This window comes from Carcharodon carcharias, chromosome 33 (genome assembly GCF_017639515.1).
Source record: "Carcharodon carcharias isolate sCarCar2 chromosome 33, sCarCar2.pri, whole genome shotgun sequence".
Taxonomy (NCBI): Eukaryota; Metazoa; Chordata; class Chondrichthyes; order Lamniformes; family Lamnidae; genus Carcharodon; species Carcharodon carcharias.
In genome coordinates, this window is record NC_054499.1 from 8,189,328 (window position 1) to 8,256,306 (window position 66,979).

The following is a 66,979-nucleotide window of genomic DNA, read 5'->3' on the forward strand; positions in this document are numbered from 1 at the left end:
AGGATTCAATTGAGTGGTTGGGGTTGGTGCCAGGGTTAGGATTGGGTTGAGCAGTTTTGGTTTGGGTTAGGTTTGGGCTGAGGGGTTGGGATTGGAGTTGGGGTTGGGGTTAGGATTGGGTTAAGTGGTTGCGGTTGGAATTAGTATTGGGTTGGGTGGTTGGGGTTAGGTTTAGGATTGGGCTGAGTGGTTGGTGTTGGGGCTAGGATTGGGTTGGGTGGTTGGGGTTGGAGTTAGGATTGGGTTGAGTGTTTTTGGGGTGGAGTTAGGATTGGATTGAGTAGTTGGGTTTGGGGTTGGGGGTAGGGTTTGGATTGGGTGGAGTGTTTGAGTTTGGAGTGAGGATTGGGTTGGTGTTAGGGTTACAGTTAGGATTCAATTGAGTGGATGGGGTTGGTGCCAGGGTTAGCATTGAGTTGAGCGTTTTTGGTAGGGGTTAGGTTTGGGCTAAGTGGTTGGGATTGAAGTTAGGATTGTGTTGAGGTTGTGGTTGGGGTGAGGGTTAGGATTCGATTGTTTGTTTGAGGTTGGAGTTAGGATTCGATTGAACGGTTGGGGTTGTGGCTAGGGTTAGGATTGGGTTGAGTGATTGGGGTTGAGGTAGGATTGGATTGAGTGGTTGGGATTAGAATTAGGTTTGGGTTGAGTGGTTGGGGTTAGGGTTAGGATTTTGTTGAGTGGTAGGGGTTAGTGTTAGGATTGGGTTAGGTGGTGGGATTGGGGTTAGGATTGAGTTGAGCGGTTGCTGCTAGGGTTTTGCTTGGGTGGTTGGTGTTATGGTTAGGATTGGGTCGAGTGATTGGAATTGGGATTGGGGGTTAGGGTTTGGTTTGCGGCTTGGATTTGAATTGGATTACATGATTGGGTTTGAGGTTTGGATTGAGTTGAATGATTGGGATTCGGGTTCAGGTTAGGATTGGGTTGAATTGTCGGGGTTGGGGCTAGGTTTAGGATTGGGTTGAGTGATTGTGTTTGTGGTTAGGATTGGATTGGGTGGTTGGGATTTGGGATAGGGCTAGGATTGGGTTGAGTGGTTGGAGTTGAAATTAGTATTTGGTGGGATGGCTGATGTTAGGTTTAGTATTGGATTGAGTGGTTAGGGGGTGGACTTAGGATTTGGTAGGGTTGGGGCTAGGGTTAGGATTGTGTTGAGTGGTTGGGTTTGAGATCTGGATTGAGTTGAGTGATTGGGATTGGGGTTAGGTTTAGGATTGGTTTGAATTGTAGGGGTTGGGGCTAGGTTTAGGATTGGGTTGAGTGGTTGGGATTTGGGATCGGGCTAGGATTGTGTTGAGTAGCTGGAGTTGGGGTTAGGATTGGGTTGGTTAGTTGGTGTTGGGGTTAGGATTGGCTTGAGTGGTTGGGGTTGGAATTAGAATTTGGTGTGGTGGCTGGGTCTAGGGTTAGGCTATGGGTTGTGTGGTTGGGATTATAGTTAGGATTGGATTGAGTGGTTGGGGTTCGAATTGGGGATAGGGTTAGGATTAAGTTGAGTGATTGGGTTTGGGGTTAGGATTGGGTTGAGTGGTTGGGGTTGGAGTTAGGATTGGGTTGAGTGGTTTTGTTTGGGGTTAGGTTTGGGCTGAGTGCTTGGGATTAGAGTTAGGATTGGCTTGAAGTTGGGATTGGGATTGGGGCTAGGGTTTGGATTGGGTAGCGTGTTTGGGTTTGGAGTAAGGATTGGGTTGGGGTTAGGGTTAGGCTTCAGTTGAGTGGTTGGGGTTGGTGCCAGGGTTAGGATTGGGTTGTGTGGTTTTGGTTGGGGTTAGGTTTGGGCTGAATGGTTGGGATTGGAGTTAGGATTGGGTTGAAGTTGGGGTTGGGGTTAGGATTGGTTTAAGTGGTTGGGGTTGGAATTAGTACTGGGTTGGGTGCTTGGGGTTAGGTTTAGGATTCGGCAGAGTGGTTGGGGTTGGAGGTAGGATTAGGTTGGATTTGCGGTTGGGGTTAGGGTTAGGATTGGGTTGAGTGTTTGGGGTTAGGATTAGGATTGGGTTAAGTGGTTGAGATTGGGGCCAGGGTTAGGATTGGGTTGAGTAGTTGGTGTTGGGGCTAGGATTGGTTTGAGCGGTTGGTGTTGGAGTTAGGATTGGGTTGCAGGTGGGCTTAGGGTTAGTGTTAGGACTGGATTGAGTGTTTAGGGTGGAGTTAGGATTGGATTGAGTGGTTGGGTTTGGGGTTGGGGCTAGGGTTTGGATTGGGTTGAGTGTTCGGGTTTGGAGTAAGGATTGGGTTGGGGTTGGGGTTAGGATTCAATTGAGTGGTTGGGGTTGGTGCCAGGGTTAGGATTGGGTTGAGCAGTTTTGGTTGGGGTTAGGTTTGGGCTGAGTGGTTGGGATTGGAGTTAGGATTGTGTTGAGGTTGGGGTTAGGATGCGGGTTAGGATTCGGTTGATTGTTTGAGGTTGGAGTTAGGATTCGATTGAGTGGTTGAGGTTGTGGCTAGGGTTAGGATTGGATTGAGTGATTCAGTTTGGAGTTAGCATTGGTTGAGTGATTGGGGTTGAGGTAGGATTGGATTGATTGGTTGGGGTTAGAATTAGGATTGTTTTGAGTGGTTGTGGTTAGGGTTAGGATTGAGTTAGGTGGTGGGATTGGGGTTAGGATTGGGTTGAGCTGTTGCTGCTAGGGTTACGCTTGTGTGGTTGGTGTTATGGTTAGGATTGGGTCGAGTGATTGAAATTGGGATTGGGGTTAGGGTTTGGTTTGTGGCTTGGATTAGAATTGGATTACGTGATTGGGTTTGAGGTTTGGATTGAGTTGAGTGATTGGGATTCGGGTTCAGGTTAGGATTGGATTGAATTGTCGGGGTTGGGGCTAGGTTTAGGATTGGGTTGAGTGATTGTGTTTGCGGTTAGGATTGGGTTAGGTGGTTGGGATTTGGGATAGGGCTAGGATTGGGTTGAGTGGTTGGAGTTGAAATTAGGATTTGGTGGGGTGGCTAGTGTTAGGTTTAGTATTGGGTTGAGTGGTTGAGGTGGAGTTAGGATTCGGTTGGGTTGGGGCTAGGGTTAGGATTGTGTTGAGTGGTTGGGTTTCAGGTTTGGATTGAGTTGAGTGATTAGGATTGGGGTTAGGGTTAGGATTGGCTTGAATTGTAGGGGTTGGGGCTAGGTTTAGGATTGGGTTGAGTGGTTGGGATTTGGGATAGGGCTAGGATTGTGTTGAGTGGCTGGAGTTGGGGTTAGGATTGGGTTGGTTAGTTGGGGTTGCGGTTAGGATTGGGTTGGGTGGTTGGGGTTAGGATTGGCTTGAATGGCTGGGGTTGGAATTAGGATTTGGTGGGGTGGCTGGGTCTTTGGTTAGGCTATGGGTTGAGTGGTTGGGGTTCAAATTGGGGATAGGGTTAGGATTGGGTTGAGTCATTGGGTTTGTGGTTAGTATTGGGTTGGGTTGGGGTTAGGGTTAGGATTTGGTTGAGTGGCTGGGGCTGGGGTTGGGGTTAGAACTAGTGTTAGCATTGCGTTGAGATGTTGGTATTGGGGTTAGGATTCGGTTGGGTGGTAGGGGTTAGGGTTAAGATTGGGTTTTGTGTTTGGTGCTGGCGTTTCGATTGAATTGAGTGGTTGGTGTTAGGGTTAGGATTGGGTTGATCATGGGATTGGGGTTAGGATTGGGTTGAGTGGTTGCTGTTAGGTTAGGATTGGGTTGTTGGGGCTATGGTTAGGATTCAGTTGAGCAGTTGGGGTTAGTGTTAGGATTGAGTTGAATGGTTTAGGTTAATGTATGGATTTGGTTGAGTGGTTGGAGCTAGGGTTAGGATTGGGTTGAGTGGTTGGGGTTGGAGTTAGGATTGGGTTGAGTGGTTGAGATTGGGGCTAGGTTTAGGATTGGGTTGAGTGGTTGGTGTTGGGGCTAGGATTGGGTTGGGTGGTTGGGTTTGGAGTTAGGATTGGGTTGCAGGTGGGCTTAGGGTTCGTGTTCAGACTAGGTTGAGTGTTTTGGGTGGAGTTAGGATTGGATTGAGTGGTTGGGTTTGGGGCTAGGGTTTGGATTGGGTTGAGCGGTTTTGGTTGGGGTTAGGTTTGGGCTGAGTGGTTGGGATTGGAGTTAGGATTGGGTTGAGGTTGAGGTTAGGGTTAGGATTCAATTGAGTGGTTGGGGTTGGTGCCAGGGTTAGGATTGGGTTGAGCGGTTTTGGTTGGGTTAGGTTTGGGCTGAGTGGTTGGGATTGGAGTTAGGATTGGGTTGAGGTTGGGATTGGGGTGAGGGTTAGGATTGGTTTGAGTGTTTAAGGTTGGAGTTAGAATTGGATTGGATTTTTAGGTTTAAGGTTAAAATTGGATTGAGTGGTTGGGGTTGGTGGCTTGGGTTAGGATTGAGTTTAGTGTTTGGAGTGGAGTTAGGATTGGATTTGGTGGTTGGGGTTAGTGTTAGGATTGGATTGAATGGTTGGGGTTGGGATTGGTGCCAGGGTTAGGATTGGATTGAGCAGTTTTGGTTGTGGCTAGGATTGGGTTAGGTGGCTGGGGTTGGAGTTAGGATTGGGTTGAGCAGTTGCGGCTGGGATTAGGGTTGGGTTCAGTGGTTGGGGTTAAGGGATTGAGTTGTGGTTGGGGTTAGGGTTAGGATGAGGCTATGTGGTAGGGATTGGGGCTAGGATTGGGTTGCGTGGTTAAGGGTGAGGGTTGGGGTTGGGTTGGGTGGTTGGGGTTGGATGTCAGCTTTAAGGGTTCGGATTTAGGTTAAGATTTGCGTTACTGACCATGGCTAGTGATCAGGATTAGGGTTTGGGCTGGTAATTAGGCTGTTGGCAGTTAAATTTAGCAGCACATTGTCATTAGCTGCACCCCGTACCTTCCATGAGATTTTCTTAGCTCAGCGATGAATCACAAAACAATTTCATAAAGTGTTCAGTCAAGGATCCTTCCTTTCAAGCCAATTTTGTTCCATTTTTCCAATTCTGCATTTCTCACAGAAAAACGCATCCTGGATATTGGACTTTGGAGCTTTAGACACAAGACCAGGCAGGTCCAGGTTGCGGATGGTTTCAATCCAAATCATCAGGTCTTTCCTGAAAAAAAACAACCTTCCAGCGGGTTCCATCACTCACTTCTTCGTCCAAAATCCACCTTTCACCTTTATTGGAGCTTTTTTTAAAAAGATATTTCTTCGTTCACGGGGATGTGGGCGTCGCTGGCTGGGCCCAGCATTTATTGCCCATCCCGAGTTGCCCGCTTGAGAAGGTGGTGGGTGAGCTGCTGCCTTCTTGAGCCGCTGCAGTCCCATGTGGTGTAGGTACACCCGCCGCGCTGTTAGGGAGGGGGTTCCAGGATTTTGACCCAGCAACAGTGAAGGAACGGCAGATATATTTCCAAGTCAGTGGCTTGGTGAGTGGCTTAGAGGGGAACTTCCAGGTGGTGGTGTTCCCCATGTGCCCGCTGCCCTTGTCCTTCTAGACGGTAGGGCTTCGCCACCATGAAGGTTACCTAAGACACTCCGCTTCTCATTTTGTACTCGCAGTCTAAGGCCAGGATTTGGCGTCTCAGTGTAAGTTGTTTCTTGATTTGGCCTCCGAAAGGAAACCTGCCACAGTCCACATCACTGGGACATCTATTTTCCACAGCTCCTTTTTTGCAGCATTCTGTGTTTTGCTTATTTATGCACGATTGGCGGGGGAGGGGGGGGTGGTGAGGTGAGGGGTGAAGCGGGATGTCCCCGCCGCCCACCCTCCCCTCAACGCGCTTCAGCTTGTCCATGTGCCACCCCACCCCTCTCCTCATTCCTCTCATCCAAGCTGTGTGGACGGTGTTTAAGGGCAGCGCCGAGGAGGGAGTGAAGCCGGGTGAGAAGCCAACGCGAGCTCTGCCTCAAAAGACAAACCGTCAACGGCTGAACACACGAGCGGCGGGATCGAGCGGGAAAGAAAAGAGGCGCTCTGATTGGTGGAACGGCGAGCATGGGGAGGGGGGGGGGGCGGTGGTGGAGGAGGCGTTCTCCACGGAGCTCGCGCGCTTTTGCTGTTGGGGTTTGAAAGCCCAACGTCCCCGCCCCCCAAACCGCTGATCCTCTCATTAGTTTCCCGTGTAGCCCGCGCGCTCTCTTGCTTCTCGCGCTTTTACCGTTGGGCGCGGGGAGAAGTGGGGTGGTGGGGGGGGGGGGGTGCGCCTTTGAAAGCCCCCTCGCCCGTGGTGACTTATCCTCCAATCAGCGCTTCGCTTTTTTATCCCGCGCGCTCTGCTCCGCATCGCGCTTCTGACCTCGGCCATGTTGCCTGTCGGTGCGCTCGGAATTGGAAGTTTCCCATCCCTTCTGAAAAAAAAAAGTTTGCTTGTAAAAAGAGAATCGAAGTCCAATTTTTCAACCCCGCATCTGCTTTAAGATAAACTTTATTTCTGGCTGTGGTACATGGAACGCACAGGCTCAACGTCCCTGGGCCTGTCCAAAATTGACCAAGGTCCCTTCCCAGATCACTGGGGTTATTGGAGTCTCCAATAATTAAAGATTAATTTCTGGGGCACTCCTGCCAGCAATCCCAGGAGAGAGAAAAAAAAAACACTGGGTGACATTAGGAAAAGTATCTATCAAGACTTTGGCTATGAGCTGTCACCATGTGTGGTAGTTTGACTGACAGTCAAAAATTATACAGTCAGATTAAAAGAGACAATGGCTTTGGGAACAGGAAGGCGGGACACCATGAGGAAGGACATGTTGATGCCCAATGGCAGGGCTGTAGGGCCAGGTTGAATGGAGATGGAATATAATGGGATAAGTGGAAGGTTGGGTAGGAGGAACAGAGGTGACCATAAGACATAGGAGCAGAAATTAGGCCATTCGGCCCATCAGGTCTGCTCCGCCATTCAATCATGGCTGATAAGTTTCTCAACCCCATTCTCCCATTTCTCCCCATAACCTTTGATCCCCTTACCAATCAAGAACCTATCTATCTCCGTCTTAAATACACTCAATGACCTGGCCTCCACAGCTTTCTGTGGCAATGAATTCCATAGGTTCACCACTCTCTGGCTAAGGAAGTTTCTCCACATCTCTGTTCTAAAAGGTCTTCCCTTTACTCTGAGGCTGAGCTAGTCTCTCCTACTAATGGAAACATCTTCCCCATATCCACCCTATCCAGGCCTTTCAGTATTCTGTAAGTTTCATCTGTATGATTCCCCCCTCATCCTTCTAAACTCCATTGAGTATAGACCCAGAGTCCTCAAATGTTAAGCCTTTCATTCCTGGGATCGTTCTTGTGAACCTCCTCTGGACCCTCTCCAGGGCCAGCACATCCTTCCTGAATTACTGGGCCCAAAATTTCTCACAATATTCCAAATGTGGTCTGACCAGTTGATTTATCCACCTACAGACCTTTCAGTTTTCCTAGCACCTTCTCCTAGGTTATGGCCACCATACTCACCTCTGCTCCCCAGCTCGCTTGAACTTTGGGGATGTTACTCATGTCTTCCACCGTGAAGACTGACGCTAAGTACCTATTCAGTTCCTCTGCCATTTCTTTGTTCCCCACTACTACTTCTCCAGCGTCATTTTCCAGCGACCCAATGTCCACTTTTGCCTGTCTCTTGCCCTTTATATATCTAAAAAAAAACTCTGGCAATCTTTTTTTATATTACTGGCTAGTTTACCCTCATACTTAATCTTCTCCCTCCTTATTTCTTTTTCAGTTGTCCTCTGTTGGTCTTTATAGGCTTACCAATCCCCTGGTTTCCCACTGCTCTTCGCCGCATCGAATGCTTTCTCTTTAGCTTTTATGCTGTCCCTGACTTCCCTTGTCAGCCATGGTTGCCTCGTCCTCCCTTTAGAACGCTTCTTCTTCCTAGGGATGAATTTTTGCTGTGTCTCCCAAATTACTCCCAGAAACTCCTGCCATTACTGTTCCACTGTCTTTCCTGCTAGGCTCATCTCCTAGTCAATTCTGGCCAGCTCCTCCCTCATGCCTCTGTGGTTGCCTTTATTCAATTGTAATGCCGTTACATCTGATTCCAGCTTTTTCCTCTCAAATTGCAGGGTAAATTCTAGCATATTATGGTCACTTCCTCCTAAGGGTTCCTTCACCTTAAGCTCCCTTATCAAATCTGCCTCATTACACATCACTAAATCTAGAATTGCCTGTTCCCTAGTGGGCTCCACCACAAGCTGCTCCAAAAAGCCATCTTGTAGACATTCCACAAATTCATTTTCTTGGAATCCACTACCAACCTGATTTTCCCAGACTACCTGCATATTGAAATCCCCTGTGATCACTGTAACCTTGCCTTTCTTACACGCCTTTTCTATCTCCTGGTGTATATTGTGCCCCACATCCTGACTACTACTTGGAGACCTGTACGTAACTCCCATTATGGTTTTTTTACCTTTGAGGTTCCTCAACTCTACCCACACAGATTCTACATCATCTGACCCGACGTCACTTCTTGCTATTGATTTAATTTCATTTCTTACTAACAAAGCAACCCCACCCCCTCTGCCAACCTGCCTATCTTTTCGATAGGATGTATATCCTTGGATATTTAGCTCCCAGTCCTGATTCCCTGCCAGCCATGTCTCCGTGATGCCCACCACATCATACCTGTCAATTTCAATCCGCACCACAAGCTCATTTACCTTATTTCATATACTGCATGTATTCAGATACAACACCTTCAGTCAGGTGCAGAGTATTTCTTAAATGGTGAAAGCTTGGGAAGTGTTGATGTCCAAAGGGACCTGGGTGCCCTTGTTCATAAAAGAATAATCGCGGAAAACTAACATGCAGGAATCAAATGGTTTGTAAGCCTTTATTGCTAGGCAACTTGAGTACAGGAATAAAGATGTCTTGCTTCAATCATATACAACCTTGGTTAGACCACACCTGGAGTATTGCGTACAGTTTAGGTCCCCCTACCTAAGGAAGGATATACATACCATAGAGAGGATGCAATAAAGGTTCACCAGACTAATTCCTAGGATGGCAGCGCTGTCCTACAAGGAGAGATTGGGGAGACTGGATGTGTATTTGCCAGTGTTTAGAAACACAAGAGGAGATCTCATTGAAACTTACAAAATTCTTAAGGGGCTACAACAGATAGATGCAGAAGGGGTGTTCCCCCACTGCCTGGGGGCGGTGGGGGGGTGGGGGGGTGGTGCTCTATAGAATCTGGGGACAGTATCAAAATAAGAGGCAAGCCATTTAGGATCAATATGAGGAAGAATTTCTTCACTCAGCTTAATGAATCTTTGGAATTCTCTACCCCAGAGGGCGGTGAAAGCTCAGTCATTGAATAAGTTCAAGACAGAAAATCAATAGATTTCTAATTACTAATGACATTAAGGGATATGGGAATAGCGCAGGATAATGGCATCGAGATAGATGATCAACCATGATCGAGATGAATGGTGAAGCAGGCTTGAGGGGCGACTGGCCTACTGTTGCTCTTATGTTGCTAAAGGATCATGTACTTGACACGTCTAATTAGAGTGACCACGGGAGCAAAATGGTGCATATGTGGACATCCAATGAGGAAAGGATTGGGAATTGTTAAACGGACAATTGTCATAGAATCATACACACAGAAGGAAGCCATTAAGTCCATTGTACCTATGCCAACTATTTGAATGATGTATCCAATTAGTCCCACGCCCTTGCTATTTTTTCTTCAAGCATTTATGCAAGTACCTTGTGAAAGTTACTGTTCTACTTCTCCCACCTCAATATTTAAATTCCGTCAACACTCGCTCTCTAAGCTCACACACAAATATGGCTGCTTAGCAAAATATTCGAAGGTAGTTGAGAAAAGGCTGAGCCAAGGAGAGCACCAGGGACTGGGAAGCCTGTACAAGCCATGGAAACAAGTGTCAGGAGTAGGCTGCGAACTTTAAAAAAAAAACTTACTAGGAAGAGGGATTACTAAAGAAAATAAAATGGTCTGCAGCCAAGATTTGCAATGTTAAAATTTGTATTTTTTTTAAAAAAACTTCATCCATTAGGTGGTGTTATTAAACTTGGCAAAGCTACAAAGCATTGGTTGCGATGAGGTGACCTCTGAATTCACCATTTGACATGGAAACAAATGCAACAGAAGTGTGAGGTCATCCACTTTGGATTCAAGAATTACAAATCAGAATTTTTTGTTTTAAAAATGGCAGAAGACTAGAAACTATAGAGAAGCAACAGGGTTTGCTCATTGAGATGCACAGATCATAAAAAGCTAGTCAAAGCAACTAAAATCAAACACAAAGAAAGTTGACCTTTACCTCAGGTTGGTTGGAATATAGAAAGGGGGAAGAAGTGATATTTTAGTTGTACAGAGCCTTTATTAGACCCATCTGGAATAAGCCCATTCAGTTATGGACACTGCACCTCAAAAGGTCATGCTTGCTTTAGCAGGAGTTGCAGTGCAGATTCACCAAAATGATACTGGTGTTGGAAATGTATTTTTATAATAACATAGACATAAGACTGTTTTGTGTGCCAAGAATGGGTTCTCGACAGAGTCAAGATTTGCAAGTTTATTTCACGCTTGATAGCAAAGAATGCAACCATAACATTGCAAAGTATTTTGCAGTCAGTTCCTTGAGCGGGAGCCAAAATGGGTGAAAGTGAAAATCACTTGGAATGAGCATTCACAGATTAAACAGGAAATCTGGATACCTGGTTGGGATTCTTGGTTTTTCACATGGGACTTCCTCAGCTGGTATTGGTTTACATTCACCATCAACAATGCAATGGGCCTCATTACAGGAGGCTCCTTCATAGATTCTGACCATGCTCTCAGCTTTTGTCACCTGAGACTTTCCTTCTGATACCCTATGCTCCCAAGACTGGAAGGTATTTGGGTTTTAGTAAAGCATAGAACGTCATATATTTGACTTTGCTAAGATGCATAAACAGTTTGAATTAGGCCAAAGTGCAAACATTGCATGATTTAGAAAGCAGCCTGCATCTGACCTCCCTGCACAACTTTTCAGCATCTGTGCCATCAGGTAAAAGCAGTTGACACTAGCTTTAAGCATTTAATATTTACAGCTTATCAAACAAATTTCTTTACTAGCACTGCATCATAACCTCAACATCCTGTTTAATGGAATTCCACAAGTGTTCATGCAAAGCGCCACAGAAGTGTTAACAAGATGTCAATATGCATTTAGAAAAGTGATGTGCAATTCAATAGCCACGAGCCACATATAGCTAACCAGGAATTCCAGTGTGGCTAACTGCATTTTTGATTATTAAGCAACAATATATTAACATAAACAAACACTGTTCAGTTCCTGCTTCTGTTCTTATCTAAAACAACTTGTCTAACTTCATGCTTTTAAACCTTCTCTCAAATTCTAAAGAGCTTCTGACTTCTTTCAAAATCCTAGTTCAGGTCAACAAAGCAGAACTTTAATACCTTAAAAGTTGAGGAAACCACTTCAGCTGACCCAACAAATTCAGTTACGTGGATCGCATTAAAGATGCATTGAACCAAACCAAACACCAGATAGCGAGAAAACAACACAATAACAATATCAGAGAAATATGAAAATTGACTATCCCCAACCAAGCTCCTTCAATCACATTGCAACTATGTTGTCTTGTATTTGCTCCTCCATTTTTCCACCAGTGCTATTCTCTTTTTAGACTGTTTCAACAGATTATTCATGCTGATCTGGGTCAGTCGGAACCATCCTGGAAACATCCTTTCGATGAAGAAATCCTGGACAAACAGTTTTTTAAAAAAAGTTCAGGATGAATTGGCATCTGGTCCCAACACAACCAACACCTCTACTCCCTCCATTCACACACAAACAACACTTCCTTCTTGAGGAAACTGCAGATCACCTCATGTTAAAAAGTTCTGGAGAGTAGAACTCTCTGGAGTGCTCAGAGTGTAATCAGATATTGGGGTGCTGAGACTCACTGGGGCACAGCTCTTAAGAAACTGGTCCCTCTTTTTTCTCCCCAACAACGCATTCTCACTATGTGAACCTAAAGAGAGTGTTGGCTCCCAGGCTATTTAACCATACAGGGGTGGGGGGGAAAGAGAGATGTTGACACAGCCAGGCCTGAAGCACACATTTTTACTGTCAACAGAAGTGACTAAATAGCAGAATTTTGGCTAGTATGACTCAACCACCCCTTCAGCAACAAGGCTAATTTCAGTTCCCCAATTACTTCCCAGGTCAAGGTTAGGAAGTGCATGGCCTCTAATTTCCACTTTTGCAGTGTCAGGAAGACACGAGAGATGGGATGTGGCACCTCGCTATCAGTTCAACCCTTTGATATTAGGGCTTCAAGGTGCTGTGCTATCATACGACATTCTCATTCCACCCAGCCATTCCTCATTTTCTCACTACCTCGTTGCTTAGGGGCAGTTTCACAGGTATCAGCTGTGTCAGTTTTTTTAATTCATTAATGGGATGTGGGCTTCGCTGGATAGGCCAGCATTTATTGCCCATCTATAAGGTGGTGGTGAGCTGCCTTCTTAACTGCTGAAGTCCATGTGGTGTAGGTACACCAACAGTGCTGTTAACCTGCTCCTGGGCCTGGCCAAGTTGGCCATTAACAAGTCCAGGCAGCGGGCGATCGAGGGGGGAGTCCCGTCCGATTGTTTGTCCCTCTTCTGCAGCTACGTTCGTGGCTAGGTGTCCCTGGAGAGGGAGCACGCGGTGTCTGCTGGCATTCTCGAGGCCTTCCGTGCTCGGTGGGCACCGTGGGGACTGGGGTGTTTTATTGACCCCTTTGATCACATTTTGGTTTAATGTTTGTAAGTTTCCTTTAAACTTTGTCCTTAGTTTTACAGCTGACCTGACAGGGGCTGTGCTTGATTTACCCCTTATTTTGTTAATTTAATTTAATTGTTTTAACTCCAAAAGAGTTACAGTGCTGTTAGAGAGGGAGTTCCAAGAATCTGACCCAGCAACAGCTGATATATTTCCAAGTCAGGATGATTAGTGACTTGTGGGGGAACTTATAGGTGGTGGTGTTCCCATGTATCTGCTGCCCTTGTCCTTCGAGATGGTAGTGGTCATAGTTTTGTAAAGTGCTGTCTAAGGAGCCTTGGTGAATTCCTGCAGTGCATCTTGTAGATGGTACACATTGTCTGTCAGTGGTGGAGGGAGGTGAGTTACTCATCACAGGATTCCTAGTCTCTGACTTGCTCTTGTAGCCACAGTATTTATATGGCTAGTCCAGTTCAGTTTCTGGTCAATGGTAAACCCCAGGATGTTGAAAGTGGAGGATCCAGTGATGGTAATGCCATTGAATGTCAAGGGGTGATGGTTAGATTCTCTCTTGTTGGATATGGTCATTACCTGGTACTTGTGTGGTGTGAATGTTACTTGCTACTTGTCAGCCCAAGCCTGGAAGTTGTCCAGATCTTGCTGCATTTGCTTCAGTATCTGAGGAGTCGTGAATGGTGCTGAACATTGTGCAATCATCAGTGAACATCCCCACTTCTGACCTTATGATGGAAGGAAAGTCATTGATGAATCAGCTGAAGATGGCTGGGCCTAGGACATTACCCTGAAAAACTGCTGCAGTGGTGTCCTGGAGCTGAGATGACTGACCTCCAATAACCACAACCATCTTCCTTTGTGCTAGGTATCACTCCAGCCAGCGGAGAGCTTTCTCCCCGCCCCCCACCCCTCCGACTCCAATTTTGCTAGGGCTCTTTGATGCCACACTCTGTCTAATGCAGCCTTGCTGTCAAGGGCAGTCACTCTCACCTCATCTCGAGAGTTCAGCTCTTTTGTCCATGTTTGAACCAAGGCTGTAATAAGGTCAGGAATGGAGTGGCTCTGGCAGAACCCAAACTGAGCATCAGTGAGCAAGTGCTTCTTGATGGCATTGTTGATGATCCCTTCCATTACTACACTGATGATGGAGAGTAGACTGAAGGGACAGTAATTGGCTGGGCTGGATTTGTCCTACTTTTTGTGTATAGGACATACAGGCAATTTTCCACATAGCTGGGTACATGCCAGTGTTGTAGCTGTACTGGAACAGTTTGGCTAGGGGTGTGGCAAGTTCTGGAGCACAAGTCTTCAGTGCTATTGGCAGAATAATGTCAGGGCCCATAGCTTTTGCAGTATCCAGTGCCTTCAGCCATTTCTTGATATCACGGGGAGTGAATCGAATTGGCTGAAGACTGGCATCTGGATTGCTAGGGACCTCCAGAGGAGGCCGAGATGGATCATCCACTCAGCATTTATGGCTGAAGATTGTAACAAATGCTTTTGCACTGATGCGCTGGGCTCCTCCATCATTGAGGATGGGGATATTTGTGGAGCCTCCTCCTCCAGAGAGTCCTTTAAAATGCAGAAATACTATTGTTTAGAATGCACAAAATGGCCCTTCATACCAAGGTAAAGCACAGCAGAAACTTTAGCACTTGCCTGCATGGCATGGGACCAGCAGCCATTTGTCCGCTCTCTTATCCCAACAGTGTTCAGGGCTTCCCGGACATAGTCATCAGCTTTCTTCACAAAAAAAGTGGTTTCCATTTCATATGTCATGCCAGTGGAGACCAGGAGAGGCAATACACACTGAAAGAAGAAGAAAAATTTATCTCAGCCACGTCATTTACTTTTCTTAATTTTGGAATATTTATTATTTAGTGTGGATGGAAAGAAAGTTGCAAAATATCCAACTATTCCAATCATATCTTGGCCTTGCTTACATCTTACGCTCTCCAAGTTTCAACTCATCATTACAAACGGGAATGCGAGAAGCGTGTATTTGATCTCACTACTCCATAGGCCATACCATTAATTGAAAAGTTTAATTTTTCCATAAAAACAGATGATCTATTTCTCCTACTGATGCCCAGAATAAAAGGGTCTTCAGCCAGGCTTCTTTCAATAAATAATAAACATTGTTCTGAGTTTTAAAAAACTTTTTAACAAATTGCAAGTACTAGACAGAGAGAGAGAGCCCGAGAAAGAGCCAGTTAGGGTAGCCTTCCTTCCTCAGCTTATTCCCCAACAAGACAGCCTTCAAAACCAGCAGGTTCGCAACTTCAGTATTTTTCTCGCCCATGTGATTTCCAGCAAGTTACCAATCTTTGCCTTTTCAGCTCTTTTCCCCATCAATTAAAGTGATTGCAATTCGAAACAACCAGGTCTTCCTCAAGTAGCTCTAAGAAGAGGCCTTTTTGTTGACCTTTTTTTAAAAAAAAAATCCCAGGTTAGCATCCAAATGTACAAATAATGCCATGTCCTTTCATTTTGTAAAGGAAAAATTCAGTCTTGAGAGATACGATTCTAACATCATTAAAACTCCATATGTTTACTCACATCAAGTCCTATATACACATGACCTTTGGCTCTACATCTGGCAACACCTCAAATTTAAAATTCCTATCTTCATTTTGAAATCCCTCCCTAGTCTCACTTTTTCCCAATTTCTGTAACTTCCATCAGCCCTACAACCCTCCGAGACCTCTGCACTCTTCCAATTCTGGTCTCTTATGCATTCTGAATTGCCCCCGCCCTACCATTGCTGGTCAAGTCTACGTCTCTTTTCCCCTATCAGGCATGCTTTAAAATCTAACTCTGAATAAGTTTTTGTTCACTTGTCCTAATCTCTCCCCCTTATATGTTATTTAACAGCACTCCTGTGGGATGTTTAATTACATTAGAAAGGTGCAAATGAATGAATTAGATGACAACTTGCAAGATCAGAGATATCACTGTACTTTCAGCAGCCAGGATTCTCATGGCAGGAAACATGTGTTAGACCCTGCATAAAGCACCATCTGCACTGCCCATTAAACATAGCATAGACAGGATGAAAAAGAAGGGAAATTTGCGTTAGGTTCTTGGGGCATTCCCAAGTACTAACAAACTACTTTGAAGTACAATCACTGTTACATAAGCAAACACAGCATAACCCACAAACCACAAGTTAGATAAATGACCAGTTGATCAGTTTTTAATAATGTCACTCAAGAGAGAACTGTTGGCAAAGATACCAGGAAAACTCCCTCTCCTTAAACAATGCTAATCTGAACAGGCAAATGGGCCTCCAGTTGAGCATCTCATCTGAAAGACAGCACCTCTAGCTGTCTGACAGCACCACTCCCCCAGTTTACATTATGTGCTCCAGTGTGGATTGGGGCTGGAAATTAATCTCCCAACTCAGAAGGTAAAATTGCTATCAGCTGAGCCAAGCTGCCTTCAAGCAGGATGATTAGTGTGCCTTCGCCTCAGAGTAACTCTCCCTCCTGCACAATGGGGGTCTTTCTATCTCCCAGATCAGCTATTCAAAGCTTCTGAGCATGACAGTCAATGGGCAGCTTGTAATTCAGATTCAGAGCTACAAAGAACTGTGCTCAAACATTTTATATAGAATTTACAGCATAGAAACAGCCCAATCAGCTCAACAGGCCTGAGCCAGTGTTTCTTTATGCTCCACATTAGTCTCTCACCCTAATTCAGCTAACAATAACAGTATATTCATCTAGCGTTGATGTAAGAGACTTCCCTTCCATCAGTTTAAGAATTTCAACTCAGGAACTAGCCAACTGGATCACCCAATCTCAAAAGATCCTGGGTCAATTGTCCCTTCAATATATTTTTCCCCTCTCTGCCTGAAAATTATTAAAGTTTTAAACGGACCAGAAACCCACAAGTGCCAGACCCAACTGGCACTTTTTAATGTAATAAAACATCCCACAGGAGTGTTATCAAACAAAATATAGTGGGGGGGGGAGATATTAGGACAGGTGAACAAAAATTTAGTCAAAGAGGTGCATTTCAAAGCATGCCTTAAAAGGGAAAAAGAGAGGTAGACTTGTCCAGTCAGATGGTGTTACTGGGCTATTTGACAGCTGTAAAGATAGAACTTGCATTATATTTAAACACCTTTCATGACTTGTTCCAAGGCGCTTTATTGGCAATTAAATTCTTTTTAAGTATAGTCACTGTTGTCTTGCAAGGAAACATAGCAACTAAATTTGCACGCAGCAAGTTTCCACAATCAGCAATGAGATAAATCACTAAATAATCTTTGTTGATGATGTTTTTGGGATAAATATTGTCCAGGGCACCAAGGCGAACTCTCCTGCTCCTTTACGTCCAATCTGGAGGGTAGACTGGCCTCTGTTCTAAATCTCATCTGGATGACACCACCTCTGACAGTGCAGTGCTTCCTCAGCACAGCACTGGAATGTCTGAGATATTCTGGGCTCAATTCTTCGAAATGGAACATGAACCCATAGCCTTCTGATGTTCAGCTAAGGCCAACAGCTCAAATTAGATAAGATGAAGCACCAAAATGAGACATTATTGGATAATGGTGTTGGGCAAAGTGAGAGCATAGCTCAGCTCACCTACTTTGAGCATCCGACGATCCTAGTCACAACCACATTTGTGAACACTATTCTACAATTCTCATCTTGAGCATTTTTTGTCAACAAGTGGAAAAAGAAAACTAAAGTCATTTTGCCATACCTGTATGATAATCCCATTTTGCTTGTACTCTGTATTCAGTGCTTGAGAAAAGAAGTCAACAAAGGCCTAGGGAGAAAAAATAACCCAGAGCCCATTTATCTAATGATTTATGGCCCTGTGGACCTCTTCATCTATTATACAAAACATTCAAGTAATGCTAATCTATATAAAATCACTGGTCTGTGTCCAGTTTAGAAAATATGCCAAGACATTAGAAAGAGTGTGGGATTTGTCAAAATCAGGAACGAAAGACTTCAGTTGTGGAGAGGCCAGAAGAGCTGGGCTTGTTCGCCTTAGAGCGGAGAAAGATAAAGGCAGAATTAACCAAAGTATTCAAAATTATAACGATAAACTAGGAGAAACAATTGTTACAAGATGTCCATTTTTTTTTAAAGATATAATTTCTAATTTCTTTTCTGGCTGGATATAAAAGAAACTGAAACCCTCTAAAAGAAATGAGACTGCCCAGATGGCTACAATATACAGCTTGCATTCCACCAAGTGGGGATGAAAAAAAACCCCTGGGGAGTATGAAAGACCCCGCCATCTCCTCTTGGCTTTACACTATCCTGAAACTTTAAAAATGGTTCTGAGATGAGACATCAAAATGTAATCACCTAAAACAATGATGGCAGCAGACATGGACTAACACAGGCTTGCCGAATCTTTTCATGCAGGGGGCCACATTTTGCATATTTTTCCCACTCAAGGGGATGGTTAGCAAATTTCCGAAAGATGAGATTTGGCACAACAATAAACAGACTTTCAAGAAAGCTAGTTAAGGTTTTAAAGGGAAGAAACAATTGCTGAGAAAAATTACAGCAATATCACAGGAATAAATCGTTAAATTTTTAAAAATTGCGAAATGACAAGAGTGTGAGATGGTCAGAGTGTGTGTGTGTGTCCGGGCAGTCTCAGGGTGCACACTCACTCGCCCAAACACCCCCCCATCCGCAGCCACCCCCCCCCCCCCACCCACCCCCCCACCCCCCTCCCCCCACTCACTGAGTTTGCCCTCTGTCTCTCTCAGAAGAATTGTGCCCAGATTTTGCAGAGTGACCATTCCAAGAGAAATCTGGTGCGAACTGAGATCTCTTGGGAGTAAAACGTGGAACTCCGCTCCATACAACTTCACCCAAGAAAACAACTAAAGACAGCTACAGTGTCAAATCACCACATCAAGAGCATCCAAAACACAGCTAATCATAAACTCCTTTGTTTCATCTTCATGAACTGCAAAAAATCCTCAAGTCTGCCCTCTTGTTCTGCCATCTATACTAGTGTGTGCTCGTGGGCCCAGTGTGTGACATATGAATGGCAGTTGCGGTTTACCTAGTCTACTTTTTAAAATTCCGGAAATAGTGCCAAGAAACTTCTTTTAATTCATTTATAGGATGTGAGCATCGCTGGCTGGGCCAGCATTTATTACCCTTCTGTAACTGCCCTTGAGAAGATGGTGGTGAGCTACCTTCTTGAACCGCTGCAGTCCACGTGGTGTAGGTACACCCACAGTGCTGTTAGGGAAGGACTTAAAGGATTTTGACCCAGTGACAGTGAAGGAACGGTGAAATACTTCCAAGTCAGGATGGTAAGTGACTTGGAGGGGAACTTTCAGGCGGTGGTGTTCCCATGTATCTGCTGCCCTTGTCCTTCTAGATGAAAGCAGTCGTGGGTTTGGAATGGCAGGAAGGTACAGAGAGAAAGAAACCTAAGAATACATCAACAGTCAAGGCTAGAGGTTATAAAGGTAACAAAAAGACAAAATTGAAGGCTCTCTATCTGAATGCACGAAGCATTCATAGCAAAGTAAATGAATTGGTGGCCACATCAAAGTAAATAAATATGATCTGATAGCAATTACAGAGGCATGGCTACAGGAAGACAAAGATTGGGTCCTTAATATTGTGGGGTAAATGACATTCAAGAATAGGAAGCTAGGTAAAGGTGGAGGGGTAGCACTGTTAATCAAAGAGGGCATTGGTGCAATAATTAGAGATAACCTTGGTTCAGGAGATCAGGATGTAGAAATGAGTTTGGGTGGAGATGAAGAATAGTGGGAGTGGTCTACATGCTCCCTAACAGCTGCCAATGTAGGACAAAGTATTCAAGAGAAAATATTTTGTGCTTGTGATAAAGGGACATCAGTAATCATGGGTTATTTTAATCTACACATAAACTGGAAAAATCAAACTGGCTGTAGTAGCCTGGATAAAGAGATCTTAGAATGCTTTCAAGATAGTTTCTTAGAGCAGCATTTTCTGGAACCAACCAGAGTGCAGGTTATACTAGACTTAGTATTGTGTAATGTGACAGGATTAATTAATGACCTCAGGGTAAAAGGCACCCATAGGCAGCAGCGACCACAATATGATTGAATTTTACATCCAGTTTGAAAGGGAGAAGAGTGGGTCTAAGACTAGCATCTTAAACTTAAATAAGGGCAACTATGTGAGGATGAAAGCTGAGCTAACTGAAGTGAACTGGGAAGCTAGGCTAAAGGATATATCAATAGAAAAGCAGTAGCAAACATTTAAGGGGATACTTCAGAGTATTCAGATTAAGTACATTCTTATTGTGTAGGATCTTCGGGTCGGCGAGCAGGTACGGGGCCCACTTGCCGAGGCGTAAAAAGATGCGTGGTGATGTCAGGCGTGCGTCCCGATGTCACCGTGCATCATTTATTTTCAGTTCAGCTGCGTGTCCGCCGAACTGTCAAAGGCCTATTAAGGCCATTTAAAAAGCCAATAAAGCAATTAGCTGAGCTGCCCATTCAACCTTAAAGTTTGCAGACAGGCGAAGAGCCCAGGCGGCCTTTGCATTTTTCTTGGAACCTCATCCACAGGCGGGATGAGGTTTCACGAACGTTTTAAAGTGTTTAAAAAATTTCTAATAAAATTAATGGACATGTCCAAGCTCATGTGACAGTTTCACATGAGGGGACATGTCCTTACATTTTCTTTTACCTTTATTGAATGTTTTATAAGTGAAAGTAATCTCCCGAGGCACCTCTGTGCCTCTGGGAGATTTCTGCGTTCTTTCGCACGCATGCGTGAAAGAGCGCACTCCCCGACTCAGGCAACAACACCCCACCCCCTGCACAGGGAGTGCTCAGTGCTTCTGGGCGCATGTCGCACTGGGCGGGCCTTAATTGGCCTGCCCACGTAAAATGGCGGCACCCAGTTGATCGGGGGGCGCCGATTGGCTGCGTGCCCACCCCCACACAACCCCCATAACGGGGAGAAAATTCTCCCCATTATAAAGAAAAATTTTAAGGGGAGGACCCACCATCCTTGGTTAATTAAAGATGTAAGGAAAGCGTCAAACTTCAGGAAAAAGCATACAACTCCACAAGGATGATTGGCAAGACAGATGATTGGACAGAATGTAAAGAATGGCAGAGAGTGATTAAAAGGTTAATCAGGAGAAAGAAACTACAGCATGAGAGGAAGCTAGCTAGAAATGTAAAACGGATAGGAAGAGTTTCTACAGTTATTTAAAAAGAAAAAAAAGTAAAGTGAGTGTTGGTCCTCTACAGAGTGACAGTGGGGAGTTAATAGTAGATTATAAGGAAATAGTGAAAAAAATGAATAATTTTTTTGATTCTGTGTTCACTATAAGGGTTACAAAAAAACATTCCAGTAATAGCTGCAAATCAGGAGGTGAAAGGGAGAGAGGTACTTGGTGAAATTGAAATCACTAAGGAAATGATACTGAGCAAATTGATGGAGCTGCCGGCTGGAAAGTCTCCGGGTCCCGATGGACTACACCCTAGGGTCTTAAGAAGGTCGCTAATGAGGTAAGTCAATGTGCTGGTGTTAATTTTCCAAAATTCCCTAGATTCTGTAAAGGTTCGTCAGACCAGAAAGTAGCAAATATAACCCCTCTATGCAAGAAGGGAGAGAGGCAGAACACAGGAAATTATAGGCCAGTTAGCTCAACATCTGTCATGGAGAAGTTGGTAGAATCGATCATTAAGGAGGTTATAGCTGGGCATGTAGAGCCCAAGGTAATCAGAAAGAGTCAGCATGGTTTTGTGAAAGGAAAATCATGTTTTACCAATTTATTGGAGTTTTTTGATGAGCAACATGCACAGTGGATAAAGGGGAGCCTGTAGACATACTGTACTTGGATTTCCAGAAGGCATTTGATAAGGTGCCACATTAAAGGTTATTATGGAAAATAAAAGCGCATGGTGTAGTTGGTAACATATTACCATGGATTGAAGATTGGCTGGCTGGCAGAAAGCAGAGTATGCATAAATGGGTCTTTTTCTGATTGCCAGGAGGTGATGAGTGGAGTTCCACAGGGGTCTGTGCTGCAGCCTCAGCCTTTTACGATTTACACCAATGACTTGGATGAGGGGAGTGAAGACATGGTAGCTAAATTTGCAGATGACACAAAGATGGGTAGGAAAGTATGTTGTGAAGAGGACACGAGGAGATTGCAAATGGATATAGACAGGTTGCGTACGTGGGCAAAGGAGTTTAATGTGGGAAAATGTGAAGTTGTTCACTTTAGTGGGAAGAACATAAAAGCAGAGTACTACTTAAGTGGAGAATGGCTGCATAATTCTGAGGTGCAGAGGGATCGAGGTGTCCTAGTACATGACGCACAAAAAGTTAGTATGCAGGTACATCAAGTAATTAAGGAGACTAATGGAATGTTATCCTTTATTACAAGAGGGATTGAACATAAAAGTAAGGATGTTATACTTCAGTTAGGCAGGGCATTGATGAGCCCGCACCTCAGATACTGTGTACAGTTTTGGTCTCCTTATTTAAAGGAAGCATGTAAATGTATTAGAGGCAGTTCAAAGGAGGTTTACTAAACTGATGCCTGGAATGAGTGGGTTGTCTTATGAGGAAAGGTTGGACAGACTAGGCTTGTTTCCACTGGAGTTTAGAAGAGTGAGGGGTGATTTTATGATGTATACAAGATCCTGAACGGCCTTGACAAGGTGGACGTGGAAAGGTGTTTCCTCTTGTGGGAAAGTTCAGAACTAGGGGGCACTGTTTTAAAATTAGGGTCGCCCTTTTAGGACAAAGATGAGGAGAAACTTTTCTGACAGTTGTGCGACTTTGGAACTCACTGCCTCACAAGGTGGTGAAGGCAGGGTCACTGAATATTTTTAAAGGCAGAGGTAGGTTGATTCCCTTGCCTAACCAGAATCTGAGATTATCTGGGTTAGCTGGCAATGTGGAAATCAAAACACAAGAAAATCATCCATGATCTTATTGAATGGTGGAGCAGGCTCAAGGGACCAAATGGTCTACTCCTGCTCCTATTTCTTATGTTGTTATGGAAGGTACTGCCGAAGGAGCATTGTTGAGTTCCTGCAGTGCATCTTGTCGACGGTACAGACTGCTGCCACCGTGCATCAGTGGTGGATGGGGTGCCAATCAAGCAGGCTGTTTTGTCCTGGATGATGTCAAGCTTATTGAACGTGGTTGGAGCTGCACTCATCCAGCAAGTGGAAAGCATTCCATCACACTCCTAACTTGTGCCTTGTGGACAGGCTTTGGGGGTCAGGTGGTGAGTTACTCGCTGCAGGATTTCTAGCCTGTTGTAGCCACAATATTTATATGTCTAGAGCCTAACTTAAGGCCTGTCTGACTAATTCTTTACAATATGAAAGCGTAAACAGTGGGACTCCTGCAGCATTAGCAAAGCGCACCCTCACTAAATTCACATAATAAAAACTTGTTATGGTCAGACCTGGAGTGGGACAATAGGAGAGTCATTTCACCCTGTGTCACATGGTCATAACACACAATTTCCATTGGCAGACAAGTTGTTTACCAGAGGATAAAGGTATTTTGCAAAAGAGCCAGGAGGTCAGATGAGAAATTTTTCATGCAGGTTACTGTGATCTGGAAGGATGGTGGAAGCAGATTCACTTCATAACTTTAAAAAAAGGGAATTGACTTAGAAGGGGACAAATTGTAGGGCTACTGTGAAAAGAGCATGAGGCCTGGAACTAATTGGATAGCTCTTTCACAGAGCGGACTGACTGAATCACCTCCTTTTGTGCTGTAAGGTTTTAATGATTCGACTTCAGTCGAAGCTTTCTACACAGAATAGAAATAATCAGAAATCATTTATTTACTATGTGGGCCCTAAACTGGGGAACATCCACCCGAATAGTCAGTCAGGTTTTATAGTCTCAAGTCATCCAAGGGTCAAGACCTTTTGACAGCATTCTCAAAAGTATCAGTCTAGATTATACTCTGAAGTTTCTGGAGCAAGGCCGGATTCTGTAACCTTCCCACTCAAAAGGAGAAAGAGCTATCCACCGAGAAAGTTGAAAGCATAATTTTAAAAAGGAAATACCTTTGTAGCTGAATACATGGTGATCACTGGATGTGGGTGAGTCCCAGCTTCTGAAGAAATATTGATGATGATGCCCTTTTTCCTGCCAAGTTCAAAACAAACGTCATCACCTGAACGTAAAGGCTGAGGCAGGTTTTTGAGATGAAGAAGAGTCGAGACCCATGGTACAGGACACCACAGGAGATTGGAAAGAGAGGGAGCAAATATTTGAGGTGAAATTGGCGATGGGGGTGGGGGGAGGGGTGGGCGGTGTGTGAAGGGAAGATAGACAGGAGTTGAGGGAACAGTTCAAATTTTCATTTGAAAGATGGCACCTCCAACAGTGCAACACTCCCTCAGTACTGCACTGCAGTGTCAGCCTGGCTATGTGCTCAAATCTCTGATGTGAGACTTGTGCCCACGAGTCCAAAGCTGGAGCTTCAAACATTTGGACTGCCTCAATTTCATGTGAGCTCTGTCTCTCCCACCTGCTGCCAACCACATCTGAGGAAAGCGTGGGATCGTCAACAAATGTGAAGGAGTTGAATTATGCACTTAACTCCTGGAACAGTAAATCTGGTTGTAAAATGCCATTTGTCGTTCACTTTTTTTTAAAAATTGCAATGTGCATTTCCCTTTTGTTTAGAGGAGATATCGGACAGCCCACTACACCTGAAATTTAAAAGGGCTGAATCTTACTGCCGGCTTCAGGACAAAAAAAACCGCAGGTACTGAACCCACATTTGCCAGCAGCAGGTCTGCTTTGGCAACTTTGCTGCAAGAAGTCTCCTAATCCTTATGGCAGGCCAGCAGGCTCCTGATGCTACTTGTCCAGTCCAGAGGGCTGGAAGCTCCGAAGCCTCAACAGGTTCACCAAGGGGCAGGCAGAAGACCTCATAGGCACTTGGAAATGGGGCTCCAGTCTGTAAAAATTCAAATTTAGGGGGCCAAAGGCGGTAGGCCCTGTGGAAGAGGGAGACATTTCTGGGGGTTGGGTGGGTGGGGGGAAATTGTTGGAGCTGCTTGATGGGATGCCTCCACGTTGGGCCATAAAGCTTCCTGTTTTGATGGCCCACTGGACTGCCACAGGGAGGTCACCTCCATGAAGCTTCTCCATACAATGGATGTGCCAACCCCACCATCAGCAAAATGCCAGTGACCCCATAAATGGGCCCTTAATTATGCAAATAAATTATGTAAAAGCACCGTTGCAGAGTGAGCGCTCAACCTGCCTTGCAGCTCGCCATTGGGAACCACCCCAACACAGCTCCCCAATGTATTACAGCCATCCCACCTCGTTCCCAACTTTTAGGGACCAATAAAACTCAACCCCTAGAATGAAACTGATCCCAACAATCTGGATTTTAACATTTAGTTCTTTTCCCAAACCCACCTCCAATTTGCTTTGACATCCCACGATGTGAAATTGAGGTATTGAATTAATTATAAATTAGAATAAACTTCAAAACCAACCCGTCTTCACCTTTACAGTTGAATTTGATAAAACATAATGTAACCTCCCAAGTAACAAGCTGCTGCCATACCTTTTCACCATGTTGGGGAGGACAATTCTGGTCATCTACCAAAGAGGATAGAGGCACGAGTTAGACATGACACACTCATAAAAAGGGAAATATTAAGCACTATCAAAGTTACAGGTTTCTTTTGCATAAACTACTACTACAAATTATTGAAAGCTATTAATCGAAAGGGAACACTGGGAGCCCATTTTAAGATTTGGTTGTTGTGCACAGCCAGTTTTTACAATGCTTGGTACCCAAGCTTGTTACATGGCCACACAAGGTCTGGGCAGTTGCGTGGCCAAGCATGCCTACAACTTAAGCCGGAATATTGCTCGCAACTTATTCCTGGCAATACAACTTGCAATTATACGCCGGATTCGACAGTAAACTGTCCTCAAGGCACTTTACAGAAATGTTATCAAAATTTGACGTTCAAGGCTATATTAGGATTTGGATCTAGAAACAACCACACACAGACCGGAATTAAAAGTGTATGAGCAATCTGGCCTCTTTAATTGAAAGAGTGTCTTTAGACTCTCTTCTGCTTTGCAGACTCCCTCTACTGGTACAACTCTGTATGGCAGCTTTAAGTGAACAATTTACAAGCTGCAATTTAAAAACACTAATACACTGCAGGCAGGTGACCAAAAGCTCAGTCAAGGAGCATCTTAAAGAAGGAGAGAGGTGTGAAGAGGGATTTCCAGAGCTTGGAGCCCAGGCAGCTGAAAGCATGATCACCAATGGTGAGGAGAAGGGAATCATGGGGGTGCCCCCAAGAAGAGAGAATAGGAGAAGCATAGATCTCCGCTGGTTGAAGGGCTGGAAAAGATTATAGAGATGGGGAGGGGAAAAGCTATGAATTGAAATATGACAATTATGAAATAAAAACATTGCTGGACCAGCAGACACTGCAAGGAGGGGGAGGAGGAGAGAGAGTGTGACCATATTACAACATTGGAAGCAGTCAATCTTGATGATGCAATAAGCAGTGTACACCTGTCACATCTCGGCCCTTAGTCAGCTACGGCTGCCTTAAGCCTAGGATCTGATCATAGTAACTGAGGCACATACACAGATCAGGCAAAAAAATGGAGTTAAAATAAAAGTAAAAGTCCATTATGAGGTTATCAACTTAGAATTCTCAGAGGAAACAAAATAAAAGCTAACGAACCTCTCTAAGTCACCAGAGGGAGAGTCATTGTCGCAACAGGGAATGGTGATGTTTCATAATAGCTGGCAGAGAGAGAAGTCTTGTCACTAAAATATGGATCATGAGTTTACAGTGTTGTCCTGATCTGAGGCTCATTCCTGAAGCGCACTCCTGTAGCATGCAACAAGCCAAGGCTCAGCTGCTCCCAGCAAGGTTGGTGGGGAATGAGGGGAGGAGCGGCGGTTGAAAGGTACACAAAAGAGAATCAGCAAGAACATTTGGAATACCAGCCCTCCATAGTCTGCCAGTTCCAAAACAGTTCGTGCAGCTTGGAAGCACAATTGCTCAATTTTGTGAAGACATTAGTTGAGAAAAAGAGGCAGTGCAACTTTGATGAGAGAGATAGTTATGATAAAGGACGGAACACATCCAAATGCAGTCCTCTCCATGGCCTTGCAACACATCTGACCTGCAACTTTAGAAGGACATTTCCTGTAGTACCACTCTTCTCTAGTTCCTACGCCAACTAGCTTTAAGGTCAGTGAGAGAAATAGCGACTAAAAGAAAAAGACTTGAATTTTCTATAGTGCCTTTTATGACTTTGGGCCATCCAAAACTGCTTCACAACCAAAGTGCTTTGAAGATTTGTCACTATTTAGGAAATGCAGCAGCAAGTTTGTGCATAGCAAGCTCCCACAAATAGCAATAAGAAAAATGATCAGATACTCTGTCCTGGTGATGGATAAATATTGACCGAGACACCAAGGAGAACTCTTCTGCTCTTCTTTGAAATAATGTCATGGGATCTTTTATATTCACCTTAAGGCAGGCAGGTTTAACATCTCATTTGAAAGATGGAGCCTCCAACAGTACAGCACTGTCTCAGTACTGCATCAGCATAGAATTATGTACTCAAGTCTCTGGAGTGGGGCTTGAAACCACAAGTTTCTGACTTGGAGGCAAAGAGCACTACCCACAGAGCTAAAGCTGACACCTAACTAGTACCATATTAGAGGTGGTTTTCTGTTTAGGCTCACACCCAGTGAGAACCGGGTTGAGATTCCTTCTTTGTAGGGCATGTCACATAGAGGAGTCTGCATCCCACTCGTTAAGGATGGATTTGAATCCAGATACCAGAGGTGACAACTATTGCCTAACCGCAGTACCCAGTTCCCTTGCACAATTAAATAGCGAGATCGAGCTCCCCAGTGACTCAGTGGGACCATCCTTTTTGGACAATAAAGTTAGAAGGTGCCAGGATCAATGCCTGCATGTGTGAAAAGTGAGCTGATATAGATGGGGCATTAATTAGGTCCTAAAATTGGTTCAAGGTGCCTTGCCTAGGAAGAGAAAAACCATGATGCCTCCTCTTGATTGTAATTGTCAGTAAAGGATCAGGGCAACAATGTGGAATCAGGTAAAGATAGGTTCATGCTGGGATCAAGATTTTTGAATAATCATTTACAGTCGTTTGGTAGTACAGAATTTGAGTGTTGCTGAAAAAAAAGACCTGTTGAAGCTTTTCGTCTTGCACTCATCAGGACTCTGCGCAAGAATACCAATATAACGGGAAAACAATATGTATGTGAGGAGTGTGTTGATTGGTTGGCAAGTGGACTCTGATTGGTAGAGGCATTACCATGGAGAATGCAGCAATGCTGGTAAAAACAAAAAAACTGCGGATGCTGGAAATCCAAAACAAAAACAGAATTACCTGGAAAAACTCAGCAGGTCTGGCAGCATCGGCGGAGAAGAAGAGTTGACGTTTCGAGTCCTCATGACCCTTCGACAGAACTTCAAGTTCTGTCGGAGGGTCATGAGGACTCGAAACGTCAACTCTTTTCTTCTCCGCCGGTGCTGCCAGACCTGCTGAGTTTTTCCAGGTAATTCTGTTTTTGTTTTGCAGCAATGCTGGTGACTGACAGTTAACTGCCAAGCATTGTTTGAAATTTAAACCAGGCAGCTTGACCCCGAATGGTCAAGGCATTTCTGTGAGGAATGAGTCAGCAAATGGCTGTCACTTGTTTTGTTTAGCCGAAACAGGCGCAAATGTGTGTACATGTCCTTTCTGTCTGCAAAGAATAGGACCTTTTAGTACACCCAAATGTGCTTCGACATGTCTCTTTTTTCAGCAATAATCATTTAGGTGGAGCGCAGCCAGTCAATCCCTGTGGAACTGTACCCTAGTGAAAAAAAAATCAGCAGCTGAAGGGAGAAAAATTGGACAAATGATGAGGAAAGGCCAGTCAGAAATAAAATACATCAAACTGACCCAGAAAATTTCGACTGGGTTGGGCTGGGGGGGGACTTGAAAATGAAATTCAAAATGTCAAAATATTTAGAAGAAAGTGAGTCTAAAAATAAAAGCAAAATACTGCAGATGCTGGAAATCTGAAATAAAAACAGAAAATGCTGGAAAATCTCTGCAGGTCAAGCAGCATCTGTGGAGAGAGAAACAGCGTTAATGTTTTGAGTCCGTATGATTCTTCGGCTCTGAGGAAGAGCCACACAGACTTAAAACGTTAACTCCTCTGTTTTTCTCTCTCCACAGATGCTGCCAGATCTGTGGAGTTTTTCCAGCATTTTCTGTTTTCAAAAGAAAAAGACATCTTGAGTTCTCAGCACCTTCTACAGAGCACATACCATGCAGATGCATGAACTCAACCCAAGTTAATTAACCTCCTGTAGATGGAGGTCCAGGAAACACCTGCATAAACTTATTATTTCAGTCCTAGCCAGAGATGTTTCCAATTCTAATCAGCCATGTTGCAAACAGTGTATTTGACTCAAGTTTACCTTCAAAAAAAAGGTGGAACAGGCTCAAGGGGCTGAATGGCCTGTTCCTATGTTCCAAAACCAAATACCCATTCAGTTTCTTTTTGGAGAAGAAGTGTACAGATTTACTGCGAACTTGTGGGAGATTTCTCTGTATCCTTACTGGGCACAAATATTTATTCTAAAATCCCTTGAACTTGCTAACTTTTGTGTGGTAAAGTGAGGTACCCTGTCCCTTTAAGAGAATGCAAATGTACTGATCATGTGACGAATCACTGTACAGTACGCAACTGGGAACTGCAAGTCTAGTTCTGGAGGTTTCGGAGTAAGCACACATGATCTGGTGCTCTGCCTTACGTCTCAATAAACATCACTGTCTATTCTTACATCAGTCTCTCCCTGTTATTGATTGCAAGCAGCAATTGATGAGTACATAGGAAGGCGTGCAGTTAGAGTTCAGTTGGCCAACTAACTCACTTACCCAAGACATAAAAGTGGCGACGAAGATAAAAACAGTGCAAGACCCCCGAGTGAGAGAGTCCACAAGACAGGCAAGCAAAGCATTGAAAAGCGCATCTGTACTTACCTTGTAAACTAGGCAATAGCCAGCAATCAGAGCAGAAAGCAGTGCTGCAGTTTAAAATTATTTTTTTTTTTTAAAAACCCTGCAGAATCGCGATCGCCGTAGTCCCACCAATACTTGAAAAGAGCGCGAAACCCAGCAGAGAAATGCCAACAGCTGCAGAGACAGTTAAAAAAAAGTGACAGCTCTTAAAAGTGGCAATGCATTTAAACTGGTAAATACATGAAAAATGGCTATGGGCAGAAAATTATAAGAGATCCCAGAGAGAGTGCAACTCCACGGTAAGCCAAACACCTAAATTCGTCATTACCTGGAAAACCTATCGGAAGTGCAGTCCCCTTGCAGTTCGGGCATGTCGATCCATTTGACCCCATTGCAGGTGACTGGCCTCAGTATGTCGAATGCCTAGCTTTTTTTTTACTGCTAATGACATTGAGGGGGGAGGAGAAGAAGAGGGCGATTCTTTTGTCCTCATGCGGGAGCAAAACGTACGGGCTTGTCCTCAGCCTTACGTCACCTAGCGCCCCAAACTCAAAGACTTTCGTCAAGTTAATAAAAATTGTACAGAGCCACCTGAGACCAAAGCCCTCAGTTATTATGCAGCGCTTCAAGTTCAATTCAAGAAACAGGCTTCCAGAGGAGACAGTAGCTGACTATGTGGCCATTTTAAAGGCATTAACTGAGCATTGCGAGTTCGGAGCATCCTTTAATAATATGTTGAGAGGCCGGCTGATATGCAGATTGGAGATGATACTATCCAAAGGCGTTTGCTAGCCGAGCCTAGTCTAGACTTTAATAAGGCATTAAAATTAGCTACTGTGATGGAGGATGCCATTAGAAATTCCGAAGATACACAAAATGGCGTTGCCCATCTGGTCGAGCAGGACAATCCAGCAACAAAAGGAGCGAAAACTTTGGATTCCATGGAAAACGCTCTCTAGCTCCAGACCACTGAAAAACAATGGTACTGAAATGAAAACCCACAAAATGAATGAGAGAAATATATCCAGGCCTCCAGTGAGCAAATGACAACACAAACAAGTCCAGTGCTTTTTCTGCCACCAGTATGGCAACCTAAGGCGGTACTGCAGGAAAAGGCTAAACCAAAACACAAAAAAAACAGAAGGAAAAAATCGTGAAATATGCCTCTCGAAGAGCTATAAGAAATAGAATCAGACATCCAATCGTTACATAACCTCAAAGTGGGTAGAACCGAGCCATCCAAGTAGTCATTACAATTAACGGACAACCCATTAAGATGAAAGTTGATACGGGAGCATCATTGGAAAGCAGACATTTAGACATCGGAGTAAAGGAAGTCAGAAATTTCAGACACAAAGCTGAGGACATACACGGATGAAGAAATAAAGGGATATGTCAAGTCAAGGTGCGGCATGAGGAACAGTCTGCAAAGTTACCCAATTGTAATGTCAGGCAGGGTACCAAGTCTCCTCGGAAGGAACTGAATGAGAGAGAAATCTTGAGGGCCCACTAAGTTCCCAATTCAAAACCAGAACTGTTGCTGCAAGAAAAAAAAGTATGCAAATACCCAATGGGAGAAGCCCGTAGAAATCTTACACTGGGACAGAGTTCAAGCTGAAGTCAGCATCCTTCAGAAGGAAATGGAAAAGCTATTAAAGGACATTCAATTAGCTCCCAATTTGTGCCATGAAAAAGATAAGAAAAGGAAGAGTTAAGCCTGTCTCTGGTCGAGTTAAGGAATGAATTAGCTGGGTTAACCGAAAAGGGGCAATGATATGCAATTTTCCAGGAAACAATTAATGAGAATAGGAAAGAATTGGAAGAACTGAAGCAGCAGCTGCGTAAAAGCCCTGAAGTTTAAAAGCTAGAAGGCCCGGAATTCTCAAAAGAGCTGTCAGAAAACCCAAACACTGAGCTCATTCTCACACACACACTCAGCTTGCGCCTGAGTATAGTCCAGCCAACAGCGAAATTAAAGAGAAGACAGAGATATGGGTCAGTGCTCCCAAGAAAAGAAAACGCAGGAAAAAAAAAGAAATTGACAGCCTTCAGAAAGAAAAGCAAAAAGATTTCTTTTCCCCCTTTTCCTCTTTCTCCTCACACATCATGTAGCTCCTCACACATCATGTAGCTTATCACTATTACTTTGTGCTTGTTGCCCTTTACCTGTTTCAGCTTGGAGAGGAGGGGCAGGAGTGAACATGACTACACCCAGGTGATGGTGAAATCATCCACTGAGGGACATAATGGGCAACTGCCCCTGAAAAGGAGGTCTCGGAAACACCAGTCAGGTGTGTTGGGCCACGACACTTAACCCCTCAAAGAAGGGCCTCCTGAGAGACTTGACCTGTAAACAGTTAATGTGCTTTAAGCTTGTTTGCTGTACTTTTAAGTTAAGGGGGAGGGATGTGGTAAAGTGAGGTACCCTGTCCCTTTAAGAGAATGCAAATGTACTGATCACGTGACAGCACTGACAAATCACTGTGCAGTGCAGGCAACTGGAAACTGTAAGTCTTGTTCTAGAGGTTTCTGAGTGAGCACATATGATCTGGGTGCTCTGCCCTATGGCTCAATAAACCATCCCTGTTTATTCTTACATCAGTCTCTCCCAGTTATTGATTGCAAGCAGCAACTGATGAGTACGTAGGAAAGCGTGCAGTTAGGGTTCGGTTGGCCAATAAACTCATTTACCCAAGGCATAAAACTTTGCAAATCCTTCTCTTCAGTCTTAGAATTGATGTTTAAGCTAAATTTCTTCCATGGTTGTCTATGCCTTTCAATAAACCTGGACTATGAACCTTTCGACGTGTTGAAATGTGACAGTACTGTTACATGGAAAGTTATTGGGGTGGTTGAAGACTGTAACAGCCAGAACTGGTCTGCTCTGCCCATTGGCCAGGCAAGGCTCTTGCTACAGATATGACACCACAATGGCAATTATATCACTCTTCACAGACAAACAAAGAAATAATGCTCCTTTAATTAAGCAACAGTACATTAATATTTGAGTGCTCACCATCAGTACAGAAAGTACATTGCAGTTCATAATATCAAGAATTGCCTGAAACATAAAATTTTTAAAAAGTTATAAAGTTCTCCTTGGAATTCGTGATTTTACATTTTTTTTTAAAAATCTTATTTTCCCAAATCTCACTCCACCCCATCCTAAAGTCTTTGACTCCTACAGAGGTACATAGGAGCCAGGGACACCATGCTGAGTCGGCAGACATTTGACCATTTAGTCACCCCCAATTCTTTTATCAAATATACACATGTACCATTTCCCACATGGCTTACTGGACAGCAATTTGGAGCAGGGACATTGGCCAATATCCTCACCCTAGCAAAGCACAAACGGGGTTAAATGTGGACTGGGTGACCGCTTGGCGGATGCCTTTGCTCAGTTGCAAGCGTGACCCGCGCTTTCCTGTTCACTTGCCATTTCAATTCACCATATTGCTCTCATGCCCACATGTCTACCCTTGGCCTGCTGCATGTTCCAGTTATGTGGTGTGAATGTTACCTGCCACTTGTCAGCCCAAGCCTGGATAATGTCCAGCTCTTACTGCATTTGGATATGGACTGCTTCAATATTCGAGTCGTTGCAAATGGTGAACATTGTTCGCTAATGATTGTACATCACCATTTTTGGCCTTATGATGGAAGGAAGATCATTGATGAAGCAGCTGAAGGTGGTCAGGCCTAGGACACTACCCTGAGGAACTCCTGCAATGATGTCCTCGAGCTGAGATGACTGATCTCCAACAATCAAAACCATCTTTCTTTGTGCTAGGTATGACTCCAACCAGCAGAGATCCACCCACAGCCCCCCGCCCCACCACCCCGATTGCCATCAACTCAGGAGCTGAGTGACCCTGGCTGAACCCAAACTGAGTGTCAGTGAGTAGGATATTGCTAAGCACTGTTGATGACCCCTTCCATTACTTTGCTGTTGGAGAGCTGACTGATGGGGTGATAATTGGCTGGGTTGGATTTTTACTGCTTTGTACTGGACATACCTGGGCAATTTTCCACATTGCCAGGTAGATGTCAGTGTTGTAACTGTACTGGAAAAGCTTGGCTAGGGGGCACAGCAAGTTCTGGAGCACAAATCTTCAGTACTATTGCTGGGATATTATCAAAGCCCATAACCTTTGCAGTATCCAGTGCCTTCAGCCATTTCTTGATATGCAATGGAGTGACTTGAATTGACTGAAGACTGGCATCTCTGATGTCGAGTCGAGATGGATCATCCACTCAGCGCTTCTGGCTGAAATTTGTTGCAAATGCTTCAGCCTTATCTTTTGCACTGATGTGCTGGGCTCCTCCACCATTGAGGACGGGGATATTGGTGGAGCCTCCTCCTCCAGCAAGTTCTTTAACTGTCCACCACTGTACACAACTGAATGTGGTAGGACTGCACAGCTTAGATCTGATTCATTGGTTGTGGAATCGCTTAGCTCTGTTTGTCACTTGCTGCTTATGCTGTTTGGCACACAAGTAATCCTGTGTTAGAGCTTCACCAGGTTGACACCTCATTTTGAGGTATGCCTGGTGCTGCTCCTGGTATGCCCTCCTGCACTCTCCATTGAACCAGGGTTGATCCCCTGGCTTGAAGGTAATGGTAGATTGGGAGATATGCCAGGCCATGAAGTTACGGATTGTGGTCGAGTACAATTCTGCTGATGGCCCACAGCACCTCATGGTTACCCAGTCTAGATCTGTTTGAAATCTGTCCCACTTAGCACGGTGATAGTGCCACACAACACAATGGAGGGTATCCTCAATGTGAAGACGGGACTTCGTCTCCACAAAGACTGTGCGGTGGTCATTCCTATTGATACTCTCACAGACAGGTGCAACTGCAGCAGGCAGATCGGTGAGGATGAAGTCAAGTGTGTTTTTCTCTCTTGGTGGTTCCCTGACCATCTGCCACAGACCCAGTCTGGTAGCTATGTCCTTTAGAACTTGGCCAGCTCAGTCAGTAATGGTGCTACCAAGCCACTCTTGGCGCTGGACATTGAAGTCCCCCACCCAGAGTACGTTGTGCCCTTGCCACCCTCAGTACTTCCTCCAAGTGGTGCTCAACATGGAGGAGCACTGAGCACTGAGGGTCGGGGGGGTGGGGGAATGCGATGTGGTAATCAGCAGGTTTCCTTGCCAGTGTTTGACCTGGTGCCATGAGATTTCATGGGGCCAGAGTCAATATTGAGGAACCCCAATTGTATACCACTGTACCGCCACCACTGTTGGGTCTGTCCTGCCTTGGGACAGGGGACATACCCAGGGATGGTGATAGCTGGGACATGATCCGTAAGGTATGATTCTGTGAGTATGAACTATGTCAGGCTGTCGCTTGACTAGTCTGTAATACAGCTCTCCCAATTTTGGCACAAGCCCTCAGATATTAGTCAGTAGGACTTTGCAGGGTCGACAGGGCTGGATTTGCCTTTGTCATTTCTGATGCCTCGGTCAATGCTGGTGGTCTGTCCAGTTTCATTCATTTTTATTGACTTTGTAGTGGTTGGATACAACTGAATAGCTTGCTGAACCATTTCAGTGGGCATATAAGAGTCAACCACATTACTGCAGATCTGGAGTCACATAGGCCAGGCAAGGATGGCAGATTTCCTTCTCTAAAGGACATTAGCGAACCATTCTGCTGCTATCTTACCTTTATGCCACTATCAGTACCTCCTTCAGTCTTTAACACTACCATTAACACTTCCTTTGGTCTTCTGTCCATGACACCTTTGTCAAATCTCTCCTGAGCTCCCACCTATCCCTGACCTATTTTGCTCCACCTGTTCCAACCCCCTCTTAAACCGTGTAAAATCCATCACATTTCTATCTCTTGAGCTCTGAAGAAGAGTCATACAGGCTCAAACCCTTAACTCTGTTTCTCTCTCCACAGATGTTGCCAGACCAGGGTTTCTCCAGCATTTTTTGTTTTGATCTCAAAGGGGGCCGAGCACCTGTGTGTTCCATGCACCAAAATCAGAAACAAAAGTTCATTCCAGTTCCTTCCTCTAAAGGTGATGGCCAGATGGCATGCTACCCTGGTTTAAAAAAAATGGGACGTGCCCTGCTTTTTAAAAGCAAATACAAGACAAGACATGGCGTTATAGAAGGTCAGGGGCATTGCGCCATGCAACATAATGCAGTACTTTGCTGCCAAAGTTCAGTTCTGCTTAACTGTGTATGACCTTTTCCAATCAATTAAGAGGCCAGAGGCTTTCAGTAGGCCCTCGCATCAATTGGAAGAGTAAACATGATAGTCTGCTCCATTTTAGTACACAAGCTGCAATGCTTCAGCTATTTCGCAGTATCTCCTGAGTCTAACAAAAGCCTCAGGCCTGGCTAGGTATGCTAACTCTGGTTGGATGCATTCCTGGAAATGTTTCATCATATGATCATCTGTCATGAATCTCTCTCCACTGCCCAAATGGCCTTTCTGTCACATCTCCAATACTCCAATATTGTTACAACCGATAAACAAAACCATTCAAAAAAAGTAAAAAGAATCCTAAGTCCCTGATTTCCACCTTCCCATACCCCCCACCCCCGCCGCAAACTCCTACCTTTGGATTACTTACAGCAATGTCTAGGAGGTTATTTTTTAATCAATTTCTGGAGGCTCCAGGGCAATCCTAGTGGGTTGTCAATCTTAAGACCAGCCCCAGAAGTACTCCTTATTGTAACAAAGCAACATTTTCCCCATTTCTCACACACTCTTTGGTCTTTGACCATTTGCTTCCGAGCCAGGTCCTGTTTCATGTTGTGGACCCATTAGAAACCGGAAAAGTTTCCAGACTCATTTCATGTTTGCCCTTTAAAACCATGGAGGAGGTTTTCATTCCAATAGTTGACTCCGAGGTGAATGTCCTGATTGACTACAGAAACCAGTTTTTACAAGGGGCATGAATTAGTGAAGGAGAGCTCGGGATCTAAAACAATGTGTAATGTACTGCACCTTTTCAACATCTGGGGGATCTAGAAAATAACCCGGAAGCGCTTGGTAAAACTTCCCAACATTGTTCACTGAAACAAAGCAAAAAATCATAATTAGTGCAGAACCCACATCATAAAACATCCGTGGCCCTCTTCCACTCAGTTGCTTGTATTACTGACTATACCCGTCAGTCCTCCCTCTCCGTCAATCAGTAATCCTATCCTTGAACCCCGTGTTGTTAACTGTATCAAACAGGCTGGCACTGTTGTAAAGTTAAATTGAATTTGTGATCATTCTATGCAACAATATGATAAATGTTTTAAAGTACCCAAATTAGATCTACATTAAATCGCCCTTTCTTCAGTCTTTAATTTCTCTTACATTTCCTGTAGAGTCTAAACTTAGGGGTCGCAAAGAAATTACCCAGGATGCCGATGTTCAGGTCCTTCAGCGCTTCCTCAATCGGCCCATAAATCTCAGCGCCAAAAGTAAAGTCGGCCTGAATGATCTTGGTTTTCTTCCCATGCTGCTGTTCTGCAATTATCCAGAAAGAAACAAGTTACCATCCCAAAGGTTGAATAACTTCCAGGATCACTGCACATGCCCTATCACCCAAACATAGAATGATACAGCATGGAAGGAGGCTCTGTGCTTAGTCCCACACCCTTGGTTTTTGTCTGATAGAATTAGTTCCACTTCCCTGCTCTTTTCCTATGGGCAGAATTTTCTGCTCAACGTGTTGTGGGGGCGGGCCCCACACGTCCGAATAAAATGACGCGCGGTGACATCAGGCGAACATCCCGACATCACCGCCAACCATGTTGAGGGGCTAAACGCTGACCCGAGATTACACCAAGGAGGCAGGGTCACCCGGGAGACTTTAATCCAACGAATCTTCAGCTAGCTCCACACAGATGGATCAGGAGGACCAGCCTTGCCTGGCGCTTCCATACTCGACACTTAAGTGCTACATCTGCCACTTCACCAGCTGCAACTAAGGGCTTTGGACATAAACCTCAATGTCCACTCAAAACACTCATGACATGACTGTAAAACATACAAATGCAGAACAAAGGAGCCACCCTCAGCCATGGTAACGCATCTGGTTTTAATTTTCACCATCAGAAGTTTTCACAGATTCAAAACAAAACGTTATTCAAGCAGAAACAAATAATAAGTCCCTAATCTAGGGCCAACACAAAAGCACCAGCGAGAAGCCCGTGGTGTGCCTCAAGTGACTTATGCTTACGTTTACAGATGCTACATTTTGGTGCTGCCCCCTCGCTGGGAGTGGCATCTGAGACAGCCTGCTGACTCTGCTGTCCTGTTGGCCTTGATGACCTTGGCGGCCTTCCCCTGTCCCGTGGAGTCTGTGCTGGCCCCACCTGGGAGGGATCCGCCAGGTCCACAGCTGGCATTTCCCCAGTCATCGCAGCCTCACCCGATGAAGCGGTCACTGGGAGTTGGGGAGGAGCAGCTGGTGCCTTCATCTGGAGTGTCATGAGAGGAGCCCGCACATACGACAGGCAGCTGCTGCGCCGACATGAGGTCGCCCCGGACCTCCCTCTCACCGTCGATGGATGGGCGACGAGCTGAGAAGCTTGAAGACCACACCATCTCCCACATTGGCAATGACCAGCTGTGGCTACTGGCGCTGTGAGAGCTTGCAGGCTCAAGCGTAACCCCAGGAGAACCTGATTGTTCTCCTGGAGGCCCCTATCCATGAGAGTCGCCACTCTCTCCATGGAGGAAGCATGACGCTCTGACATGAGGCTCATGGCATCACTGATGCTCCACGTGGACTCCTCCACCACAGATACCAAGTGAAGCGTAGTCTCATGTATCACTTCCAGATGCTCCCGCACACCCAGCCACATTTCCTGCAGCTGCTGCGTCGCAGACAACTCCAGAGGCACATCATCACGCCCCAACTCAGCATGTGTCTAGTCTCCTGAAGTCTTCCGACTGCTGGTGCCATCAGCACACTCTGTCTCTGCCAGCTCCTCCAGCGATTGTGAAGTGCCCTCTCCACTGTGCCCCGGGATACTAGCTAATGTTGCAATGCCCACTGTGGTGATAGTATTTGCTCTGGTGCCTGCCTCGCAGAAATAGTGACGCAGGTGACACTTGAGGGCTCTCAGGTGCGAGGGAGCATCTGCAATTGCTCCTGGTGGACAGGCTCTGATGATGCTGAAATTAACAACAAGGACAGTGGATTAGTTACCGTGCACACAGTGACACACTTCATCCCTTTCCCCCTGGCTCATTATGCGCTCAACCTTCCAGAACCTATGGACACGAATATTGGTGGGGTGGCAAATAGTAAGGAGGATACCCTTACATTACAGGCGGATCCTGACGGGCTGGTCAGATGGCCTAAGGAATGCCATATGGAATGTTATGTGGATAAGTGTGAGGTGATGCACTTGGGCAGGACAAACAAGGCACGGGAGTACACGATGAATGGTAGGACTGTGGAAAGTAAGGAGGATCAGAGGGACCTTGCTGTGCATGTCAACAGGCCAGTTAAGGTAGCGGGACAGGTACATAAGGCGTTTAAGAAAGTAGATGCCATACTTGCCTTTATTAGTCAAGGAATAGAATATAGGAACAGGGAGGTCATGTTCCAAGTGCAGAAAACGCTGCCTAGGCCACAGCTATAGTTCAGCGTGCAGTTGTGAAATGCGCTTCACGGGAGGGATGTGATTGGAGTGGAGAGAGTGCAGAGGTCACTGACCAGGGTGCTGGCTGGGGTGCAGAGTTTGACTTATGAGGAGACATGGCATAGACTGGGGTTATTTCCCCTGGAGCAGAGGAGATTGAGGGGGTGACATTATTGAGGTTTATAAGATTATGAGGGGCATAGATAGGGTCAACAGAAAGGAACTTTTCCCCTTGGCGGAGGGATGAGTAACCAGGTGGCATTGATTTAAGAAAAGGGGCATGAGGTTGACAGATGATGTGATGAACAACTTTTGCATACAGTAATGTGTTGGGAATGCGGAGCACACTGCCTGAAAGGGTGGTGGACGCAGAAACCCTCCTAACATGTAATAAGTATTTGGATGTGCAGTTGCGATTCCATGGCATACAAGGCCATGGGGATAGTGCTGAGAAATGGGATAAGGTGACTTTGGAAGGTGCTTGACGCACACATCTTCGAAGGGCCAAGGGACCTTTTTCTATGATCCACACCTCTGACTCTAGCACTCTGTGACCGAGCAATGTTGCAACAATAAAAAATCAAACAATCATCAGTGCTATGGATGTTGGGAGGACAGAGCAGATCTCACTGTTGGCCTCAAATACCTGGCCGTTCACCCCAGCCTCACTGACACTAGTTGACCTGGGCGCATGGCGCTTCTCAAGCTCCAGGGCTTCCTGTTCAAAGCAGCTTAACATCAGGAGCTGGGCCTGGCCGCCTCCAGTCTCGAACGCTCAGGCGCATTGTAAGCATTCTTCTCCTGATAAACAGAGAAGACCATTCATTGCGGCAATTTGCACATGGATTCTGCACACGCATGCTGCACACCAGCCACAGTGGCCCATATCAGGCCTCCAGTGCTTCCTCTCCCTGCTACTGCTGATCAGTCACACAAAGATAGTACGCCTGCTCCCAACACTCCCCAAACGACTACCCTGAGCACATTCTGCATCCATCACTTTCAGAAATACATGGTCTTTGCTCCCATAGCAAGGGGGCACAACTAGGTGCAGCAAATGGCTCTTGGCCACAACACCTTGAGGGTCCCCTTCCACAATCTCATCACCGTGAATAGGACATGTGCTGGAGTTCTGAGCATGCGCCTAGCTGCATCTCCTACAGGTTGCCCCCCTAGTGATGTGCGACTAAGAGCAACACATGGTGCGGGGGAGAACTCATCTCCTCATGAACCACTCAGGCTGACCTAAGCATGGGCACTATCTGCTTGACCATCCAGCGTACGAGAAATGCCCAACATGATTCAATGCAGTCACAACAATAAGACTTGGGGAGGGGGGGGCCTCAAAGGCTAAGGCTACCTGCTGGGTTAAATACCCAATGCCAACATGGTATTCACCCTTCCAGAGTGCAACAAATCTTTGAAGCACTTACGGCACTGGATCCAGGTGCTCCGCGCCACATCGCAGGAGCTCACCACCTCTGCCACCTCCTCCCAGGCACATTTGGTCATGTGGGGGGCCTCCTCCTCCTACCCTGGGGGGCCAACATCTCCTGCCACCTCCTTGAGGAGGGCAGCAAGGCAGTCATCAGGAAAACAAGGGGTGTATTGGCCCCCACCACCACTGGCCTACCCTGCAGCCTGCCCCGCTCCAGGGGCAGACCCGGCAGCCTGCACCGCAACCCCCCCCCACCCCGCCCCACCACCACCACCACCCCCACCACCTCCCCCACCCCCCCCCACCACCACCACCACCACCACCACCCCCCACCACCACCACCACCCCCCGTGGCTGACCCTGCAGCCTGCCCTGCTCAGCCGACCCCCTGCAGTGTGTCCTGGACGTGGCCATTGTGAGTAGCCTACAGGAGGCTGTCAGGCCTTGCTTTAAACAGACTGCCGGGTCGCCACTGGACCCGGCGGTCTGTGCACGGCCACTGCAGCCCACACACTCCCGCTATCCACGGGAGTCAGGAAATTGCATGCAAAATGGCAGCACAGACCCGATCACGGGCACCGATTGGGTCCACACCACCCACAGCTGCTCCTGCTCTGCCCATCCGACAGGCAGAAAATTCTGCCCCTTGGCTCTGCAAAATTTTTCCCTTCAAGTATTTACCCAGTTCCTTTCTGAAAATTATTAAATCTGCTTCCTCCAGGAAAGGAATTCAGGTTATAATAACTTTTACTCTCATCATCCCGCTGGTTCTTTTACCCAATTGCCTTAAATCTGTGACCTCTAGTTATCAACCCTTCTGTCACTGGGAACAGCTGCTCCTTATTTACTCAAAAATGATTCATGACTTTGAATATCTTTAATAAACGTTCAATAAATCTTTTGGAGGAAATTCAGGAGGGAGAGTTTCTGGGGCATTGGGACTAGTTCTAGGGAAGGTGGGATCTGTACAAGCCGGACAGTTTACATCCAAGTAGAACCAGGACAAAAGTCCTTGCAGGGAGATTTGCTAGTGTTGCTGGGGAGGGTTTAAACTAAAACAAAAACAGAATTACCTGGAAAAACTCAGCAGGTCTGGCAGCATCGGCGGAGAAGAAAAGAGTTGACGTTTCGAGTCCTCATGACCCTTCGACAGAACTTGAGTTGACTCGAACTCAAGTTCTGTCGAAGGGTTAAGAGGACTCGAAACGTCAACTCTTTTCTTCTCCGCCGATGCTGCCAGACCTGCTGAGTTTTTCCAGGTAATTCTGTTTTTGTTTTGGATTTCCAGCATCCGCAGTTTTTTTGTTTTTGTTTTTATCTCAGGGTTTAAACTAGTTTGGCAGGGGGATAGGAACCTGAGGGAAGATTCAGAGAGGACAAATTCAGGGCAGGGAGTGAGACAAAAAAATTAGCGAGTGACTCTGAAAGACAGAAGAGGCAAAGATTAAAAGGAATTTGGCAATTTTAAAAGGTGTTTATTTAAATGCAAGGAAATTTAAATTTAAAACAAAGCCGATGAGCTGAGAGCACAGATAGCAATGATAGCATGCTGTAATGTGGCTATAATGGAAACTTGGCCTCAAGAGGGGCAAAACTGGCAGCTCAAATCCATGGATATAGGGTTTTCAGCCATAATAAAGGGGGTTAAATAAAAATGTGGGGGTGCAGCATTATTTGGTTAAAGAATCAATTACAGCTGTGAGAAGAGATGATATATTAAATAAATCATCAAATGAGGCCAGATGGGTTGAGCTCAGGAATAAAAAAGGGGGCAGCCACACTACTAGGACTATACTATAGTCCCCAAATTGTGAGAGGGAGATAGAAGAGCAAAAACAATAGGGCAATAATAGTTGGGGTCTTCAACTCCCCTAATATCAACTGGGATACAAACAGTGTAACAGGCACAGAGGGCACAACATTCTAGAACTGCATTCAAGAGAACTTTTTTAGCCAGTACATAACAAGCCCAACGAGGGGGCACAATTCCAGATTTAGTCTTAGGAAATGAAGCTGGGCAAGTGGATGAAACAGCAGTGGGTGGCCATTTTGGAGATAGTGATCATAATATAGTTAGATTTAATATAATTAAGGAATAGGATAAAGATAGCACAGGAGTAAAAGTTCTAAATTGGGGAAAGACAAATTTTATGAAGCTGAGAGGTGATCTGGCAAAAGCAGGCTGGTTACAGATACTTGAAGGGAAATCACTGACAGACTAGTGGGAAGCATTTAAAAGTAAGATTCTACAGGCAGAGCGTACACATGTCCCCATAAAGAGAAAGGGCAGCATTGCCAAATCTAGAGCCCCCTAAAAGCATACAAGGCAAGATAAAGCAGAAAAAGAAAGCGTATGACAGTCACAAAAGCCTGGAGGAGTATACAAAGATTTAAGTCAGGCATTTGACAAGGTTCCACATGGCAGACTGGTCAGAAAAGTAAAAGCCCTGGGATACAGGAGAATGTGGAGGGTTGGATTCAAAATTGGCTCAGCAACAGGAAATAAAGGGCAATGGTTGATGGGTGTTTTTGCAAATAGAAATGGTTTTCTAAAGTACTGTAACCAGCAGGGCTACAGACCACGTGCTGGAAGGTAGGATTAAAATGGACAGCTAGTTTTTTATTTAAATCAGCTGACATCCTTCCTAAAGTGTACTGCACAGAATTGTACACTATGCCCCAGCTGGGGCCCAACAGGTTTGTATCAAAGGCCAATGTATGATGGGTGTTATTTTATCTTAAAAACACAGCAGATTTTTCCCATCACAAGAATGAGTAACATTCCTTTCAGATGGAAAGTGTGGGCTGTGAACTGGAGAGTGGTGGGGGGAGTGAATGATAAGATACAGGCAGCTTCTCATCCAACCCAATTTGTGTCAAATAGTCCCATTTTTTGAGCAGCTTGAGAGATATTTTAAAATGTGAATTTTAATGCCAAATGCATAAGTTTTCTTTTCTTGCTCTGTGTTCCTATGTCTGTTGTGGAATCCTTAGTTCCTGTGTTTTTCACTGAAGATTCACCAAGGCTCCTTCGATTGCATTTTCCAAGCCCACAAACTCTACCACCTAGAAGAACAAGGGCGGCAGATGCATGGTGACACCACCATCTGCATGTCCCTGTCCAAGCCACACACCATCCCGACTATAGTCACTGTTCCTTCACTGTCGCTAGGTGAAAATCTTGGGACTCCCTCTCTAACACCACTTTGAATGTACCTGCACGAGATGGACTGCAGCAGTTCAAGGTAGCTCACCATCACCTCTCAAGGGCAATTAGGGATAGGTAACAAACACTGGCCTTGTCAGCGACATTCACATCCCATGAAAGAAATTTTTAAAAACTACAAAACTGAGTGGTGGGTGTATTGCTTACTCTGAATGAAATGTGAAATCTCTCATCGCATGGCCCAGGGATCCCCCTCCTCTCCCAGAGACATTGGCCCTCACAGGGGGTCCTCTTCCCAAAAAAGCAATTTGATAGGGAAGGCCACAACAGCTGAGCCAGATCCTCACAGAGGAGGAGAAGGCCATCCATCCCATCAAGTTTGCTCCACTATTCAATGCGACCTTGGCTGATCACCCACTTCAATGTTTTTTTGCCCTCCCCACACTATTCCCATATCTCTATTTCATTTGTATTTAGAAATCTGTCATTCTCTGCTTTAAACATACTCAATGCCTGAGCTTCCACAGCCCTCTGGGGTAGAGAATTCCAAAGATTCACAACCCTCAGAGTAAAGAAATTCTCCTCATCTCGGTTCTAATTGACTTCGCCTTTACTTTGAAATTGTGTCGCCTGGTTCTAGACTCCCCAGCCAGGAGAAACATCTTACCTGCATCTACCTTGTCTGTCTCCAAGTATTTTGTAGGTTTCAATGAGATCACGTCACATTCTTCGAAATTCTATTTCCTAGAGGTGCAATTTCCCCAATCTCCTTTCATAGGACAGTCCCCCCATCCAAGGAGCAAGTCTGGTGAACCCGCATTGCACTCCCTCTATGGTAATAATATCCTTCCTAAGGTAAGGGGATCAAAATTTCACAGTATTCCAGGTGCAGTCTAACCAAGGTTCTATACACTTTAAGCAAGGCTTCACTACTCCTGTACTCAATCCTCTTGTGATAAAGGCTAACATACCATTAGCTTTCCTAATTGCTTGCTCACCAGATGCACTTTTAAGCAGTGCCCATTGGATGGTGGACAGCCAGAAGATTCATGGCTGATTTTTAACCCCTCTAACCCAGGGGCACTGAGGCTAATTTTAACCACAAACAGCTGTTCATTAGTCCTGATCAGCAGAAGTAATGCAGGAGGGCCATGTCATTGTGTGACCCAGCACCTGTGACCCTAGGGTCCATGCAGTGTAATTAGTTTTGCATTTTTCTAGCAATGAAGCAAAGTGGTCACATTGCACTAAACAACCACCTTCTGTGGGAATCTCCTATGGTTCTTACCTATTTCCTCTGCTGTGGCTCTGAGCTTCTCCAATGACCGGCTGATCAGCACCACATTGAGTCCTCTTCTTGCCAACTAGGAATCAAGTAAAGAAATGCATTAATCAGGATTATAATGTGGGAAAATGTGAAATTGTCTATTTTGGCAGGAAGAATAAAAAAGAGAAGCATATTATCCAAACGGAGGGAGATTGCAGAGCTCTGAGATGCAGAGGGATCTGGGTGTCTTAGTGCATGAATCACAAAAGGCTATTATTCAGGTACAGCAAGTCATTAGGAAAGCTAATAGAATGCTCCCATTTATTGAGAGGGGAATTGTAGACAAAAGTAGGGAAGTTATGCTTCAGTTATACAGAGCACTAGTGAGACCACATCTAGAGTACTGTGTAAAGTATTAGTCACCTTACTTAAGAAAGGATGTAAACATGCTGGAAGCAGTTCAGAGGAGGTTTACCAGACTAATATCTAGAATGAGCGGGTTGTCTTATGAGAAAAGGCTGGACAAGCTAGGCTTGTATCTGCTGGAGTTTAGAAGGGTAAGAGGTGACTTGATTAAAACACAAGGTCTCAAGGGTGGATGTGAAGAGGATGTTTCCTCTTGTGGGGTAATCTAGAACTAGGGGTCACTTTAAAAATAATGGGTCACCCATTTAAAATGGTGATGAAGTGAAAGTTTCTCTCTCAGAGGGTCATGAGTCTTTGAAACTCTGCTTCCACCACCTTTTCAGGAAGAGAGTCCTTGAATATTTTTAAGGCAGAGGTGGATGGATTCTTGATAAGCAAGGGGGTGAAAGGTTATCGGGGGTAGATGGGAAGCAGGTTTGAGGTTAGTATCAGATCAGCCATGATCTTTTTCAATGGTGGAGAAGGCTCAAGGGGCTGAATGGCCCACTCCTGCTCCTTCTTTGTATGCCCACTGGTTCTTTGTATGCCCACTGGTTGGTAAAGACCACAATGGCCAAGCTGAGCACCGACTGTGCCAGGAAAGTACAGCACAGAGAGGAGATTCGGCTGTGATCAGATATCACAATACAGTGCTCCAATAAAAGAAAACAAGGAGTTCTCCTGTAGCTCCCTCTGCCCTGGTCTGACACTGAGGTATATGGAAAGATCAGAAAGATCTCAGATATGATCTCTGCTTAAGTACCTGGGCCAGGGCATTTGGGGTATTATAATTGTGCTAAGTATTTTTGGGAAAGGTAAAGGGACTAAGCCCAGCTTCCTGTTCCCAAACACCATGCTAGTTCTTCTCTGGTGTGACCCCAACAATTAACTCACCTGCTGACACCCACTGGTTGGGCCCAGTCAGGAAGAACTGATTAAGTACTGGAGGATGGCCATCAACAGTGGACCCCTGTACTAGCAGGACTCTGATCGTTCAGGAGAGGCAGGGAGAAAATGGAAGAAAAAAAGCTGAATGCTTTTGAAATGCAATAACATCTTGTATTAATATAGTGCCCTTAACTTGATAAATCACTCCAAGACATGTCTCAGGAGCATTATCAGGCATAACTTAAAAGTAAATCACATAAGGGGGTAGTAGGTGGCAGGTAAGCAAAGGTTTGATCAAAGAGGTAAGTTTTAAGGAGCATCTCAACAGGAGAGAGAGCGGCAGAGAGGTTTAGAAAGGAATCCCAGACCTCCCAGCCTAAACAGCTGATGCTAATGGTCAGGCATAGATTATTCACAAAGTGCAAGAGACCAGCTGGGCAAACACAGAGATAACAGAGAGTTGTAGGGCTAGAGGAAGTTAAAGAGACAGGGAGGAGGCAAGGCCATGGAAAGATTTGAGCACAATGTTAAGAATTTTAAAATCGAGGCACTGCTGGACTAGAAACAGGCCAGCGAGTACAGCAGTAATGGGTGAAAGGGGTTTGGTTCAAGTTAGGATACTGGAAGCAAAGTTTTGAATGACCATAAGTTTACGGTAGGTCTGCCGTGAGACCATCAGAATGATAGAGTCTGGAGATACCGAAGCATTGACACAAATATACATATATACGTAAACATAACTAAGTCAGTCTCCGTTGCATGCAATTTTTTAAAAAATCACAATAAAGAGCAGAATAGTGAGATTAATTGGAAAGCTCTCCCAAAAGAGCCTGCACAGCTGCAATGGGCTGAATGGCCTTCTGTGCTATACCGTTCTATGAATATAGACAATACCTCAAGAGTAAAGCGGAGATCTGTATTACCTCATGAGCGTAGGCTTTTCCAATCCCGGAGGTTGCACCTGTTATAACTGGAAAAAACAGCTGATTATAGATCCATTTATTGACGTACAATTGTTGAAAAGGGACATGCTGCCAAAGCTTTCGTCCCTGATGGGCTGAGGTGTTGCCATGGAAAAAATACAGGGAACTATAGGTTCCCCAAACTTGAGCAACATTGTTTATGTATTTCAGTGCTAATGCAAAGCCAGGTAAAGGCCATGTCTCACAATAACTGGCTGATCAAGTTAAAAATGTATCTCTGGCTGTTCATAACTGGAAGAGTACAGATTATATTCAACCAGCCTGCAAATTTGCAAACCCAGCTAGATGGGATTGTGAGGGGCTGGTCGAAGACAATCTGTACTCTTCCAGTTAAGAACAGCCAGAGGTACATGTTTAACTTGATCAGCCAGTTATTGTGAGACATGGCCTTTACCTGGCTTTGCACCGGCACTGAAATACATAAACAATGTTGCTCAAGCTTGGGGTAGCACATTTGAATGTTCCTGGGCATGATAATAGCTCAGAAGCCATGAAGGAAAATGGACAAAGGCTTTACACTGACTGGAGCCTGACTAGATACATTTTAAACAAAAGGAATTTCTAGCCTTCAGAAAACAGCAAATATCTTGTTATCTCTAAAGAGGTGCTAATGACCTCTATGACTGCCGAAACCAAATTCCACGGAAATGCACAAAGACCCTTTACATTTTTAAGGCAGAGCTCTGGCCAATGGAGACAATACATCTGCGAGGAGAGACCCTGCAACTGATTAATGGATTCAACATTAATCATCAAAAATTCAGCCTAGAAATATACACCCTTTATCCAAACCAAGGAGAAGAAGTGGGAGTTATGTCATATGGCACTCCCTCCACCTCCCACCAACACCACCCCTCCCCCACCCCTACCCCCCACCGCCACAGTCAGCACCCTTTTCTCATGTTGCACAAATTATCATCATTGTTTGAAATTTGGTATTCTTGCATTTGTCCTAAGTACAAAAATGAAAAGCTTCAGCAATATGTCTCTTTTCAGCAATATTCAAGTTCTGTATTACCAAGCGACTGTTCGAAGTATGTTTCACTTATGCCTAACTGTATTTTTCTTTCCTACTGAATTCCATCTTCCTACCTCTTGCCTACTTTCATGTCCGGTCATCTTAAACTTCAATGCACTCACATGCTCCCTCTCTACTGTCACCTTGTTGAAACCAATACAGTTTCCCCACTGATTTTGTCTCACAATATTGATGCTCCTCACCTCTATCTAAGCTTCTTTCCTCCTACAAACTATAGACTTTCAAATCCCAAGCTTAGCGTTACTTGGCCATCTTGATTTCCCCCTCTCCACCACCAACTCAACACCCCCCCGCCCCCCCCACCATGATACCATTTTACAATCCTGGCTGCTCATCTTGCACCACGTTTTAAATACCTTGGCAAAAAAGCTGCTTGGCGTAGCATCTCTAAAGATATAAAAAAGAAAAACAACTTGCCTTTCCAACCCTTGTTCAAAACCTGAAGAGCCTCCCCAAGCATTTTACAGCCAACTTCTAAAGTGTAATCATTGTTGTAATGTAGGAAGAACAGCTGTCATGCAAGTGCAGCAAACTCCCAAAAAATAGTATTGTGATAATTTGGTTGAGGGATAAATGTTGGTCAGGATACTGGCAAGAACTCCCCCGATCTGTTCCAATAAAGTGCCATGGGATCAAGTCCACGCAGGGAAGACAGGGAAGACCTTAGTTTAATGTCTCATCCAACAATACACTCAGCACTGGCACTGGAAGCCTGGATATGGGTTCAAATCTTTGAGTGAATCACAAATCCACAATCTTCTGAATATATAAAGGAGAGCACGCTATCCAGTGAGCCACAGGTGACAACTGGAGAGCATTTGTTTTTCTTTTACTGGTCACCTGGCTGTGATAAGAGTGTCTGAACATGCGAGGGGGCCAAGGGGAAGAGCCAGAGCAGCCATATACCACATGCACTTCACTCTCCAGCATGGAGACCCGAGCTCAGAGGCACTTCAACCAGGGAAACGGCATAGGTAGCCCTGTATCCTAGATTCCGTGACCTCAGCTTTAAACATGGAGGCATTGTTAAGAATGTAAATTTGCTTTTATACCAAGGTCTGCAGTCCTATCAAACACATACAGAAATGTTCAATCTTCAAGAACACACTCACAGCCAACAAGATTACACAAATTGCAGTACAGATGTTGCACTCCATTGAACTCAACCCTCCAGATGTCTCCCTTCTTCCCAACTCACATTACAAGTGATTGTACTTTTAAATTTTGCTAAGCAGCCAATTGAAAAAGTGCTCACCACCACCTTCTCTCAGGCAATTAGGGGGAAGCAATAAATGCTGGCCTAGCCAGCAATGCTGAACAAATAAAACAGTTAACTTTTGTGCTATCCAACACTCCAACAACCGAAATTCTCTACTAACCAGAATTTCTGATGTTTCCCAATACAAATTGTCCACTTAACCAACCAGAAGCAATTATGAAATTATCCAAAACCCAAAGATTTCCCAGGTCACCTCAGTACTGCTAGGCAAGCCTCTGGTAGAGGCATTGGCAGTCCTCCTTGTTTGTAGGCACCTTTGTAAATTGTACTTTTGCTGTTGCATGAATTATAAACCTCATTCTGCAATAATGGTATCTAATGAACTAGGGAAAAGCCGAGGTGAGAAGCACAAAAGAAATCTGTTGACACTAAAGCAGCGAGAGGGGGAAAAAAAGACATCTGTAGACCTATTGAGAAAAAGACCAGAATCAGATGGTTTTGATGAAAGAATATAATGGCTCATCCATGATATATGACATCAGGATATCAGGACATCTCAAAGCAGTTTACAACCAATGATGTTTTGAAGTGTAGCCTTCATTGCAATGGAGGCAACATGGTAGCCAATTTGCACACAGCAAGGTTCCACAATCAGTCCGTATGACTCTTCAACAGAACTAAGTAAGAATAGAAAAGAGGTGAAATATAAGCTGGATGGATGGAAATACATTTACAAATAATGGAAATAGGTGGGAAAGGAAAAATCTATATAAATTATTGGGAAAAAAGGGGGGATCAGAAAGGGGTGGGGATGGAGGAGAGAGTTCATGATCTAAAATTGTTGAACTCAATATTCAGTCCTGAAGGCTGTAAAGTGCCTAGTCGGAAGATGAGGTGCTGTTCCTCCAGTTTGCGTTGAGCTTCACTGGAACAATGCAGCAGGCCAAGGACGGACATGTGGGCATGAGAGCAGGGTGGAGTGTTAAAATGGCAAATGACAGGGAGGTCTGGGTCATGCTTGCGGACAGACTGAAGGTATTTTGCAAAGCAGTCACCCAGTCTGCGTTTGGTCTCTCCAATGTAGAGGAAACCGCAATGGGAGCAACGAATGCAGCAGACTAAATTGAGGGAAGTGCAAGTGAAATGCTGCTTCACTTGAAAGGAGTGTTTGGGCCCTTGGACAGTGAGGAGAGAGGAAGTAAAGGGGCAGGAGTTGCACCTTCTGCGGTTGCATGGGAAGGTGCCGTGGGAGGGGGTTGAGGAGTAGGGGGTGATGGAGGAGTGGACTAGGGTGTCACGGAGCAAACGATCCCTGTGGAATGCTGCATGCGGGGTGAAGGGAAGATGTGTTTGGTGGTGGCATCGTGCTGGAGTTGGCGGAGGATGATCCTTTTTTAAATGCGGAGGCTGGTGGGGTGATAAGTGAGGACAAGGGAGACCCTATCATGGTTCTGGGAGAGAGAGGGTGTGAGGCCGTATGCGCGGGAGATGGGCCGGACACGGTTGAGGGCCCTGTCAACCACTGTGGGTGGAAAACCTCGGTTAAGGAAGAAGGAGGACATGTCAGAGGAACTGTTTTTGAAAGTGGCATCATCAGAACAGATGCGAGGGAGGCGAAGGAACTGAGAGAATGGGGTGGAGTCCTTACAGGAAGCTGGGTGTGAGGAGCTGTAGTCGAGGTAGCTGTGGGAGTTGGTAGGTTTGTAATGAATATTGGTGGACAGTCTATCACCAGAAATTGAGACAGAGAGGTCAAGGAAGGGAAGAGGAGTGTCAGAGATGCACCATGTGAAAATGATGGAGGGGCGGAAATTGGAAATAAAATTAATAAATTTTTCCAGGTCCAGACGAGATCAAGGAAGGGAAGGGGAGTGTCAGAGATGGACCATGTGAAAATGATGGAGGGGTGGTAATTGGAAGCAAAATTAATAAATTTTTCCAGGTCCAGATGAGAACATGAAGCAACACCGAAGCAGTCATCGATGTACTGGAGAAAGACTTGTGGGAGGGGCATGGAGTAGGACTGGAACAAGGAATTTTCCACATATCCCATAAAGAGACAGGCATAACTGGGGCCCATTCGGTTACCCATAGCCACATCTTTCATTTGGAGGAAATGAGAGGAGTTTAAGGAGAAATTGTTCAGTGTGAGAACAAGTTCAGCCAGACGGAGGAGAGTAATGGTGGATGTGGATTGTTCAGGCCTCTGATCGAGGAAGAAGCTGAGAGCCATCAGACCATCCCGGTGGGGAATGGAGGTATAGCAGGATTGGACGTCCATGGTGAAGAGGAGGCAGTTGGGGCCAGGGAACTGGAAATTGATGATATGATGTAGGGTGTCAGAGGAATCACAGATGTAGGTGGGAAGGGACTGGACAAGGAGATAGAGAATGGAGTCAAGATAGCAAGAAATGAGTTCCGTGGGGCAGGAACAGGCTGACACGATCGATCTGCCGGGACAGCTCTGTTTGTAGATTTTGAGTAGTAGGTAGAAGTGGGCTGTCCGAGGTTGGGAGACTCTGAGGTTAGAAGCTGTGGAAGGAAGATCTCCAGAGGAGATGAGGTCAGAAACAGTCCTGGAAACAATGGCTTGATGTTCAGTGGTGGGGTCATGGTCCAGGGGGAGGTAGGAGGAAGTGTCTGCGAGTTGATGCTCAGCCTCTGCGAGGTAGAGGTCAGTGCGCCAGACAAAACAGCACCACCTTTGTCAGCAGGTTTGATGATAATGTCAGGGTTGGAGCTTTGGTGCTGCTTCATGCTCTCGTCTGGACCTGGAAAAATTTATTAATTTTGCTTCCAATTTCCACCCCTCCATCATTTTCACATGGTCCATCTCTGACACTTCCCTTCCCCTCCTTGACCTCTCTGTCTCAATTTCTGGTGATAGACCGCACCACCCCCCCTTTTTTTCCCAATAATTTATATAGATTTTTCTTTTCCCACCTATTTCCATTATTTTTAAATATATTTCCATCCATTGTTTTATCTCTACCTTTTAGCCTATTTCGATCCCTTCCCTTCACCCCACCCCAACCCCACTAGGGCTATCTATCTGTACCTTGCTTGTTCTGCTTTCTACCCTTAATTAGCACATTCCTTAGATAATATCACCACCTTCAACACTTCTTTGTCCTTTTGTCTATGACATCTTTCGGCTATCTCCACCTATCACTGGCCCTCTATCCAGCTGTACCTGTCCCACCGCACACAGCTCCCCCCCCCACCCCCACCCCACCCGCCCCTCCACCCCCCGCCTCCCCCCACTTAAACTAGCTTATATTTCACCTCTTTTCTATTCATACTCAGTTCTGTTGAAGAGTCATACGGACTCGAAACATTAACTGTATTCCTCTCCACAGATGCTGCCAGACCTGCTGAGTTTTTCCAGGTATTTTTATTTTGTTTAGGAATAAATGGGCAGTGACTAGTGGAGTACCACAAGGATCAGTGCTGGGCCCCAGCTATTCACAATGTATATCAATGATTTGGATGAGGGAACCAAATATAATATTTCCAAGTTTGCTGATGACATGAAACTTGATGGGAATGTGAGGAACGAGGAGGGTGTTAAGAGGCTTCAAGGAGATTTAGACAGGTTGAGTGAGAGGGCAAATACATGGCAGATGCAGTATAACATGAATAAGGGTGAAGTTATCCACTTTGACAGGAAAAACAGAATGGCAGAGTATTATTTTAACGGTGATAAATTGGGAAATGTTGATGTACAAAGGGACCTGGGTGTCCTTGTACACCAATCATTGAAAGCAAGCATGCAGGTGCAGCAAGCAGTTAAGGCAGCAAATGGTTATGTTGGCCTTCATTGTGAAAGGACTTGAGTACAGGAGCAAGGATGTCTTACTGCAGCTGTACAGGGCCTTGGTGAGACCACACCTGAAGTATTGTGTGCAGTTTTGGTCTCCTTACCTAAGAAAGGATATACTTGCCATAGAGGGAGTACAGCGAAGGTTCACCAGTCTGATTCCTGGATTGGCAGGATTGTTGTACAAGGAGAGATTGGGCCAACTAGGCCTGTATTCACTGGAGTTTAGAAGAATGAGAGAAGATCTCATTGAAACAAAATTCTGACAGGGCGGGACAGACTGGCTGCAGGGATGATATTTGGCTGGGGGGCGTAGAACAAGAGGTCACAGTCTTAAGATATGAGGTAGGCCATTTAGGATTGAGGTGAGAAGAAGCATCTTCACTCAGAGCGTGTAAACCTATGGAATTCTCTAGTCTTCTGTGGAGGCCAGATCACTGAATATATTTAAGAAGGAAATAGGATTTCTGGACTGTGTAGGCATCAAGGGATATTGAGAGTGTGTGGAAGTACAGCATTGAGATAGAGGATCAGCTATGATCATATTGAATGACAGAGCTGGCTTGAAGGGCCGAATGCCTTAGTCCTGCTCCTATTTTCTATGTTTCTATGAAACTGGCTTACGTTGGCAATGTTTGTCAAATTCTACCCTGACAGGAGAGTGTGAATCTCTTTCTACTGGCCTTAAGCAGAATCAAGATAATTACAACGCTTACGTGTACAAATGCTGCAGGTTTTCAAAAAACAAACTTTTGATGGTTGGAAAAAACCTTAAGTGCTAAGGCCATTTAAAGGGTATTACACAATAACTTACAATGCAAAGTTAAGCATTGGATGGCAAAGGGTTTTTTGCATGAATAATTTCATCATGTTTTTGCATCCGCAGTGAGAGAACAGTTTCCAAAAAAATGGCAATCGTGAAGATATGGAAGCTGTTCTATTGCTAGACAATCATCGAGCTCACACTCATGAATTGGGCTTGGTGAATAGTAACACTTTTAACCAGTTTCCTGCCTCCAAATGTAACCTCATTAATTCAACCGACGGACCAGGGTGTCATCCAGAATATGAAATGTTATTACAGAAGAGATTTCATGAGCAAGTTAATCAATTATGAAGGCCTAATCTGTTTATAGCATAAATTTTTAACATGGCTTATGCCCAGAAATCAGTGAAAAGTGCAACATTGAGGAGGGCTTAGGGAAAATTGTTTACTAGTGTCATGTTTGTGGAGGCACTTCTGATGAAGATTTTGAACGCTTTAATGCAAGGCCACGTACAAATACATTATCACAAACTATGGAAGTAGTGAGGGATACTCTTCCAACACACCCAATGAGCAAACTTTACACAAGTAAGATAGGAGAGTGGGTTGAAGCTGACAAGGAGGCTGAATTGACATAAAACTGTTGGTGATGCAGAATTATGGAGTGCTGTGAATCCTCAAAAGCCAAAGGAGACTGGAAGACTCAAGAACATTTCAGTGGAGAGGAGAAAATAACTTCAGCAATGCTGCTTCAGCTTTTGATACACTGATTACATTTGCTGAAACAAGCGGTTATGCAATTGCACATTCTTCATGCGGGTGAGGACAGTTCAGGTTTTGCCGTGATGCTCCGAACCCCAAACTCAGCCCATGGTCCCACATTCAGTGCACGCCAATGCAAGTAGACATTAATTTCTCTAGCATGTTAAAAAAAAACATCTTTTAGCAAAATATTTAGCTCCCTTTAACTGACTGTAAGGTTTAAATGGCGATTGCGAGTTAATATTGCGGATTCAGAGCAGAAGCCTCTCTCTAATGACCTTTAGAGTTTACTTAGACTCCTGAAGGCAAAGCCTCAGTACTTTATTTCACCCCTCCCCCACCACCGGTTGCAGGCCCTTCAAGCTCGAGGGACAACACAGCAGACCATGTTCTCCCAAAACCCCACGGGGTGGGTAGGGGTGGGGTTCAGGGCATCATGGCAAAATTTGAACTGTCCTCACCCGAAGTTTTCCTGGAGAGTGGTCAGAATGGGGACTTCTGGCTGCTCTCCCTGGAGTGACTGGAGGACTTTGATTTCAAATGCTTAGCAAAAAGGGGAGTTTAAAGAAATGATTTTTATGCAGCTTGTTAACCTGAGAAAGTTAAGAATTTAAGTGAAACAAATAATTTCTATTGCATTCAATTTTAGTCCTGTAGTTGAAATCTTAATTTTAAAAAAAGGCTTGCAATTATCAGACTGTCAACATCTGTTTGGCTGTAAAAATATATTTGGATCATATTATAGTGATCCACAGTTATGTTATCCAATTTCCAACAGAAAACAGGAGGTTTAACTTATTTCCACCCCTTCCCTCATTCTCTCCCTCCTTTTCAATCCAGGGTAAGACCTCATGGAAAGAAGGACTTGCAATTCTATGGCACCTTGCAAGACCTCAGGACATCCCAAAGCAGTTTACAACCAATGATGTTTTGAAGCATAGCCTTCATTACAATGGAGGCAACATGGTAGCCAATTTGCGCACAGCAAGGTTCCACAATCAGGAATGAGATAAGGACCAGATAATCTGTTGAGGGATAAACAGTCCCGGATACTGAGGAAAACTCCCCTGCTCTTCTTCAAATAATGTCATGCAACCTTCAACATCCACCCAAGAGAGAAGACAGGGTCTCAGTTTAACATCTCATCCAAATGATGGCCACTCACAGTGCAGCGCTCCTTGTACTACACTGGGAGTATCAGCCTGGATTTTATAACCAAATCATTGTAATGTGACCTTAACCCATATCCTTCTAACTCAAGATGGTGAAAGAGAACGGCCAAGATCAGTTTGAGGACATTTCAAGGGAAGCATGAATTAATGAGATAGCACATGAGCAAAACTAGACAGAAGGGCACCCATTTCAAAACTGTTGTTTTTGCTCCATCAGAGTGGCTTCCCAAGTGAGGTTATGGGAATGAGAATATTTCGGAAGTGGAAAAATGTCAAAAATTCTCCATTACAGCCAAACCACTCTCAGAATGCCATCCATACTATATCAAATGTACATGTCACACAATCCTTATTCATGTACCATTCTGTCCTATATCTAGAGGGATATCAGCCAGAGCTTCCCATTCTGATCACTTTACAGAAGCCCTGCTCTGGCGATGTACACATGTGGTGGGAAAGGGGTATGTATCAAACTGCTACAGATCGGACTCTTATGATGCAACTAGACCCTAACAGCCTTCAAAGTTTAGGTTTGCACTTAAGTACCTGCCATGCAGAACGGTGAGAAGCGACTGCAGCCATGAGTTCGCAGCCCAGAAAAGAATCAACAGCAAAAGGAGACAGCAGAAAACCCGAGCAGAAAGCAAACCACAACCTTACCAACCCATCCCCCACAGGACATCAGGTTTGTCCTCCAAAATTTGGCCAGGACATAAGTCCTGATACCACCTTCTGGCCAGGTTCTGTGAGGTTCAAAGTTTAAAGTCTTCTCTGGTAGCTCTTTACTGGGTTTTGACCAGCATGGAGTGAGGACTGCCCCTTTCACTCGAGCTAATGGGACATCTCCAAGTGATTGGTATGTCAGTCCTGCACTCATTTTTTTTACATGCATATTTGCTTAACCTTCAACTCTGGGTTAAAGGCATTTAAGCTAGAGTGCAGGTTTCTCTGAACTTTCCACACAGCCCTGAACCCCACCCATTTAGAACTGAATCTATTTGAGCTAAGATCTAATGCATATTTCTTGTGAATCTGTGTTTTGTGAACAACTCTCACAGATTTCTTTTAATTACTACAATGATTTGTTTCTATGCTAATCTGGAAAACAAATATTATCAAAGTTTGTATATTCAACTAACTCACCAACAAATCAGCTACAATGTCAGGATGCTACTAACCTCTGAGCCTAGGAGTTGCTGATCCAAGCAATAAACAGATTATGCTTTCGCAACGTGCACCTGTTTATTATACAGTATAACAGAAGCTACATCTCAATGAATAGCATTCTCATCCTTTGTTGTTTCCCGCCACACTTCAGAAACTTGAGAACAAAATCTGGAATGACATCCCCAGTGGTGTGAAAAGCACTACAGAAATGCAAGGATTTACTTACAAAAGCTTTTCACAACCAGTGGTTATCACAGAATATTTGCACAGACAGTAACTTCCAAAGTGCCAAAGGCGATTGGCATATGCTTACAGTTTAGAAATAATACCTACCACTTACTAATGAGGCACACGTTCTGGGCTGCAGCTATGAGTTCACAACCTATAAAGGAATCCAACAGCAACAACAGACAGCAAGGAAACCCGAGCAAAAAATAAACCACATCCTTACCAGCCCATTCCCCGTAAGATATCAGATTTATCTTCCAAAATCTGGCCAGGACATAAGTCCTGATACCAACCAGAAGTTCCCAACTATACTTAACAAAGTAGTAGAGGCATGTTACTGTGCCAATCAACGCCAGGACACAACTCTGCAAAGAGTCTGTAAAAAGCACCATTGTCTGACCAGGCTCTGTTAGTTCTAAAGTCTAAACTCTTCTCTGTTACCTCTTTATAGAGTTTTGTACCTGGTGAAATGAGATCAGCCTCTTTCACTTGAGCTAATTGGACATTTCTCCAAGTGATTGGCATATCAATCCTGCACTCATTTTGTTCGTATGCAAATTTGCTTAACCGCATTATGAAACTTCAACTCTGAGCTACTGATCTATTGAACATATTTCTAGTCAATCTGTGTTTTGGGAACTGCTCTCTCAGATTTTTAATCATTAATCTGGAATACAAATATTATCAAAGTTTGTATATTCAATAAACCCACCCACACATGAACAGTCCTGCACTCATTTTTTCATATGCATATTTGCTGAACTTCATTATGAAACTTCAACCCTGAGCTAAAGGCATTTTGTACTTCCTACACAGCCCCAAACTCCAGCCAGAACAAAATATATTTGAGCTTAGGTGCAGTGAACATATTTGCAGTCAGTCTCAGCGTTTTATTGTGAACTGCTCTCACTGCCTCACTAATGAGGCAAAGAATGAGGATTTAGCTGTTGAGTTTTAATATTATCTGGAGATTTTCTTTTAAAAAACATGCGAGATGAAAAGGGAAATAGAAATACAAATCTCATTTTTCTTTTAATAAGAATGTGCCAAGAAAATACACCTGAATGGCTAGCTTAATGATTCCCATATTGAACCCTCGGTCAAAGTTTTTGCCCCTGCCCCCATAGTGTTAATCTTTCTGTCCCCTTTTTGCATGTTGGTAGATGTGGACCATATCCTCTCCTCCCACCCTTGACTCACCTTGGGGCAGCGAGCTTTAGGATACCATAAGGAACCTTTGAATGGGAACAGATATATACTGTAAATTAATAACAATGGACCAATAAGCCAGGGTGAAGCAATAATGACATGAGGAAAACTTTTTTTTGTACAGCAAGTGATTAGAATCTGGAACAGCCTGATGTAGTGGAGGCAGATTCAATCATGGCTTTCTAATGTGAATTAGACCATTAAAGGGAAAATTTTGAAGGGCTACAAGGAAAAGATGGAATGGAACTGGTTAGTTTCTCTTGCAGAGAGATGACATGGACACAAAGGGCCGAATGGCCTCCTGCACTGTATTCATTCTATGATTCTATTCTCTGAATCCAGGTTTTTTAAAAACAGGTAACAATATAATGGAACTTAGAGGGTTATCACTCTCACCTTTGAGTTAGGTGCTATGGGTTAAAGTCCTCCTCCAGAGACTTGAGCACAAATCCAGGCCAACATGCCCAGTTGAGTACTGAGGGGATGCTGCATTGTTGGAGGTGACATTTTTCAGATAAGATGTTAAACCAAGGCCCCATATGCCTTCTCAGGTGGATGTGAAGGATCCCATGGTACTATTTTGAAAAGGTGCTTGAAAAAGTGCAATGTAATGGATTTGGTAGTCAAATTAAAACACATGAGACTTGGCAATGTGGATACAAAACTGGCAAAGGGAAAAAAAGCAGAGATTAGTGGTAAACAGTTGCTTTTCAGACTGGAGGGATGTATCCAGTACTGTTCTTCAGAGGTCAGCATTAGGACCACTGCTCTTTTGATATATATTAATGACATGGACTGGAGTATACAGGGCATAATATCAAAGTTTGCAGATAATTCAAAACTCAGATGTGTATCCTTCTATGAGAAGGATAGTAACAGACGCAGCAGGACATAGACTAGTGATGTGGACAGACACATGGCAGAGAAGGAGTGTGAAGTGATCCATTTTAGTCGCAAGAAAGAATGAGGTGAGGTAATATGAACTAATGGTACAAGTTTAAAGGGGGACTTTGTATACATATCTTTAAAGGTGGCAAAACAAAGTTGAGAAGACTGTTAATAAAAATAAACATCTCAGGTTTTAACAGAGACATTGAGCACAAAAGTAAGAAAGTTATGTGAAAGCTTTATACAGCATTGCTTAGGTTTCAGCAGGAGTATTGTGTCCAGTTCTGGGCACCATATTTTTAGGAAGGATGTCAAGGTCTTAGACAGTTTGCAGAAGAGGATTAATAGAATGCTACCTGGGTAGCAGAACAAGTTATGTGGAGAGACTAGAGAACCTGATGTTTTCCTTTGAGCAGAGGGAGGTTAAGAGTAGATAAGTGTGTTCAAAATGGTTTTGATAAGGAGAAGCCTTTTCCAGCGGCTGAAGGGTCAGTAACCAGAGGACACTCCCCAGCATGTCACAAATATTCAAGTTATAATTAAGTCAGTGAAAAAGAACCTTTATTCCCCCCACTGCTACTTGAAGTTTCATTTAGACTATGAGAGTTTTTCCATTGGCGAACTGGGGGCGTTTGTTAAGTTCAATGTTATAGGAATATAAATACATACCTTTTATATATGTTTGTTTGTCTGCAAGGAAGCATTCGTATGTGAGCATTAAAGTGTTTTCTTCCTTTAATTGTCATTTGTGGGTGGAGTTCAGCACTTTAGAGTTGGAAGCCCCATATTAAAGGAAAAGGATAACCCTTATCACCAGCTTCCAAGCTGATTGGGATTGATACATACGAGCTACATTAGCTCATACGAGTTGGTATTCTAAAATTGAGGGGAAAAAAAATTACCTGAAATTCAAAAGGATTCTAGGAAAACCAAAAGACATAAACACATAGGGCAGCATTTTGCCCTTGATGGGCAGGCAGGCCCCACTGGCTCAGCGGCAGGCGGGCAGCCAATTGCCGCTGCCGCGATTTTAAGTGGGCGGGCCAATTAAGGCCCGCCCAGCGGGCTGCCCAATGGGAAGCGCTATGCGCTTCCTGTGCGTGGCAGGGGGAGGGATTCCCCAACTGTCAGAGCACGATCTTTCACGCATGCACATGACAGAGCGCACATCTCCCTGAGACTAAGTGCTGCCTCAGGGAGATCGCTGACAGTGTTTCAAACTTCAAAAATAAAATAATTAAAAAATTAACATGTCCCCCCTCATGTGACAACGTCACACGAGATGGGACATGTTAATAAATATCACAAAAATTTTATTAAACTTTTTTAAAACAGACATGAAACCTCCACCTGCCGGTGGATGAGGTTTCATGTTTTTTCAGAAGCCCGCTGAAGCTCCTGGCCTGCCCGCCAGCCTTAAGGTTGGACAGGCTGGGCCTTTAATTGGCTTAATTATCCTGTCAATGGCCTCAATTGGCCATTGACGTCGGCAGGCAGACAGCTGATAGCGCTGTGCCCCCGTCTTCCTGAATATTTAAATGGGGCGGGATGACATAGGGAGTTCCGTCCGACATCATCCTGCGTCATTTTCGCGTCAGTGCGTAGACCTCGCCCCCAGCTCGCCAACGGAAAAATTCTGTCCATAGTCTAGGTGGTTCCAATGGATAAAAAGGGGTTTCTTTTGAAGAGATTAATTAAATATGAAAGGAAATCTGCATCCCAACAGCACTGTTATTTGAATTTGGAACAATCTTGAGATGTTAAGTGCAGTGTAATTTAGAAGGTTACTTTTGAATAACTATGATGCTATCCAAGATAAAGAATGTATCAATAAACATATGGGACTTTTAATCTAGATTCAAATCAATACACTTGAGAAAGAGGTAGTTTTAATTTTGATAGTGTAAATCACAGTTCTTACAAAGATTTTTTTTAAAAATTGCAGTTTGGTTTCTGATTAAATTTCTCAAAACAGAGTTTTTATTTTAAAAGGTTTGCCAACAATTGACATTAATTCAAATGCTGCAAGCTTTTGTATTTGTAAGTCTGTTCCCAAAAAATAAAGTTAAGCTCAAGACATTGACAAACTTTGGCAGAAATCCAATTTTTTGCCAAGTTAATGAATCTAGGATAATTCTTAAAAAAAAAGTCAGACAAAATTTAGTGGGTTACTTTTGAAATGATAAAATGTTGTTTGAGATGAAGATAAGGAAACAAAACATGTCAATGCCTGATTTCTGTTCTAAAACTGTTATGAGAATACTTTAAAACAAAAACAAAAATACCTGGAAAAACTCAGCAGGTCTGGCAGCATCTGTTCTGTTGAAGAGTCATGCGGACTCGAAACGTTAACTGTGTTCCCATCCACAGATGCTGCCAGACCTGCTGAGTTTTTCCAGGTATTTTTGTTTTTGTTTTCCATTTCCAGCATCTGCAGTTTTTTGCTTTTATGAGAATACTTTATTGGACTGTAAAGTCTCTCCAGACAATCTGAACAAGATGGTAGCTAAAAACAAAAAAACTGCGGATGCTGGAAATCCAAAACAAAAACAAAAAGAGAATTACCTGGAAAAACTCAGCAGGTCTGGCAGCATCGGCGGAGAAGAAAAGAGTTGACGTTTCGAGTCCTCATGACCCTTCGACAGAACTTGAGTTCGAGTCCAAGAAAGAGTTGAAATATAAGCTGGTTTAAGGTGTGTGTGTGGGGGGCGGAGAGAGAGAGAGAGAAGTGGAGTGGGGGTGTGGTTGCAGGGACAAACAAGCAGTAATAGAAGCAGATCATCAAAAGATGTCAACAACAATAGAACAAAAGAACACATAGGTGTTAAAGTTCAAGTTGGTGATATTATCTAAACGAATGTGCTAATTAAGAATGGATGGTAGGGCACTCAAGGTATAGCTCTAGTGGGGGTGGGGAGAGCATAAAAGATTTTTTAAAAAAAATTTTTTTAAAAATAATGGAAATAGGTGGGAAAAGGAAAATCTATATAATTTATTGGAAAAAAAAAGGAAGGGGGAAACAGAAAGGGGGTGGGGATGGGGGAGGGAGCTCACGACCTAAAGTTGTTGAATTCAATATTCAGTCCGGATGGCTGTAAAGTGCCTAGTCGGAAGATGAGGTGTTGTTCCTCCAGTTTGCATTGGGCTTCACTGGAACAATGCAGCAAGCCAAGGACAGACATGTGGGCAAGAGAGCAGGGTGGAGTGTTAAAATGGCAAGCGACAGGGAGGCTTGGGTCATTCTTGCGGACAGACCGCAGGTGTTCTGCAAAGCGGTCGCCCAGTTTACGTTTGGTCTCTCCAATGTAGAGGAGACCACATTGGGAGCAACGAATGCAGTAGACTAAGTTGGGGGAAATGCAAGTGAAATGCTGCTTCACTTGAAAGGAGTGTTTGGGTCCTTGGACGGTGAGGAGAGAGGAAGTGAAGGGGCAGGTGTTGCATCTTTTGCGTGGGCATGGGGTGGTGCCATAGGAGGGGGTTGAGGAGTAGGGGGTGATGGAGGAGTGGACCAGGGTGTCCCAGAGGGAGCGATCCCTACAGAATGCCAATTGGGGGGGGTGAAGGGAAGATGTGTTTGGTGGTGGCATCATGCTGGAGTTGGCGGAAATGGCGGAGGATGATCCTTTGAATGCGGAGGCTGGTGGGGTGATAAGTGAGGACAAGGGGGACCCTATCATGTTTCTGGGAGGGAGGAGAAGGCGTGAGGGCGGATGCGCGGGAGATGGGCTGGACACGGTTGAGGGCCCTGTCAACGACCGTGGGTGGAAAACCTCGGTTAAGGAAGAAGGAGGACATGTCAGAGGAACTGTTTTTGAAGGTAGCATCATCAGAACAGATGCGACAGAGGCGAAGGAACTGAGAGAATGGGATGGAGTCCTTACAGGAAGCGGGGTGTGAGGAGCTGTAGTCGAGATAGCTGTGGGAGTCGGTGGGTTTGTAATGGATATTGGTGGACAGTCTATCACCAGAGATTGAGACAGAGAGGTCAAGGAAGGGAAGGGAAGTGTCAGAGATGGACCACGTGAAAATGATGGAGGGGTGGAGATTGGAAGCAAAATTAATAAATTTTTCCAAGTCCCAACGAGAGCATGAAGCGGCACCGAAGTAATCATCGATGTACCGGAGAAAGAGTTGTGGAAGGGGGCCGGAGTAGGACTGGAACAAGGAATGTTCCACATACCCCATAAAGAGACAGGCATAGCTGGGGCCCATGCGGGTACCCATAGCCACACCTTTTATTTGGAGGAAGTGAGAGGAGTTGAAGGAGAAATTATTCAGCGTGAGAACAAGTTCGGCCAGACGGAGGAGAGTAGTGGTGGATGGGGATTGTTCGGGCCTCTGTTCGAGGAAGAAGCTAAGGGCCCTCAGACCATCCTGGTGAGGGATGGAGTTGTAGAGGGATTGGATGTCCATGTCGAAGAGGAAGCGGTTGGGGCCAGGGAACTGGAAATTGTTGATGTGACGTAAGGTGTCAGAGGAATCACGGATGTAGGTGGGAAGGGACTGGACAAGGGGAGAGAGAAGGGAGTCAAGATAACGAGAAATGAGTTCTGTGGGGCAGGAGCAAGCTGAGACGATCGGTCTACCGGGGCAGTTCTGTTTGTGGATTTTGGGTAGGAGATAGAAGCGGGCCGTCCGAGGTTGGGCGACTATCAGGTTGGAAGCTGTGGGAGGGAGATCCCCAGCGGAGATGAGGTCAGTGACAGTCCTGGAAACAATGGCTTGATGTTCAGTGGTGGGGTCATGGTCCAGGGAGAGGTAGGAGGAAGTGTCTGCGAGTTGACGCTCAGCCTCCGCGAGGTAGAGGTCAGTGCGCCAGACAACAACAGCACCACCCTTGTCAGCGGGTTTGATGACAATGTCAGGGTTGGACCTGAGAGAATGGAGTGCAGTAAGTTCAGAGAGAGACAGGTTAGAATGGGTGAGAGGAGCAGAGAAATTGAGACGACTAATGTCGCGCTGACAGTTCTCAATGAAAAGATCAAGAGAAGGTAAGAATCCAGAGGGCGGGGTCCAGGTGGAGGGAGAGTATTGGAGATGGGTAAAAGGATCCGTTGAACTGGGAGAGGACTCCTGCCCAAAGAAGTGAGACCGGAGACGAAGACGGCGGAAGAAGAGTTCAGCACCATGACGAGCCCGAAATTCATTGAGGTGAGGGCGTAAGGGTATGAAACTAAGTCCTTTGCTGAGCACTGAACGTTCAGCATCGGAGAGGGGAAGGTCAGGGGGTATAGTGAATACACGGCTGGGGTTGGGATTGGAAGATGGGGTGGGGACGGAGGGACGGGCAGGGGTGGAGGGTCCTAGATGGGTGTTGGTGTCGATGAATTGTTGGAGCTTGCGTTCCTTAGCACTTGAGAGAAAGAGAAAAAGTTTCTTGTTGAGGCGTCGTATGAGCCGAAGGATAAAATGAAACTGGGGGCACACGCAGCTTTGAAAAAGGGTACGGCGGTGCTGCTGGAGGGAGAGGTCGAGTGTGTTCATATGGCGGCGCATGGCACCGAGTGTGGATTTCAGAATGTGACGGGAACAGCAGTCCGAGAAACGTTTTATGTCCCGGAGATACCTGTAATCCTGAGGGGTGGAATTTCAGTTGAAATCCACGTGGGGTAAGTCGGAGATGGAGACAGTCACTGAGAAAGGAGATGTGGCTGTGAAAGCGGGTTTTAGTAAACACCTTGTCAAACACCAGAAGGGAAATGGAAAGGATGGTAGCTATTGCATATGTAAAATGGTATGAGGAAAGGATTAAGGGTAGGAGAAAGTTAGGGAAAGAGGACACAACATACAAACTGTTTTAAGGGAGCTGAATTTGATAATCTGGCCATCAACTGAGACATTGGAACTGCACAGGGGGAGATAAGTAAACATCTAGAGACAAGAGATTCTCGTTGACATGGAATAGTTAATATGGCCTAAAGAATAAGGAAACATTTAAATGACCAAGACAATAGAGAAACTGACCTCCAAAAGAGTCATGGGATGATCATGGTCAGGGAAAAAGAAGCTTAGAGGTAAAACTATGTGGAATCTGTAGTTGAGGCAATTGAAGGATAAGGAGAAATAACACTTAACAACAATTCACCACAAGGTGGATACAAGTAAAGGGAAAGCTGGAAAAAGGCTAAATAGATGTATTACTGATTATATCAATGTGCCTGCGAGCTACAAAAAGTAAGACGACAGGATTAAAACCATGATGACAGGCAGAATTAAGTGACTCCCAGAGAGAACCTCCATTGGAAGTGAAGGTATTGAGCCATTGAAGATAGGATAAGAAGGTGTATAAAAGCAAAAAACTGTGTTTGCTGGAAATCAAAAACAAAAACGAAAATACCTGGAAAAACTCAGCAGGTCTGGCAGCATCTGTGGAAGGGAGAACAGTTAATGTTTCGAGTCCGCATGAATCTTCAACAGAACTAAGGAAAAATAGAAAAGGGGTGAAATATAAGCTGGTTTAAGGTAGGGGTGGGAGTGGGGTTGGGACAAGAGGGCTAGATAGAGGGCCAGTGATAGCTACAGATAACCAAAAGATGTCACAGACAAAAGGACAAAGAGGTGTTGAAGATGCTGATATTATCTAAAGGAATGTGCTAATTATGGGTAGAAAGCAGAACAAACAAGGTACAGATAGCCCTAGTGGGGATGGGGTGGGGTGAAGGAATCGAAAAAGGTTAAAAGGTAGAGATAAAACAATGGATGCAAATACATTTAAAAATAATGGAAATAGGTGGGAAAAGAAAAATCTATATAAATTATTGGAAAAAACAAAAAGGGGGAAAAGAATCAGAAAGGGGGTGGGGATGGAGGAGAGAGTTCAAGATCTAAAATTGTTGAACTCAATATTCAGTCCAAAAGGCTGTAAAGTGCCTAATCGGAAGATGAGGTGCTGTTCCTCCAGTTTGCGTTGGGCTTCACTGGAACAATGCAGCAGGCCAAGGACGGACATGTGGGCATGAGAGCAGGGTGGAGTGTTGAAATGGCAAGCGACAGGGAGGTTGTTGTCTGGCACACTGACCTCTACCTCGCAGAGGCTGAGCGTCAACTCGCAGACACTTCCTCCTACCTCTCCCTGGACCATGACCCCAATACTGAACATCAAGCCATTTTTTCCAGGATTCTCACTGACCTCATCTCCTCTGGAGATCTTCCTTCCACAGCTTCCAAGCTCATAGTCTCCAAACCTCGGATGGCCCGCTTCTACCACCTACCCAAAATCCACAAACAGAACTGTCCCGGCAGACCGA

General features: G+C 44.7%; 1 protein-coding gene across 1 annotated transcript; it reads right to left on the bottom strand.

Annotated features, from left to right (window-relative positions):
- Window positions 1-4,856: 4,856 nt before the first annotated feature.
- Window positions 4,857-58,037, bottom strand: LOC121272233 (very-long-chain 3-oxoacyl-CoA reductase-B-like). The gene is made up of 12 exons (XM_041178760.1): window positions 57,856-58,037; window positions 47,400-47,446; window positions 45,205-45,280; window positions 37,073-37,183; window positions 36,671-36,738; window positions 32,714-32,758; window positions 25,229-25,263; window positions 23,706-23,787; window positions 17,376-17,441; window positions 14,285-14,468; window positions 6,200-6,251; window positions 4,857-5,013 (listed from the first exon to the last, which is right to left on the bottom strand). The coding sequence occupies exons 1-12, from the start codon at window positions 58,022-58,024 to the stop codon at window positions 4,857-4,859; spliced, it is 1,092 nt and encodes a 363-aa protein (XP_041034694.1). The 5' UTR covers window positions 58,025-58,037.
- Between the last annotated feature and the right edge of the window lie 8,942 nt (window positions 58,038-66,979).

What these genes read in the sequence shown, in the direction of transcription:
- LOC121272233 (XM_041178760.1), bottom strand. Translation starts at nt 58,024, where the DNA reads ATGGTGCTTTTTACAGACTCTTTGCAGAGTTGTGTCCTGGCGTTGATT. An exon ending in ATCTTACGGGGAATGGGCTG is followed by an intron (nt 47,447 to 57,855) that starts GTAAGGATGTGG and finishes TGTTTTTTCCAG; the next exon opens with TTATAACAGGTGCAACCTCC. An exon ending in CGACAGGCAACATGGCCGAG is followed by an intron (nt 5,014 to 6,199) that starts GTCAGAAGCGCG and finishes GTTTTTTTTCAG; the next exon opens with GAAAGACCTGATGATTTGGA.